Below are 72,089 nucleotides of genomic sequence, written 5' to 3'. Positions count from 1 at the left end.
TGTCACTGATGCACGGTTATGCATTGTCTAGATGTTACAGGGAAATCATCATGTCTTGGAATCAAACAATAATGCAATTGTAGCAACATTCAATTAACCTAATCTTAATAAGGGTGTGGAGGACAACATTAATAAAAGCTTTAACAATATTCTAAGTAAATCATTGCCGTCATCAGAGTAAGTCATACACCTACTAAATTAGTATATGCTCCTCCTCCAAAGAAGAATACTCCGTATTCTGTAAACTGAAGTATAAACAATTCCTATTAATAAATAGCGATGTAAATCATGCTATTTTCATATAGAAATTTATCAAAATATAATCAGTTCAAACTTCAAAAGTCTATTGCAGATTATACAAATTCCATCAGTTCAAAATGGTAGTAACAACTAGTCCTTGAGGTGCACTATGGTCGTACTGAAGGAAGACATTAAAAGACACATAATAATGATAATAGATACAATTAGTCAGGACAAGACGTCATAATACTGTCATAGAAAGTTGACAGTACTATAAGTTTAGTATGCTTTGCTTTGCTTTCTTTTCTAAAGCTACTTTACAATAATCTACTTAATATATTTTGTTCAGATTTTGAGTGACCTTATGTTAACTGGAAAATTGTGACGCAAAATGGTCAATTCTTTAAAAATAACACAACAGGTATAACAATATAATACAAGGTAAAATGCTCAATAGAGCGGACAGACTTATCCTTTAGTCATGTCAATAATACTCTACTTATCAATCCTGAAATTTAAGCTATTATAGCATTTATCCAAATGTTGACATATTTCTTACTCATAACATAATTGGGTGTATCCTCTAGATAACACCATAATTCACATTTTTCTTCATAATACATATACATTTCACTGTAAAAACAATGTCACATTATTTCTCTCAAATTTGCATCATAGCAAATAATTCTACATCATTGAAAAATACACTTTAATTGGTAACCGAAAGAGAAATCTATACGGAAAGGTACATGATGCAAATTAAGAACCTTATTTCCAAGGAATGTGTGTACATCACAATCCAAAACATACTAGATATATCAACTAGTTAAAGTCAGCATAAACAGTATGGGAAAAATTCTTTGAACTTGCATGCATCATGCAAGTAAATCCGAATAAAGCGAATCAATAACAACAAATATGCCTTTTTCAAGTCTTCATCTTTCTGCCTTTTCTGATATAGAAATCTCTTATTAATTCTTCAGGAACATTCTCTTTTGGTTCCCATGTACATTTCTTATAATTTTTCCACTTGATTTGGAAATGCAGCTTTTTATTAATTACAGCTGATTTCATGATCTTTTCCACAATGAACCAATCGCCTTTGCTGGGTTCAGTGGGTTGTTGTGTGGAATCATCTGTTTCAATTTTCTTTGTTTTATCTTTTTGTCCCAAATCTGATTCGTCCTGTTTGGATTCGTATGCAATACAAATCACAGAAAAGTAACAATCTGGCTGTTTGTTACTTTTTACTCATATTTATAGGATTCCTGGCTATAGAGTACTGTGATTATACATGATAGCCTGCGATGCATATCACAGAAAAGTAACAATCTGGCTGTTTGTTACTTTTTACTCATATTTATAGAATTCCTGGCTATGGCAGTCTCTCATTAACATGATTAATTAAACAGTAATATTTTTCTTGTAGCTCTCACATACACTCTTTTATAATTTTAGTATTCAATGTCTTGGTGTATATGCTAATTGATCTAGCATCTGTTTTTGTCATTCAATATGAAAATAATTTGTTTGCTTATACATGTACAAAATGCTTTTTTTTTTCTGAAGTCGTTGATATTTGCACTTTCTCTACTCTGGGGAGAAGTTTTCATCAAAACAAAAAGTATACTCATTTATACATTTAAATCAGCTTCAGTTTACATTTCCACAATATTTCTTCATTTCTTTTCACATATTATATCGTACTTCAATATTTTCAGACTTTCTTTTCTTACATTACAACAGGATTAGGTATGTTAGTTTGGCTTCAATAGCCGGGATACATCCGGATCCAAAGATTACCTGAAAAAAAAAAAAAAAAGTGGCCTTCAACTATTTAGACCTATAATTCATCACATTTTGTCTTCTTTCTTTCATTGTACAAGCTTTTTTTTAAAACGATTCATATTGAATGCAAAAATACATAACACAGGACCATCAATTATAAATTATCTCATGAACACTATTGAATTTTGTCTGACATTATAGAGGACAAAAATTTTAGCATAATCGTTAAATAAAATCTTATTGCTTACAGGTTAACAACTAAAACTTATACACAAACATATAATTTTCACAATGAAACCAGTCTTATTTATGTGATTATGTCTGCTTCATCTACATGTTCCTATAGCAATTGTGAGGCTGATCATCTTCACCATCATCTGCTTTCAAATTTCTGACTTTTATATAAAAATAATGTTGTCGTTCCTTCACAACAAAAGTTTATACGTGCGGCGCGTCGAGACGGAGTTCGAGTTCTTTGCAGCCACTCATTTTACAAATCGTTCTTGTAATATCTTCTGGAGAGGATTTTTTTTTCGCTTAATCTTCTTGTGTTAATGAATCATGTTACAGTTCGGATGATACGTTGCGTTTTTAAACATCTGGTCGCTCTGTTCCAAGTTGCTTAATATCACAATGCATTGTCGTTAATACTGTTCATGTCCACAAAACAAAATGCCGTCATGACTTTAAAATTTATTGTCCAAAATGTAGAAAATTTCATGTGACTTTACCTGTAGCATTCGCTGCGGTTGCGGGTTCCGAAGAAAATTGGTGACTGCATATCGTCTTGGTCTAGCCATTGAGCAAATGTTTCCACATTATTATACTGCATCAAGTTCAACTTGCTAGTTTTCCGCATGAGCAATTGTTACGGTAAATTTGATGAGTTTGTCATTTTTGAAATCAAATCAATATAGATGAAGGCGAACTTACTTGCACATGTTGGTGTCAGTCTCTGGATCATAATCATAATCATAAGTTCGAAGTCAAAACTCAGATGTATAGCACAGTTTCACTGATGATATCGGGAGGCTTCTTCATGATGATTGTGTTTGCCTCTACCCGGATTCTCCATCAAAATATGACCGGGATATAAATGAATCAAACGGGGAATACGATGTAAAGTTGTAGAAGTAATATTTAATATCTATGTAACCATAATACGATGTTAATTCGTCAGATCTCCAATCATAACTAACTACTGGTTGATACAACATATTTAATATACAATAAGAAAGTGTGTGGGAGTAGGAGATGAACTAACTCTGATTGGCCCAAAGTTATGGTATGTGAGCAGGAACATAATAGGTTCCTGTCTATAAGACAAAGGACACCAAACATGGCCTAGGAATGTATGATGTCACTGATGCACGGTTATGCATTGTCTAGATGTTACAGGGAAATCATCATGTCTTGGAATCAAACAATAATGCAATTGTAGCAACATTCAATTAACCTAATCTTAATAAGGGTGTGGAGGACAACATTAATAAAAGCTTTAACAATATTCTAAGTAAATCATTGCCGTCATCAGAGTAAGTCATACACCTACTAAATTAGTATAATAACCCTTGTTATAATATGTAGGGGGGTCAAAAAAGTTTTGACATACCGAAATCAAAATTTTCCAGCCCCCAAGTATTTATGAACGTTCCCTTAGCTCTTTAAGTACTGTATCTCTACCAAATAATGGCCAATTAGGCCTATAAACATTTAGATTTTGCAGTGTTCCTTTTTTGGACCTCGCCTCATACAAACAGACGGCTGCCAAAAATTGAAAAACGATGAAAGCAGTGCACTTTTTTTAAATTTTGTCTTGTCTTGTCTTTTCTTGTTTGTAACTTTGAAATAAAATGAAAGACCAGGAAAGTATTACTATCAACGGAGCGGAGAGCCGTTGCCTCAGCTCCGTCCGTGAATGACGTAGTTTAAAGTGGTGAATCCCATGCCCCTCGGTTAAAACGAGAAGACCATGTTGTTTTTTAAAGATTTGATATTAAAATAGTTTTAATCAAAACCCTAAATTCAAATAGTAATCACATGCTCTTTCATGCCTTCGGGATTAAAGAAATATACTGTGATTTTTCCGTTCCTTTTTTTTCACATGCATTTGAAATATCAACACATTCAACAGTGTAGGCCTACTTGAGAGTTGTATCGCCTTTTTATTTTATTTTACTCACTCTGTTATTTCCAGTTAGGTGTTAAAGGCTTAATGTACGGTTTCTTCAAATTTTAAATGTGTCATTATATATTCAAAATGCTGAAATAATACCAGTAATAGGCCCTAATTATCGGGAATGGTTTCTGTCCATTTTGAACTGAAATAACGAGGTAAACACTGCTTGTTATTTCGGCCGTTTAACACGCAGTTCTATAGGACATACTGCAGTTACTGTCCGTTTTCCTATACATAATACACAGTGCTCTCACCATTGAGCTGTGACCTCTACAAATCGTGCCACGTTAAAAGGATAGGCATTTGCCTAGTTAACGTCAATGTGTGAAAAATAACCGGCCAATATTAAAAGTACTCTCAAAAACTTCTAGCAAATATATTTCTCTAACATGACCTAAAATTACAGCTAGGTTATATGTTCAGAAATATTCGTACTTTGGTAAAACAGTGAGTAAGGGCAAGGCATAGCTAGCCAAATCCCGTGTTAATTGAATGGAGATTTGACCGAAAATTTTGGTAAACGGACCGCTCACTTCTGAAGAATGCCACACGAAAACGGTACAAGCTACATTTAAAGTACTCTCTGTTCGATCATCATGATGAGTTTTTAAATAGTATGCCGAAATTTGGTACTGTAGGTAATTGACAAAGGGTCGTACTTCGCTGATGAGTAAGTGACAGTGAACATGAAAATCAGGGCCCATAACCCAAGTTAGTAGCTAGTTAGTGGAGGCCGTCACGGGACTGATTATTGATTATTGAAGTGCCTTATTAATAGATACGCACGATTTAGGGCAAGAAAAAAAAACCGGGACACTTTTGGAGACATCATCATCATCATCATCATCATCATCATCATCATCATGACATCATCATCATCATCACTTTCTACATTTTTCTAAACAACATAGGGCCTACCGTTTTAATAAGATTTTTTTCTTGAAATGCATGTAACTATAATTATTGTTTAGAGCGTGATGAAATAAAACATCACGATTTTCATCACAAAACAAATATAATGCATAAGAAATCGGGTGTTTTAGACTGTGAAGATGAAATAAAACATCACGGTTTTCATCACGAAACAAAGTAATACATAAGAAATCGTTTGTTTTAAAGCGTGATGAAATAAAACATCACGATTTTCATCACAAAACAAAGTAATAGGCCTACAAAAGAAATACGTTTTTCGAGAGTGATTAAATAAAACATCACGATTTTCATCACGGAACAAAGTAATACATAAGACATCGTTTGTTTGATTGCAATCAACCGCGACAGTTCGTCTCACACACATAACAATGCACTGCGATCAAATAGGTTGATGACAACATTTGATTGAATGGACTGCACTGCGCCATGATTACGTGCACCGGTTCAAATCCTTTGTTTGGAGCCAATCAATAATTTCACGTACAGCCTCTATGCAAATTAGAGTTTACACACGCTGCAGCTGGGGTAATCGACCGAAGCTGGTTGCCGTTAGTGATCGAATGCATGAGCTTATTTGGTTTATTGAATCGATTTACTGGATTAATTTCCTGTTAACTGGGTTTAATGCCACAAAGGTCGAATCGGGCTTGCCATGGACCATAAGTGCATCATGAGGACATAAAGTCATAATTCTTGAATTATGACTTTATGTCGAACTTTGCTCTGTTTACCTACAAACACAACAAATTTGGCTGATTCCATTTAGATGCAAGTTGTAACATGTATATAGGCCCTACATTACAAATATGCCATAAAACCAGGTTTGAAAAAAAATAACCAAATTCATATTTTAAGATCGTACATTATGACTTTAATTTAAATCAAAGTTCAGTTCCAAATAAACGGTGTGTAGAATTGATGTTCTTTTAGCTTTTTTAATGGTATCACGGTTAGGCCTATCGACAAATGTGACAATATTAAATAAAAAAAGAAAACAAAATCATACAAATGACTTTTTGTTAACACTGATTAGGCCTACATTATCTCTGCACTGATATAGCAACAAAAAACTTTCATTTAATTCATACCAGCCCGATTTACACTGGTCATGGAAATATAGATATCTACTATTTCCATGCACTGGTATAAGCGACCTCAAAAGTTTGTATTGCTTTGATTGCATTATCAAAATCAATCGATTGGGATACCAAGTACTTGAGATGACTTGAGAGTCCCAGTTATGTAATAGATGCGGTTGAATGATGGCCCGAATGATGGGCGGGGCTAATTTCCATATGTGGATTCATGACGTAACTTATCGACTGGTTTGGTTTTGGTCACTGTTTATTATAATGAGGGTGCACTGCTGGGGTAGCGAACGGATTTAGAGGACCAACGCCTGACGGCGTTGATTATGGTGCTAAATATTGCGTTGGTCCTGTATGGACTAAACTTGCCCAAATGCCTTCAATACAGTGGCTTAGCCAAGGGGGGAAGCTGCCCCCCTGTGTGAAGTCTTGCCCCCCCCCCCCCCGTGGGATGCTGGCCGCCCTGATATAGCCCATTTTGACCATTTTCTTCAACATTTTTCCCCTGAAATTTGCCTTGCCCCCCCCCCCAGCCCCCACCCTCCACTTCTGAAAAATCCCTGGCTACGCTACTGCTTCAATAAGGCATTTACAGGCTAGATTTTGCCACCGGACATGTGCAAAATTTGAGCCCTACTAGGAGCTAATTCAATTTGACTTTGCTACTAACTGCATTCAGTCAAATTGCATACAATTTGTGTTGTTTGTGAGTGTGTGCATGATATGATATGATATATGATATGATTTTTATTGGCACAAAATCAAGGCCCAGAGGCAGAATTACATTGTACACAAAGTATACATGTAAGCAAAAAACAACATTGAGAAAAGCAATATATAACTTAAAGAACATAATAAATAAATATAAACAACAAATAAGGTCAGAACTCAAGGCAGCCAAAAAGAAACAGGGTTCACAGCAATGCAAGGGATGAACCAGGATTAGGATGGGTTGCTGTTTAGCAGCCTAACAAAGTAAGGAACTGGACTATTGGCGTTGTTTCTTAATTGTCTACCATGAGCCTGACCTCTGCTGGGAGGAAAAGCTAGGAAACAACTTGGTGGTCCGATCACACTTGGACAATGTAGAGCAAAATTAAGGCAATGTTGCTCCCTCCTATCAGATAGCTTATCAAGATTACACACAACAAGAGCATGTCATAAGACACATAATTGGACCCAAGGATAATTTTTAGAGCTCTTTTCTGGATGTTCTCAAGCTTGATGGCCTGCTTGGATGTGAGCGTGTGTTTAGTTAATAAATTATTATAGTCTGTTTCACATTTCCCTGAACACGATATCAATACTGATGACACTCACTGCGCTATTCCACTTGAAATCCATACACCCTCCATGGAAGACATGATCTTAATCTCCTACACAGCTAGGGGTGTAGATTTCAAATGGAGTCACCCATTCAGGTAACACCATTTGAAATTTACACTCCATGCACATATTTTTTGATGGGGGGGCCTGGGGGGGCATGTGCAAAAGTGGAGCCTGGACCATAACTATATATACAGGGTGCGGCATAACGAAAGGGCGGCGGAAAATAAAGGGGTGGTGAGAAGAATTATTAAAGAAAAAAGGGCGGCACAGAAGGGGCGCCAAGGAGAGTTATTAATGAAAAAGGGCGGCTAACAGGGCTACAGCACGAGGCAGTGTGTAATTGGGGGGGTGTAACACCTATAATTCTTGATTGAAAAATAATTGTTGACAAAAAATTAGTTTGCTCCTACCTCCCCCCCCCATTTTTTAGAATTTTTTGTTGCCCCAGGATAGGAGCGGCCACGATACGCCACTGCACTCCCTGTGTGGGAGATTAAGGTCATGTCTTCCATAGGGGGTGTATGGAATTCAATAATATAGCTCACTGACTCATTCATTCATGGTAATTCTCTGTCACAATTGAATTCAAATTACAACTTTTTCCTACATGTAGTGCAAGCCAAAATATGTTGTTAAAAAAGAAACAAAAAACACACACAGAGTAACTTTGAAATTTCCCTCGAATCTTTCCAAGAAAGGCAGCATATCGACTGCTCAGTGCCAGAAGTGGGTAAGTGCAATAGCTGCCATGTGTAGATGAGTACAATAATACTGTGTGTAAATTGGCGAAATGTTCACAGGGCAACTATTGTACTTACCCACTACTGGCACTGAGCAGTCGATATCTGTGTTGTGTTTCAAGCTTTATTTTTCAATTTTTAAATCCTATTTGATGTTACATTGATCAGGGTACCGGGAATTTGGGCAAAAGCAATTACTTTGCTACAGCTATTTATCATGGATACTGAGCACAAAAAGTATCCGAACACTTAAATCAAAATCCAATTCTTAAAGACACTACAACTAAATTACAATATAAAGTAGTCGTTTGATGGAGAATTTTGTTCTGCATATTTTGATACCTCATTCAGCACAATACAACTTATTTCACCAACTTATAGCAATTTGAATTAAAAAGAGAGCTTTTCAAAAGTGACCAAAATTTGCATTGACTTTTCCCTCAAAGCATGCAGATATTGAACACAGCCAGTCTAAACACAGCTAGTCAGTGTTAATCTGTCAAGCTGGATTAAACCCATAACAATAAGCACCGGGGATCGCCTTGAAGGCAGGGGTAGCATTATAGCCCGAAAGACAGGGGTTGTTTTCCCGTGTTTTTCACTCCCGAGCTTGCAGAAAATCCAAATACATGGGGTGAAAATCAAATCTCAGGGGTGAGAAATATTTTGCAGTGTAGTCAGGGGTAGGAGGAGTAAGGTCCAAAAGTAGAGGGTCAGAGTTCACCCACGAGCTTGCACATTCCCAATATATGGAGGGTGAAAAATTAATATTTTTTTTGATTTGGGGGTCATTCACCCCCGATTGCTACCCTTGCTTGAAGGAGGAAATAACCACATTTGTCACTTTTGAAATTTTTTCCTTTTGTCATTCAAATACTTCTAGCTTAGTGAAATTTGTGCCAAATGAGGTATCAAAGTATGCATAACAAAATTCTCCATCTATCTATCACTTTATTTTATAATTTAGATTTAGTGTCTTTAAAATATTGCTTTTGTTTTCGGTGTTCAGATACTTTTTGTGTGTAGTATAGTATCTGTACAGGTATTTACTACATTTCAATGAAGAGGGCGTCACAAAGAAATCTGTGAATTGAACCATAAAAATAACGACAAGCTGCAACTAAAGGAACTTTTCTATTCCAATTGATATCTGTCATGCCCCTGTAAAAGATTTAAGAAAAGTCTTCCACAGTGGGAGTATGTTTTTCAAATGGAATTGTCAAGGGCAAATTACTTTGAAACCCATACTCCCCCTGTGTATGATGTTAGCTATATCTTCCACAACAGTAGTAAATATTTCAAATGGAAGTTACCCAAATGTCTATTCTATTTGGAACCCATACTCCCTCTGTGGAAGACATAAGCTTAATCTTCCTCAGAGGGTGTGTGGATTTCAAATAGGATAGCCTTATAGAATTTGTGAGGGTGGTTGGCTAAAATTTTGTCCATATTTTGACCTCATGATACATGGTAAGCCTTGATTCAAGACTTCTGTCTTTTTATGCATCATCTACAGAAAGCCTGAGGACTTGGAGTAAGTCTAGATACATGTATGGTAAATTGATAAAATAATTTTGAAAGACCAAAATGAAAATTGCAACAATATTTTAATTTTTACAAAAGTTTGTAAAAATGATCAGATCTGGTATTTTTTCTTCAGTAGTTCATATAGGCCTACATTCATTCTTGAAAACATTTTGGGTTAATTTGTGTGAATATCGTGTTGCAAGCTCATTCTGGTGTTATATTTATAGGTTAATGAACGCATATTACATATTGGGAGAGAAATTAGACAAAATAATGCACACGTGCTGATGTTGGTGCGTCTGATGCACAAGCCCCGAAGGCGCGCGAAACACTGCGCATAGTACGCGGAGTGCACAATATACACAATCAATGCATGTTTCGTACTTTTCTAACAGCTTTTCTGATTGGCTGCTTTGTTATAGGAGTGTATGAAAAAATAAGTTTTAATTTAAATTCATGATTATACCTTTGGAGTTGTAGCTGTATAATTTTATATACTATTAGCACCAGAATTAGTTTGCAAGTGTTTGGAACAACACAATATTCGCACCAATTGCTCTAAATGATATTAAATATGACCCATGCGACATGCCAAAATGATTTTTTAAGCAAATTTAACTTGAAAATGTGTTCGCCTGTGTTGGTTCAATTATAAAACTATTTTGTGTAAACATTTTAAATTCAAAATCTGTGAATGTCCCTTTAAAAGTTATGTTTATGTGACTAACGTGATTCCTGTAGTGTCAACTTCATGCATATAGCACAAATTGAATAAAGTTTGGTGTTATGCTTCAACTGAAAGAGTAAAGAAATGAAAGGGTTGACACTACTATTTCTTTTATTAAAATTTAACGACAGTATTCCAAGTACGTGTTTTGAAAATTTGATATCTGCATTATTTTTAGATTTTGATAACTTGCCAAAAAGGACACGCACCAGATTCTTAACTATGAGGCCTACGAGGGCGTACCAGCAATGGTACCGTTACTATCCTCACAAATTGTTTTTAAACCTGCAATGGATTGGTGATGGGGTAAAAATGCATTTGATCCTATGTCCACAGCAGTTTGACCATGTGTCCACTGTCAGATAGTGAAAATTATGTCCTTGATGTAAGGGTTTTTCCCAACTTTCATGTTTAATAGCAGGAACATGTAGGTGTCTGTGTGTGTGTGCTCTCTTTGTGGCTTAAGTACATGTACTCATAAAGGAAGAAATTTACATTTAAGACACTTTATTCAGTCATTTTGCCAGGAAAATATATTCAATTTTGACATCTGTAAATGAGAACCAAACCTTCATGTACCCTCAGGCCAAAAAAAAAAATTGTTTGTTTGTCCACGTCCGACCGACCGTGTACCCTGGTCCCGACCGTGTCTTTTTTTTTTTTTCTTTTTTACATACATACATACATACTTACATACATACATACAAATGAGATTTATAAGGCGCCTATTCAATAAGATCTAGGCGCATAACAAAAAGAGCGAACCTGAAACAAGCAAGATGAAACAAAAATGAGCAATGCAAAAAAACAACTAATAAGGATACAAATATGATTTTAACAATGTTTTGAAAGTGTTGGTGGTTGGTGCTTCCCGGATGGATATGGGCAGTGCGTACCAGGTGCGTGGACCAGCGACATAGAAGGCCTGATCACCAATTGTTTTGGATGTCTTTGGGATGTGCAGTCGAGTTGTGTCCATTGCAGATCTTAGTATGCGAGTATTGGTAACAGTGGATGAGTGGAGACATATATCATTGTACAAATAAACAGGAGCCTCATGATGGATACTTTGGTAAACGAGAACCAAGAGTTTGAAATTGATCCTCTGTCTGACCGGAAGCCAATGCAGGGAGTGGAGGTAAGGTGTTATGTGTTCACGACGTCTAAGTCCATAAATTATATGAGCGGCTTTATTCTGAATGCGTTGGAGTTTGTGCAGATGAGTTTCTTTAATACCAGTTAACAATGAGTTACCGTAGTCCATGCGAGATGTGACAAGAGATCTAATGATATGGTGGCAGGTTTCAGAGTCCAGGTATCTGCGGATGCGAGCAATATTGTGAATCTGATAATTGAGTCTGCGACAGAGTTCAGCAACTTGTTTGTCCATAGACATAGTCTGATCAAAATATATATCCCAAGATTGCGAACATTAGCAACTGGTTTAACTGTTGTGTTGTCGACCTGCAGCTGGAGAGGAGGCAGATTTTTGAGATGGTGTGATGAGCCAATTATCAGAAATTCTGTTTTGTCCATATTTAGCTTGAGTTTATTGACCGTCATCCATGAGTTGATGTCCTTAATACAGTCTTGCAGCAGCTTGAGTGCGCGTTCATGGTCATTGGGAATCTTAGGATCAAAGGAGATATACAGTTGGGTATCGTCAGCGTAGTAGTGGTATTTAAGCTGGTAATTGGAGATAATGTTGCTGAGCGGATGAGTGTATTTGGTAAAAACAAGGGGTCCCAGTATGGAACCCTGAGGCACACCACAGTCAAGAAGCATCTCATCCGAATAAATCCTTCGATGCTAACACGACTGTGTCTAGATGACAAGTAGGTAGAACACCAGTCGAGAGGAGGACCTGTTATACCAAATAAGTTCTGAAGGCGACGTACTAGCGTGACATGATCAATTGTATCGAATGCTGCTGTTAAATCCAACATAACCAGAAAAATAACACGCTTACTGTCCAACTCACGGTTGGCGAAAAGAGAGACTGTATCCAAAGCGCAAATATGCTGTGAGGGAATAACTTTATATAAATTTATTAATTATATAAAATTTGCGTTGAATGTGCTAGTAAAACAGTGGTTAGTATAAATTTAAAGAAAGAAAATGTTAAGAAAATGAACAGTATAACATGCAGAACCATCTCAAGAGTTAAACCAGTAAAGTGCTGTGTGTTTTGACTTATTTACCAGTCTTCAAATTGTCAGTTTCAAGTGCAATATCTGTAAAAAAAAAAATTAAAAAATCCGACCTACCGACCCAACTGTTTCATAAGCCTTTATGGACAAACAAACCCTTTTTTTTTTGGCCTCATAGACTGAGTACTATATGAAAGGTTCATGTTTTGCTGCAGTTTGATCATGTGGCCACTATCAACTTCCATGTTTGATAGCTAGTACATGTAGATGTGTGGGTCTGTATGTTCTCTTTGTGGCTTAATTACATGTACTCACCACAAGGGAAAAATTTACATAAGATACTTCTAAAGGGATATGGGGTATACATATATCATTCAGTCATTTTACCAGCAAAATAGATATAAATTTTGACATCTGTAAATTAAAACCAAACTTCACAGCTTTTCACATCAACAACACAAGCTCAGATCAAGGAGAAAAGGCAAAAGAAAAAACAACAAAAAACAAACAAACCCAAAACAAACTTGCATTGCCCATGTAAGATGGCACTGAGCCCTATTGGCCTATGCCCTATTACATTTGAGGGTGCAAGCTATGTCATATTATACATTCATTTTGCCAACAAAATAGATTCAATTTTGACATCTGTAAATGAGAACCAAACCTTAGAGCTTTGAAATTCACATTGACAGTTTCACAAGCTCAGATCAGGGAGTAAAGCAAAAAAAAATTGTTAGTTGAAGTGGGTATCAGGGTCAGGTTTAAAACAAAATCACATTCTATCAAAATACTGATAATCTTTTGCTTTGAGTTTTAATGTCTTCATCCCTCTATTGCTGCTCCAGCAGGCAAATTACTTTCACAAAATCTGCTACATTTGAGAAATATTAGAAAAAAGAAAAGTTTAATTAAACTTTTTTTACCACAATAAGTTTTTGTCTACTTTAAACCAAGGACACACACCTACAGAATTCCTCACGTGCTGTTTGTCACAGTTTGTGCCTATGCCAAAGAACTTTTGTTCCAACAATGCAATTTTGTTAGGTCTACAATAATGAAAATACCAGGATTTGTTATTGACAATGCAATGAATAAGCAGAATATTGCAAATTGAATTTAACTTGTACAAAGTTCATATTCTGAGATATTACAGGTAGACTATTTCAATGCTAAATATATTTTTGTGCACGCTTCACACACATTTGGAATTTCAATAAGTATAATGCTGTATGCTTAATTTCAGAACACAAATAAATTTTTTGCCCATTATCATGAAAGACAATATAACAAGGTGAATCTGGGGACATACTGCCAATTGCACCTAAACCAGGGTTCGGTTTTTCCTGGCGAAAACCTGTTTTTGCCTGGTTTAAACCGGCAAAAATGGCAAAAAAAAAATAAACTGGCAAAAACTCATATCAAATATTAAAAAGTACGGTAACACAGAAAGCTCATTTAACAATAACACACAACTTTTGATCAATCAAACCAGGGTTCGGTTTTTGCTGGTGAAAACCTGTTTTTGCCAGTTGTAAAAATGGCAAAAACTGGCAAAAACTCATATGTAGTTAGTTAAATATTAAAAAGTAACACAGAAACACATAAACAATAACACACAACTTTTGATCAATCATTCAACATTTTTGTCTCGTCAAGTCCTTTTTAAGAATTTAATGTGCCACATTGCAGTTAATGCACTAATGAGCAATGAAAACCCATTACTTTACTTTCTTCTTAATATGTTACTTATAATTACCAAATCTGGCCTTGTTACACTCAGGAAATCATTTTTTGTAACTTAGTAATTTGTTTTGAGATGAAAAAAGTGAACTATTCATCACTTTTTTAGTTTTTGCCACTTTTGCTGTTTTTTTTTCCACATGCGGCAAGAACTGCTCAAAGGTCTGAAAATGGGGACACGCTACTGTGTCTTACAGTGGCATACAAGATATGCTCTGTATACATGGAAAGTCAGTCTTTAGGTCCCAAATTAAAACAAACCTTATGGAAATGTACACTACTGTCTGTTCAATTAGCTTAGATTCTTGTATTTTTAAGATATTTGAAAAAATAAACAAATGTGGTCAAAGACATCAAAGAAAAGTGTTAGCACACCCTTAGACCCAATGTGATTTATACTTTTCAAATTCTGAAGTTCAATTTGAAACCCCATTTCTTTTCAATTTTGCCTCATTTTAGGCAGTTACCTGGGTCCACCAAAAGGGTTTGTGACCTTTTCACAAATCGAGTGGGACGGTCCATTCTGAACTTAGGGAGGGCAAAGACCCTATCGAATTAAAAAGAAAATTCTGTCCACCAAGTGGCCTCCACGGGGAATTTGCATGATAATACAATAAAAGTTTAAAAAAAAAAGGTGATAGGAATGAATGGTTGTGGAATCGACCTGTCCCTCTGACAATTAGATCTGTCTTTTCAATTGTTATACCGTTCCGGTTATTGGATAGTGTGTATAGGTGATAGACAGTGCACGACCGGAGGTTACTGTTCCGAACCCAGGCTACTTTGTGTACACTACATAACAGTACGCGTACTGTACCAAATAAAGCATAGTATCAACACGTCCGGCAATAGTTTTATAATAGGCCTAGGCCCCCACACCCTCTCAGACATATGCACACAATCAATCAATCAATCAATCAATCAATCAATCAATCAATCAATCAATCAATCAATTAATTAATTAATTAATTAATTAATTAATTAATAAATAAATAAATTAATAAATTAATAAATCAATCAATCAATCAATCAATCAATCAATCAATCAATCAATCAATCTACACAAAGCAAGAGGGATATCATTTTTAAGTCGGCGTCAATAAAATTGCGATTCCCCCTATTTCGGCAACAACAATTTTAAGACCCCACCACCACCGATACACCTTACCCCCTAAACAGGCTAAAATTGTATTGAAATCAGTCTTTTTGAATAAAATAAACCCACTCTCTGTGGTCATCTTGTGACTGCCTACATTTTGGTCATCAAAAATATTATGACCCCCCTATTTTTCTTTCCAAAAGTTTATGACCCACCACCCCCTCCCCCGTATATTTGGGACCCCCCCCTTCTGAAGAAAATGATAGCCCCCTAATGTTTCAAATATTGCTATTTTGCCGGACAGTACTTCTTGATACGGATGGACGAATAAATACTATCTCAGCGCATCTAATTTTTATAACTGGAACATTCGTCCCCCCATTGCACTAAATGGATTGATTCAAAAAAGTTTATGGTACCCGACGTCCTACAGCTTTTTATAAAAATATCGCGGGAAAAGACCAAAATTGAAAAGAAATGGGGTTTCAAATTGTACTTTGGAATTTGAAAAGTATAAATCACGTTGGGTCTAGGGGTGTGCTAACACTTTTCTTTGATGGCTTTAACCACAATTTTGTATTTTTTCTAATATCTTAAAAATACTAGAATCTAAGCTAATTGAACAGACAGTAGTACTTCTTAGGTTATTTTTTCTTCCATTTGCAATTAACAAATCACTTAAACTGATTTCCTAGCATTTATACTACAGTAAGCCAAATAATTAAGGTACCAGTTATGTTCACCCCTTGTATCCTAAACAAAGACAGATGTGTCATAATTCGAACCAGCAGCCAATAGTTACATCTTTTGGCTCGAATTTAAGACCTTGTTTGTTGAAATTGTTCAAGAAATGAACACACGACGATCCAAAAACTCAAGGAAGATGCCAGTTTAAAAGTTGCAGTTTGCTCCATATGATGCCGTATTGAATTGTTCACAACGCGTTCGAGAACAAGCGAACTAGCGCCGTGCTTCCGTTGATTAGCACGTTAAAACTAGTGTCGTGCTTTCTTTGATTAGAACACAAAAGTGCAACTTTTGATTTTGTTTCTTCATTAGGTTTTAGATCACTGTTTCTTTAATTCTCAACCAATAAGGTTTTACATATCTGTGTTTATTTAAGGATATACAGGGTTGAACTTTGTGCGATAATACTTTTAAGTGATTATGTTATGAAATCTTAATTTGTCTTACACTTTTGGTCATGTTCTTTACTCATTTATTTTTTTTTGCTTAGTTTTTTATGTATGTATGGGGTATGGGGTGGGGGTGTGTATGTACTAGTATTATGTTTTATTAGGTAAATTATGCAACTTAGGCTGATATATGTTAAGGGGGTGTTTGTTTCAGGCCTTTTGAGCATCTCCTCATTCAAATGAGTATTTATTATGTTATTGTTGTTGGTGTTGTTGTTGTTGTTGTTGTTGTTGTTGTTGCTGTTGCTGTTGTATTTTGAATAAAATAATGATTTTGATTGTTGATAAAAAAGATAGAATGCAGAATGCAAAATTGAAAAGTCATCCCGCTGACGACTCCTGATAATAGGCTACATCACTTTCCATCACACCACAAGCGCCCTACAACGCCCATACACAATAATCTATAGACCTTTTCCTGAGACATCACCTAGTAATCAATATTAGGTCTGGTATTTGAGTCATCCATGCCCGAAATGCAAATACCACGCTGGTGCGCATGATCAACTTTGCTCACTCTGTGCCTTGTGCATAATGGGCAGCTCATGATATGCATTAAGAGAAAGTGTAATTCATTGGTAGATCACCAATGCAGTCACCTTCGGAGCCTTATTTCACCCTTATTTAGATGAGCACTCCATAGTGCCAAAATGGTCCTCCAAATCGCTTCAATTAGGTCTTCATTTTTAAAAAGTTTCTTACTTCTGAGGGAGGCACATCACCCCTCAGACACCCCCCTGCGTCGGCCATTTCTTTCATTTTATTTTATTTTTTTCTAAAATTGTCCCCCCCCCCACGTTGACGGCTCTAGATTCGCCACTGAGGCACTGTCCTTGTTTGGCACAGAAAAAGATGAAAAAGAGACAGAACGGACGGAGGAGAACTACACAGTTCATGGTGTTTTTGCACACTGGATGTTTGGTGGATTTGGGCCCCCGCCCCATACAGGCTTGCCCCCCTGGAAAAAATCCCAATCATGTCTTGTTGGTTCTCTTGGCCTGCTCTCTCTGTTTGACCTCTGCACATCTCATTCAGTATTCGATGTCGCTCTCTTTGTTCGAGTTCTGTGACTCCATTCCACCTTGATTGCTTTGCTTTTCTTTGGAGGCAGTCTTTGTAGAGAGTCTGTGTTCTATAGATAGGAGAACAAATGAAAAGACAAAACAGAAATTCTTTTCAAATAGCATCTTGTTTTTTCATTTCTTTTGTATTTTGTAACTGGATCAAACCAAGGTGAAACAAAAGAGTACACATGCAATTATTATTTTGTGGAAACTTAGATGAAAAAGAGACAGAACGGACGGAGGAGAACTACACAGTTCATGGTGTTTTTGCACACTGGATGTTTGGTGGATTTGGGCCCCGCCCCATACAGGCTTGCCCCCCCCCCTGGAAAAAATCCCAGCTACGCCACTGCTGAGGGGGTCACATCACCCCTCCGACACCCCCCTGCGCCGCGCACGCGCGACGCGATGGTCACTCCGAGGCCATTTCTTGCATTTTATTTAATTTTTTTCTAAAATTGTCCCCCCCCACCTGATGGCTCTAGATCCGCCACTGAGCCACTGTCCTTGTTTGGCACAGCTATAGAGGTGCACAAGCATGTCATCTTCATCTGTGTCTTACCAGACTAGTGAGGCATTTCCTGTGTTCTTGGGGTTTCATGTCTTGTTGGTTCTCTTGGCCTGCTCTGTCTGTTTGACCTCTGCACATCTCATTCAGTATTCGATGTCGCTCTCTTTGTTCGAGTTCTGTGACTCCATTCCACCTTGATTGCTTTGCTTTTCTTTGGAGGCAGTCTTTGTAGAGAATCTATGTTTTATAGATGGGAGAACAAATTAAAAGACAAAACAGATTCTTTTCAAATAGTAACTGGATCAAACCAAGGTGAAACAAAAACGTGCAATTATTTTTTTGTGGAAACTTGGGTGAAAAAGAGACAGAATGGAGGAGAATTACACAGTTTGTGCACATTGTGTGCACCCCATGAACTCACATGTTGTTTGTTTACATTCTTGACCCAGTAGCGATTAAATAACATCACAGGAAAATTGATAGCACCAGTAACCCAATCACTATGAGGAGTATGATCACTTCCCAGATGCAGATCACAGTGCCTGTGGGTTATATACTATTGCATGGATCCACCATCAGTGACGCGGTGACGTACCGTGGCCACCCCAACCCTGGGGGGCTGAAGAAAATTCAATTTTGCCGCCCCTTCCTCAACAGCCCGAAAAGGTTGACCCAAATTTTTTCTCGGTCGTTTGAAAAGTGAAGAGCAAAAAAAAAGAAAAAAAAAAAAAGGGTTTTAGGCACTAGCACCCTAAAAGCAGCACATTTTGATGTATAGTACCATTTTTTCACTATTTTTTACGCTTTATCAAATTTTTCCGCCCTTTTTTATTACTAATTCTTTTTGCCGCCCCCTTCGTTTTTGCCGCCCCTGTTTTTGCCGCCCCTTCTTCTTCCGCCGCCCCTTCATTTTGGCCGCCCCCTGCTTTTACCCTGGGGGGGCTGGTGCCCCCAAAGCCCCCCAAAATATGCGCATGACCATCTTGGTCCAAAAGATTTCCCTGCAAAGGCATGTACAACAAGTGCATTTTATGGCGCTGCATGCATATGAAAGGCGGCCATAGGTGCAAACTCAACATGCTTTGGAGCGAATCTCATTTTGAGATAACCGTGCATTACTTGATGCAGATGGAAGTACATTTAATTGCTGTGCATAATTGGGTGTTGTGGTGGGTCATGGGATGTCAGGATGGGCCAATGGGTATCATGGTGGGAGAATGGGTGTCATGGTGGGATAAGGGGCATCGGGGTAGGTCAAGGGGTGTCATGGTGGGTACAGGGTGCCATCTTTGGGCAAGGGGAGTGCGTCAAGGGAAAGGCGGATGGGTGAAGGGGTGTCAGGGTGGGTCATGGGATGTCAGGTTGGGCCAATGGGTATCATAGTGTGAGAATGGGTGTCATGGTGGGATAAGGGGCATCGGGGTAGGTCAAGGGGTGTCATGGTGGCTCATGGTGAGTCAAAGGGTATCATGGGGGTCAAGGGGTATCATGGATTATCAAGGATTGTCATGGTGGGTCATTAGGTGTCATGATGAGCTAAAGGTCAAGGGGTGTCGTGGTGGGTCAAAGGGTTTTATGATGGGCAGGGCCTCAGATTCAACTAGAATCACTGAATTGATTCTCGTAATGATACTTGAAAATATAATATATTGAGCAAATGGCTGGCACAGAGTCTCATGAGATCAACATTCTTTATGCTACATAAGCATCAAAGAAATCTATTTGTTGGGAATATTTGGCTGTAACTTAATTAAGGGACGATCACTGATTTGCTAAAGAAGAACACATGCAGTGGCGGCGCCTCGGGGGGGGGGAGGGCATGGGGAAAAATCAGAACTCCAGTCAGAACTCTTGCCCCCTGTGAAAAAATCCAAAATTACGAAAATTAGTTGATTTTCCCCCCCCCCCCTGAAATTCACTTTGCCCCCCCCCATGCCCAAAACGCCCCCCCCCCCCCCCAAAAAAACCATTCCTAGCACCGCCACTGAACACATGCACTACGATTTTGGCTGATTTTGGAACAAATATGATTGCGATAATAAAACAGTCTAGTAAAGGTAAAATCTCACATTTAGCATGAAGGAGCTAGGGAATGGATGCATGAATGTGTTCAGTTATTTCCTGAGCATGTGAGACGGTTGGTTCTCACATTTAGCATGAAGGAGCTAGGGAATGGATGCATGAATGTGTTCATTTATTTCCTGAGCATGTGAGACGGTTGGTTCTCACATTTAGCATGAAGGAGCTAGGGAATGGATGCATGAATGTGTTCAGTTATTTCCTGAGCATGTGAGACGGTTGGTTGTCACATTTAGCATGAAGGAGCTAGGGAATGGATGCATGAATGTGTTCATTTATTTCCAGGGCATGTGAGACGGTTGGTTAAGAAATATGAATGCAAGCAATCGATTCGGATGCACTTTCATGGGATGTGCATGCATTTGGTTGATTTTTGAGGCATCTGTCGTTAATACGGGAAGCTAAAGTTATTTTAAAGCAAGTATAGGGAAAAAGGAAAAGAGGAAAGTATAAAAACTAATATTAAAGAACATGGTTCTCTAGCTGCTGCCAAGTTCCTTCTATTCTGAAAAAGTTTTGAATTCAACACAATTGAAAATAATTTACTTAAAAATATTTTTGGTTGTACGTGAGTGCGGCTAGCCTTGAACCAGGCTGAAATGTATTAAAGAGCAACATAATTGAAAAATAAGAAAGAAAAATAATTTGAGTAATGTCGTGATCCACTGGGCAATAAATCACTTTGTTAAACAAAAGGACACCTGCAAATTCACAGCAAATAAAATTGACATTGATATATCATTTGGCAGTACTAATAGTCCCACAAATAAAGCACCTACACTTTTTATTATGCTATAGATTAAGCAACATACCTATCCATTGTAAATTAAATCTATAATATTTTTCCAGCGCTATCGCCTATTTGCATTTTATCAAATTATGAGAGACATGAAAGCACTGAACAGGAGAGAAAACGTAGAACCGAATATTTGAGCTTTAAGTTTAACCTACAACCTACAATTTGAAAAAAAAAGTACTTGGTACACTTTGTCGTAATTCCATGCAGAATTTTCAATGATCATGGAAATGATGTGTATTTTGTTTATGAACAAACATGACATCTACAACAATGATTTACCCTTCCCCTCTCCCCATGAATCAATGTTGGAACACTTTGGAAAACTGTTGTCGAAGCAAAATTATGTTATGCTAAAACAGATGGGTGCAGCAAAGTACCCCACTGTAAGTATGCTATTTTTCAATTTGTAACTACTAACCAACATTTTGAATAGGATGTCAGCCTTGTAGTTTTGTAAGCCTCGTACGTCACTAAGTGTCACGTGTCCTAAACCGCCTGGTTTTCTAGAATGAACCATTACGCCTTCACAGATGTGTAAGTCTGTGATTGGTTAAGATGATATGGTGAGACAAGACCGACCTTGTCAAGATTTCCTTTAAAAAAAGTTTATCTTTGTCTACTTAAAGTTCAAAACATCTTATGTTGTCACGGTTCGCACACACAATAAATGGACGAATACCAGAGCACTAGACTAGAAACTTGTTTTGAAAATTAATTTCAATTCCTGTGACAACCGTAAAACACATGACAATACATGTTTGCAAACTATGTCTTCCCCCGCTTTTCCCAGGTTAGTTCAGTATTCTTTTCCTTAGATTACACACCAGTTCAAGGTAAATACACCCATACCAGCGGCAGGTTCGTTTTGCATACCTGCATACTGCATATTTTTAGAGTTTCTTAGTGGCGAGTATATTAAAGCTACATTATTTGGAGAGCATGTTTTGGTGATGTTGGTGCGAACTTTGAGGTGGTGGCGTGTATGGAGAGAGGTGGATGGGTGTGTATGCACTTCAGTTTAATTTCATGATATTTTTCATTTTGATTAATTGGTTAATGAGTGTTATGTTTTAATTTCAATAATATAAATTGGGGAAAAAAGGACCCAAGATATGTAGTAGATGCACTGTCACCTTAACAGTTTCACTGGACCTCCCCAAGGGATGATCATTAATCTTTATCCAAACTTTCCTCTAACCACATGTATGGTTTATCTACCATTTCGTTTTTGTATTAAATTGTATCATTGCAAACAAGCAATGTATTGTATCATTTATAAAACAGGAAGTAATTTTACTGATGAGCCCCATTAGAATTGAATAACAAAAAGAGGCAGCCTCACCTTTATCAAATGTTTACTTTTATGAATTGCATGGCACCATTTTGGGCCGAAAAAAATCAATGTTTTGGTTCTCGTACCCTCCCTCCTCAATTTCTGAGATTTGTCAGATTAGATTTTTCAAATATTTTGGAATGCTTTTATAGGAAAACTTCATACATAGACCTAAATAAGTTTATTAATATTAAAGTAACAAGAATCACTTCCAAGTCTTTTCTAAGGGGTTTAACCCTCATAATGTTTTAGAAGAGAAAAGAAAAGGACATTCCTACTGAAGGACTTTCCTAAAGATTAGGAAAAGATTGAAACTACTAACAATGCAAATTTTACATTGAAGGAAAAAAAACCTACCTCATCAGTTCATGAACACTCATCCATGTATAAAATTACCATACCTCGTCCCCGTGTCCCCCTAGGCCTGTGATACTAAGTTTAAATTATACCCCTCCCCCCAATGCCGCTTCACCAAATGTTAGGGTTCAGGTTATATATTTTGAACTCAAACTATTTCCAATATTGGCATGTTTTTTTAGATGTCTTTATGGTGTCAGGTCATAGCTCAAAAATCTGGATTTCATATTATGTCCCATCATTCAGTGGGACATTCCACCTTACTGTAGTACCGGGGTATAAGCATAGACCATCCAAAGATAGGCATTATGGGATATGATGTCACAAATCTACACTCATAATTGACATAAACAATGTGTATTTTGTTTTGGAGAATATTTGTCAAGAAGGCAAGAACAGAACAGCCATGTGCTAAATGAAATAGTTTATGTTAAGGTGATGCTGACTGAATCATTTAAGACTGAATGTTTTTCCAAATTGAGATGCAGACACCTAGAAAATTAATTCATACTCATAACACAGAGCTCGAGCATTGCACAGTCATCCAATCTTATCTATAGCATCTCTTGCAAATTCTAAGACTAAGATGTCTGCGGTCAAACAAAAGTGTTTTATATCATATGTGTTTATATTTTGTTTACGATATAGCCTATGCCCAATCTTGCAACAATTGATGCTTACAACTCGCCACTAAGAAACTCTAGAAATATGCAGTATGCAGGTATGCAAAACGAACCTGCCGCCCATACCAGAGCATTCCAACCATTTCCATGGTAAATTGATAATTGTAATATTTAGACCTATTATGAAAATAAGTGTTATTGAATATTCCACAGACAACAAACTTACGGTATTTGAAAAAAAGTATAGTTACGAAAAAGCTACGAAAAAGGTGATAAATCCAGGCCCAATTACTGATAATTACCCCCTTTGGTCAATTATACTTCCAGCTGGACAAGCCCACCCCAAAGATAAACCACAGCAGACAATCCAAAAGATAGGAAATTGTTATGTAATAATGTTATTATGATACCTGTTGGCACACTTTTTGATAGTTCTATAATGAGAAATCAGCAGGAGCTAATTGGAGGGATTAGTGGTTTTGATTTTTATTCCTTTTTCGTAGAGCAATTCAATGGCTGAACAGGTGTTCAACATACTAATTAGGTAAATGATAAATGCCCTAATTGTAGTATTGCATTGAAATGGCTGAACCGGCGTTACAGAAAGTCTTTTGTTTTCAACAAACTAATTATTAAGTAAATGATAAATGCACTAATTGTGGTATTGCATTGAAATGGCTGAACCAGCATTACAGAAAGTCTTTTGTTTTCAACATACTAATTAAGTTAAAGTAAATGATAAATGCCCTAATTGTAGTATTGCATTGAAATGGCTGAACTGGCGTTACAGAAAGTCTTTTGTTTTCAACAAACTAATTATTAAGTAAATGATAAATGCACTAATTGTAGTATTGCATTGAAATGGCTGAACCAGCGTTACAGAACGTCTTTTGTTTTCAACATACTAATTAAGTAAATGATAAATGCACTAATTGTAGTATTGCAATGAAATGGCTGAACCGGCGTTACAGAAAGTCTTTTGTTTTCAACATACTAATTAAGTAAATGATAAATGCACTAATTGTAGTATTGCATTGAAATGGCTGAACCGGTGTTACAGAGAGTCTTTTGTTTTCAACATACTAATTAAGTAAATGATAAATGCACTAATTGTAGTATTGCAATGAAATGGCTGAACCGGCGTTACAGAAAGTCTTTTGTTTTCAACATACTAATTAAGTAAATGATAAATGCACTAATTGTAGTATTGCAATGAAATGGCTGAACCGGCGTTACAGAAAGTCTTTTGTTTTCAACATACTAATTAAGTAAATGATAAATGCACTAATTGTAGTATTGCATTGAAATGGCTGAACCGGTGTTACAGAGAGTCTTTTGTTTTCAACATACTAATTAAGTAAATGATAAATGCACTAATTGTAGTATTGCAATGAAATGGCTGAACCGGCGTTACAGAAAGTCTTTTGTTTTCAACATACTAATTAAGTAAATGATAAATGCACTAATTGTAGTATTGCAATGAAATGGCTGAACCGGCGTTACAGAAAGTCTTTTGTTTTCAACATACTAATTAAGTAAATGATAAATGCACTAATTGTAGTATTGCATTGAAATGGCTGAACCGGTGTTACAGAAAGTCTTGTTTTCAACATACTAATTAAGTAAATGATAAATGCAAATTGGAACATAATGTATCCAAAAATATGTCCTGTTTAATTTTGAGCGCTTTCCTATGCAGCAACTTTACGGTAGGTACCTTATATGGTCTTCATACCATTCTATACAAGATCAAGCACCATGCAAACTATACTGGTGTTGCTCCCTCTAGTGTACAATAAACAAAACAACTCATGAATATGAAGTGAGCAAGTATACTCTATCAAGACCAGTCCTTTGATCTGGGATGGATTAGTGTACTGGTCTTCTCACTCATTTCTCACCACTGCAGCCTGTGTTCAATTCCTCGCATTGCCACATGTGAGTTTGGTTGCCAATCCATGCTCATCCTTGCAGGTTTTTCTCCGGGTGCTCCAGTTTTCCTCCTGCTTCTAAAATCGGACCTCTTCCCATATCCCTGTCCCATCACATTCGGTTGGTATCCCCTTAATTTAGTAGGATATGTGTGGATGCACTCTAAACTAAAGAATTACCCTTACAAGAATGAACAAGTGACCTTTAATAAGGATTTTGTTCAGTAAATCACACCCTTACCCCCACCATTAACATGGTTCATTTAAGAATTGAATGAATCAATTGGGCAATTTTAGTGTTTTTTTTTGCTATATATTTTATTTTTAATTTTGAAAAGTTCTTGTTCAAACTGACATTTTTTCTTGTATTGTTTTGTATATATTCATCATTAATGCATTATTGCTCTTCTTCTTTTATTAATATTTATTTTGTTGTGATCAGCTGAAAATGCCCTTAACACAGATTCAATTAGAAAAATATACCCTTACTCTTGCTAATTAATAGTCCAAAGAGCAGCCCAAAAATACCCCAAAAAAGATTTTGTATTTTTAATTACAAGAACCTCAATAGGGTTGCACCATTGGTGCTTTGATTTAGTGGTGGGCTATCGTCGAAGGAGACCTGATGTTCAATATTGTTCATAAAATCTTAATTTGGTAATATTTTTCTTGAAATATAAACTGTTTTGAGTAAAATACTAAAAGGTTTGAGTGGTTTGTGACATTTACATCAAGAGAAATGTTCTATTAGGGCCTAAAGTTATATGGTGAATTTTAAAAAATATGCACATTTTCAACATTCTGGCCATTTATGCTTACTCCCCTAGATTTGTACTATTAATTTCCAATTTCTGTTGATCTAGTTTTTGACCGTTATCTGCTCAAAACCGCGTACAATGTATGTAAAGTATATTACGTTTCATAGTTAACACTTAACTAACCTGACAGTTTCAATCAGGTAAAGTTAAGTTTAACTACTTAGTTTGAGTGGTCTGTGACATTCACATCAAGAGAAATGCCTTATTAGAATATGTGGTGAATTAAAAAAAATATGCACATTTTCAACATTCTGGCCATTTATGCTTACTCCCCTAGATTTCTTTTAAATTCCAATTATCTAGATCTAGTATTTGACCATTATCTGCTAAAAATCTCTTTAAAAGTAAAGTAAATTACATTTCATAGTTAACATTTGACTAACCTGACAGTTTCAAACGGTCAGATTAGTTTTTAAAAGTTTAACTACTTTGGTTTTGAAAAATGAACATATAATCTGATTTTATGCAAACCTGAAGAATCTATTTATAAACCGTAATTATTGTTATTCATGGTAGACTGGCTACAATTAGAGTCTGTGGTGGAACTCATATGCAATATAACAAAATATTATGACACCTTTAACAATAGGCCATATAATAGAAGGTCATGACTGCACCATTGTACACACCTAATCAGGGTTGCCAAACATGCAATTTTGTAGCACAATTGGGCAACTTTTGAAAAACTTACCAAATTCACCCACAACGTTTCCCATAGATACCAATTGTTAAGGAAAACATGGGGCGATGTTTAACATTGACTTTTGTAACTTCAATTCCTGTAGTTTCCTGTCCGATAATAGAAACCAATGGTCAAGAGGAAAATTGGGTGACTTTTCGATTATTTGATATGTGATTTGGGCTGAACAGTTTTGGCAATCTCACACACAATATCACAGCAAAGGCACAGAAATATCTTTGCCATCCTCTCAAAGTTTGTTGTTAAATTGATTTTAATTTGTGTGATGATTTGCAATATTGGTGGATTTAAGGGTTATACTCTTATTTTAAAAGCACACAGTCACATGCACATTTCATGGGGGTCAATGTCTGTAATTTTAAGAATGTCCATATTTTGATTCTCTGATTTCATGATGTGGTCAATTCATAATTTAACATGGGGGGCACTCACAAAAAATGGGTGAGGGGATGTGCGGCCACATTGACCCCCATTTTTTAACTCCCTCTGACCCAATGACCCCCTCTTTTGTTTTACTGAGCTCCCTCTCACCCAATAACCCCCTGTTTTCCTGTCACCAAAAGAGCCCCTTTTTCAAAAAAATTGGGAATCTCTCACTGAATGACCCTGTGTTTTCATTATTTTTCAAATTTTTGAAAACTTTGTATCATATTTTTACCCAAAATTTTCCCAGTCTCACTGAATGACCCCCTTTTTTGGTAAGATTTTCCCCAGTCTCACAAAAGACCACCTTTTTTGGGCCTTCTCACTGAACGACCCCCGTTTTTTTGGTGTCTAGGCTCTCACCGAAAGACCCCTAGTTTCGAACTGCTGTCCTCACATCCCTGTCACTTCCAAAGTCGAGTGCCCCCCTCGGGAATATTACCAAATGAAATTTGCAACAACATTTTTAATTTGTCAAAAAAGGGTTTATGCTACTACTAGTATTTTGTATGAATATTGTGTTGTTGGAAGCTCATACTAATGCTAGATAAAATAGCAGTCAAAATTATGTAAGCTGCAGCCTCAATAAATTTGAAATATTGCTGAGAGTGATGTTCTGGCAACCTCTCCTCTCCAAATCTTCATCTTTATTTCACCGGTCACAGTTTATTTGTTTTCACACGGCGGTGTGCTAGATATGATATTTTGGGATGTAGTGCAAATCTGTATTTTAAACTCTGTGTTTATTTAATTATAATTGTTTATAAACTAAATATTATTTTCTCTATGTGTTGTTTATGAATATGTACTAAACTAATTCTCCTCGTCGCTTATGTGCCTTGCTTCCTCGTTTTCTTTCTTGACGCATTGTGAGCAGCATGGATTATAAGTTTTATTTTGTTTATACTGTACTTGTATAAAATTATATGCTTAATATTTTTAAAAACATTGTGTTGGTAAGGCCCTATAATTTTTATTATGTTGTGTATTTTAAAGCTATTTTAGCCCATTTCTGGTTGTGTAAAGCGCCTAGAGGCATTTGCATTTAGGCGCTATATTAAAATGTATAACTATGATTGTAATCCCATCGCAAGACTTTTTTGTGTGTGTTTAAACAACAGGTTTGGAGATAGAAAACATGCGGGGAAAAACAATCACAGAAAACACATCTTGGATCCCCAGGACCCCCTTGGCCACTTATGTGTTTTAAATATGTGGACAACAACAGAAAAAGATGATGACTTCTATAGCACAACATGTGTGATATCCAGGTAAGATTGCTGAAATTTGGGAGAATAATGTACTAAATTTGAACCAGGAAAAGACCTAGAATGGCAATTTAATGCACAAAGAAGCATTGATACCATGACAATAGAAACCAGAATTTTGCCAAGTCAGTATAATTCTATTGAAACTTATTTATAGATACTGTAAAATTGTTTACAACTGAGCTGATGCAATCACTGTGTTACTGCAGTGCAACTACAGACCTGCTATAGAGGATTTGCTTGGACCCTGCAGGGTAATAACAGCCTTGTAATATGAGCTATCTTCAGTAGAAAGCAGCATTCACACAATGTAATAAGCTACTATCTTCAGTAGATAGCAGCATTCATACAATGTAAGAAGCTATCTTCAGTAGATAGCAGCATTCACACAATGTAATAAGCTATCTTCAGTAGATAGCAGCATTCACACAATGTAATAAGCTATCTTCAGTAGATAGCAGTATTCACACAGTGTAATATGAGCTATCTTCAGTAAATAACAACATTCCCATAATGTAATGTACACTATCTTCTGTAGATAATATAATGTTTACAATATAAGCAGAAGATAGCAGTATTCACACAATGTAATAAGCTATCTTCAGTATAGAGCAACATTCTTATAATGTAATAGACGCTATCTTCAGCAGATAGCAGCATTCACATAATGTAATATCCACTAGCAATAGGGGTACAAAATGCTTGCATCACATGATAAGACAATTTAAGTTGATAAATTTAAATCTTGCATGTGTAAAGAATGAGCGAAGGGTGTTGGCCCATCGGAATAGGGGTGTTGGGGCGTAGGTGTTCTCCTCCAAACGAGGACATGCACGACATTTCACATTTAAACCATGGACCACTCTGCAAAGGGGGACCGTCCTCGATTTCAGAGGTCTACAAATGACCACAATTGCATGTATAATGCATTTGCGAGATACGCCCTCTATTGTGCATATTATACTGTCCGTGGTTGCTAGATAAAATTGCATCTCGTACACATTACACATACACACAAAAATGGCAAAAAACGCCCTCAGTTTGTCAATTGAATGCCGTTTCAGACGTCCACGTTTGCATAGTCCAAAACTGTGTCCATGTTTGGAGGCAAACACAGGGGGGGGTGCGGGTCTGTGTTTGGAAAAGTTTGTGAACATATTATCTTGAGAACCATGCTATGATGATGAAACTTGGAAGGGGGCAACATCATCAGAGGGTCTCGACGTGATTAGATTTTCGGCGTAAAATATGGTAATTAAGTACTTAATTTATGCGTATCATATATACTATGTATATACATTAATTTTACCAGCAAAATAGATTTCAATTTTGACATTTTGTAAATGAGAATCAAATCACATCAGCAGATTCACAAGCTCAGATCAACGAGAAATTAAAGAAAACCCCCCCCAAAAAAACCCATCGCCCATGTATAGTGGCAGCCCATGTAGGCCTACTAAAATGAACAGAGGAATAAGCGGCTTATATGGTATTCATTTGAGGGTGCTCTATATTACTTCAAGAATATGAATGATTTCAACAGCAGGATCAGGTTTTTTGTTGCAAGATTAAATGCCTGCATTCCTTTTAATATTTTTTGCTGGTCTTCACATGGTCCATCAGGCAAATTACCGACTCATAAACTGCTATATTTGATATGGAAATATTTGAAAATAAAAAAGTAAATAGTTTGATTGAACTTTGTGTTTTTGGCACATGATATGTTTTTGTCTTCTTTATACCAAGGCCACCACCCACAGAATTCCTGATTGTGTTGTTTGTGCCAAAGAACTTTTATCAGACAATGTTTGAAAACGTTCATATTTTCTCTGTTGCTTGGTTGCAGGGATTGTTTGCTATGGTTGTGGTTTAAATTTATATAGCCACTTTTAGTTTGTGTTTGTATTGTTTTAAAACTTGTGTACAAATATTAGCGTTACAAAATAAATTCCAGAGGATTGTTTTAACTGAACAGTTAAAAAAGTTCTCATAAGATATGATGTTTGACTACTTTTACCCCCCCCCCCCCCAACCTGTAGGACTGCATAGTAAAACATTCCTCTGTAGGACTACATTCAGTAAAAAAAAGACCCCCCCCCCTTACTGTAGGACAACACGGTAAAAACAGTTCTCATGTAGGACTACTTTTTACATCTCCTTATAGGTTAAAGACCACTAATAGGCCTGGGCGATACATTGAAATACGATGAGGAACTATTTGTTGAAATTGATCAAGTTATACAGCCAAAAAAGTACTTTTTAGAGTTTGATGCTTCAAAATGGTACATTTTCTCTCATTATATGACATTTTTGATGTAATAGTACCAAAATTCATACGCACGGCTTCGGTTTTTAGTAAATAGTCGCCCTATCATATTGTAACTTTCAGCTTCGAGGGCGCACTGTCATTTTAAGGTGTTTACGGCCTGCTGCTTGCGTTCTTTTTGCCTCTCCCCCGTTCAACACTGCGAAAGCACGTCTGGTGGTGGTTATGATTTCGTTGTTCTCTGAATTAGCATTTATGCTGTGTTGTAATAATCTTGCTTGATTTTATCTTGTTTTGCTCTATTGGGCTTTTTAAATTTGTAGTATATCTTGTAGTTAAGGTTTTTTCTGTAAAGCGCATTGAGAAACTGTTTTGTTTGTAACGCGCTCTATAAGTGTTTATTATTATTATTATTATTATTACGGTTCAGTGCGTTAAAACAAGAAAAGTCTCAGGTCAACCTATGTTGAATTTTTGATCATTTGGCATCTAAATCATATAGTTTCACCTGATATTGGTGGCATTGAACTGTGAGAGTTCTGAATATGAGAAAATTCCACCCGAAATTAGGCATTTTCCCATTGAAACATGTGTAATACATAATTAGTGGTATTTAACCTATAGAAACACTGAATTCTATGGATCTGATATTCGTCATGGAGACTTTTCAAGCTATTTTTTGCTTACATTTCTCAATATTTAACTGTATTTGCCCTGGCAAGAAAACGTGCATCTTCTTCGACTACTAAGGTATGTTTTTAGAACCCGTTGAGGTAGTAACGGGTTGAGGGGGGGGACTTGTGGCATTAGTATTGGGTTTACGGCTGGTTTCTGTGATTTCAGGGTTTCTAAATTCAACAACCTTTGCTTGCCTGCGTATACATATAGAAAGCTTAATGATGATGAAAAATCAATATGTTGATGATCATATAGACATGCCACTTTGTTAATTAGACCCACATGCACATTTTGTTGGTGATTTCCTTGCCCTAAATAACGTACATAGGCCTATACGTGTAAATACAGTATAGGCCTAGGCTAGGCATTTTGCTTAAGCTTTAAGGCGCATGTAAGGCCTATAGTCACGTGTAAAATAAAACCTAGTCTTTGTGTACACGTTGTCTATGGGCCTCTACAGCATCCTGTGTGACCTCACTCTATCCTAACTCAATAACTTGATCTAAAACTCTATTTTAAACCCATATCTAATCCTCGGACCTAGCCGTATCTCTATCCCTATCCATGAGCCCAGCCCTTTAAAAACCCTATTCATAATGCGAACCTGACCCTAATCAACAATTCTAACACTAAACAGCAAGCCTAAATCGGAACACTAACCCTAAATCAATCTTAATCTGATCTGATCGTGCTAGGACAGGCTACAGATACGAATCTCCAGATATAGTCCTAGGTTGAAGCAAAAACAGCGAAACAGTCATCATACAGGGTGTCCGAAAATCATTGATATTTTACTCGTCATGCTGTTTTCCAGAAATTTTCTTGTTAAAACATGTATTGCAAATGTCAATGTTTACATTCATGGCATTTTACCCGAGATTGGAGCACCTTTGTGCTTATACAGGTTAAAGGCCACTAATAGGCCTGGGCGATACATTGAAATACAATGAGGAACTATTTGTTTTCATGGCATTCGAAAAGACTGCATTAAAATCGCTGAAATTGATAAAGTTATACAGCCAAAAAAGTACTTTTTAGAGTTTGATGCTTCAAAATGGTACATTTTCTCTCATTATATGACATTTTTGATGTAATAGTACCAAAATTCATACGCACGGCTTCGGTTTTTAGTAAATAGTCGCCCTATCATATTGTAACTTTCAGCTTCGAGGGCGCACTGTCATTTTAAGGTGTTTATGGTTCAGTGCGTTAAAACAAGAAAAGTCTCATGTCAACCTATGTTGAATTTTTGATCATTTGGCATCTAAATCATATAGTTTCACCTGATATTAGTGGCATTGAACTGTGAGAGTTCTGAATATGAGAAAATTCCACCCGAAATTAGGCATTTTCCCATTGAAACACGTGTAATACATAATTAGTGGTATTTAACCTATAGGTTAAAGACCACTAATAGGCCTGGGCGATACATTGAAATACGATGAGGAACTATTTGTTTTCATGGCATTCGAAAAGACTGCATTAAAATCGCTGAAATTGATCAAGTTATACAGCCAAAAAAGTACTTTTTAGAGTTTGATGCTTCAAAATGGTACATTTTCTCTCATTATATGACATTTTTGATGTAATAGTACCAAAATTCATACGCACGGCTTCGGTTTTTAGTAAATAGTCGCCCTATCATATTGTAACTTTCAGCTTCGAGGGCGCAATAACAGTCATTTTAAGGTGTTTACGGTTCAGTGCGTTAAAACAAGATAGTCTCAGGTCAACCTATGTTGAATTTGTGATCATTTGGCATCTAAATCATATAGTTTCACCTGATATTGGTGGCATTGAACTGTGAGAGTTCTGAATATGAGAAAATTCCACCCGAAATTAGGCATTTTCCCATTGAAACACATGTAATACATAATTAGTGGTATTTAACCTGTAGGACTACACAATGAAAAAAAGTTACCCTGTATCCAGGGGTCGCAGGACTTCACTTGCCCACCAGCATGAGACAACCAAATTTGACACTGTGTACACAGACTTGCATATATGCCCGGCAGATACTGGATATGATTCAAATTGCGCTTTTTTTTTCAATGATTTTCAATAATTATTATTATAGATCAAGAACTTCAGAGAAGAAGATGAAACTTACCAGTGGCGTTACTAGACATTTTCATTTGGGGGTGGGGGGGGGGGGGGGGGGGTAAGCTGGGGCAAACATAATAAATGAGGAGGCAAGCATTGTTCATGCTGTTTGAGTTAGTAAGCGCGTCAACCAGGCTGCAAAATAACCGAAGGCACCGAAGGCAATTGCGGCGAATTGCCCCTACCATTTGCCTTGATGACCTATTAATTGCTGCTATTCTTTAACATGTAATTGCCTTGTAAAATAGATATCATATGCCCTTTCAAAATTGCCTTGAAATGGGTGCCCTTCAGAATCCTTCTTTTGCAGCCTGGCATCAACACCCTCGTCGTACTGGGCAACACGAGGAGTCTTGGGATATGCTTGGAATGTGTCTCTGGAACAGTGGAGTAGATTTCTTTTTTTGACATGGGGGGGGGGTTGGAAAAATTGTCTTGAAGTAGAGTGAATCCAGCACCTTTTGGCGACAAAAGAAGTTAATGGTACAAATGCGTGCAAGGCGCAAACAATTTGGGTTCAAATCAAGGCCCCCCCGCAAGTTACTCCACTGAAAATTACTAACAATTATATGATTATCTTTGTAGTAGAAATATTCTTTCGGATTCTCAATCTGGTTTTAGATCCAATCATTCTACAACAACAACTTTACTAGATGTTCAAGATTATATTCTTAATAATATGGACAATGGTTTTGCAACAGGAGTTATATTTTTGGATTTAAAAAGGCTTTTGATACGGTAAATCATGAAATTCTAATTAATAAACTTGCTGACTATGGTATTAAGGGTAATGAACTTGGTTGGTTTAAATCATACCTAAGTAATAGGGCTCAAGCTGTGCATGTGAATTCTTTTCTGTCAGATTTCAAAACTTATAATACTGGAATTCCTCAAGGCTCAATCTTGGGTCCTCTGCTATTTATAATTTTTGTTAATTGTTTACCTGATGTTGTAACTTGTAAGACAGTAATGTATGCAGATGATACTTCTCTTATGTGTAAAGCAAAAATGCTGATGACCTAAAAATGCAACTTGAATCTAACCTAAAACTGTTGCTAACTGGTTTAAAGCTAATAAGCTCACATTAAATACTGATAAAACTAAGTTTATGGTTTTTGGAACTAATCATACGCTTAATCATTACAAGGACATAACTCTCACATTTGATGACAAAATTATTGAAAGAGTTGATGTTTTCAAATATCTTGGTATTAAGTTTGATAGTAATATGTCTTGGTCATCACACATTGATTATGTATCTGGAAATATCTCCAAGAGAATTGGTGTTGTAAAACGTGCTAAGTATTTCCTTCCTCATAAAACCTTAGTTATGCTCTCTAATGCTCTTGTAATTCCACATTTCGACTATGCCAGCAGTGTTTGGTCTAATTGTTCTGCAACCAATCAATATCAGCTTCAAGTGCTTCATAACAGATTAGCTAGAACAATTCTCTTTGCTGATATTAGAACACCAGTAGATGACATGTTAAATTCTTTAAATTGGATTAAACTTTGTGATAGATGGTCTAATCACATGATTATTCTTACCTTTAAATGTATCAAAAATATGTGTCCTGACTATTTATGTAATCAATTTGACTTTGTCCATAATGCTCATGATCACAAAACAAGGAGTCATTCTTCTAACACATTGATCATGCCTAAATATAATTCTAATAGTGGTAAACGTACATTTATTGTAAGAGCTGCAAATTTATGGAATAACTTACCACCATCATATCGTATAAACCTTGAAACTCTGTCTTTGCATCAATTCAAGACGAGCATCATTATTTCTGCTAAATCATAATCATTTATTATCATATTGTATGTATTTTTGATTTATATCGTTCATGTACTTGAGATGCATTATTTTCTTTCTTTCACATTATTATTCATGTTCTTGTATATATTTTAAACATCATGTTATTTTGTAAATATTCTGTAAAAATGTTGTAAATATTGTTGTATGAGGGCCTGCTTGGAAAGCAGTGCTTGCCACTGAAGTAGTTTAAATCCCTCAATAAAGATTTCACAAATCAAAAAAAATCAAAATTTGACAGATCGTGTACCAGTGAATTTATAATTTATTTTAATACAAAAACTTTTAAACAAACAGTTCTATCAAAAACTTAGATATTCCTAGATTGTGAACAAAGGTGCTCCTGAAAAACAAATACCTCACATAATCTTCATGCTATAGCTTGTCTGCCTACTACCAGGGAGAGGGGAGCTGCTCCTAGCGGAACTGGAAATAGTCTTTGGGAGCGGTGAACTGTCATAATCAAGGATCTTTTCTAGGTTTTGTGGTTTAAAATCGCCAAGGGAAAAAAGAAATGGGGGGATTGAGCAATTTGGTGTATTTTAGAGCTTAAATGATCAAAATCGGGGTATTTGAAGGGTATTTGAATGCTCAGTTTTGGTCAAATTTGAGGATCTTTCAGAGTTGCATGATGCAATGAAAGATGCATCTTTCTGGGGAGCATATCCGCATGGTCATAAAATATTTAAATGTGCACTTTCCTGATATTTTAAAAGAGCAATGCGCACTTTCCTGATTAGGGACGTTATCACAAAATATATAAAAAGAGCAATGTGCACTTTCCTTGTTAAGGATGCTCTCACAAAAATATTTAAAATGAGCAATGCGCACTTTCCTGATTAAGGATGCTCTCACAAAAATATTTAAAAAGAGCAATGCGCACTTTCCTGATTAAGGATGCTCTCACAAAAATATTTTAAAAGAGCAATGCACACTTTTCTCTTTAAGGATGCTCTTACAAAAATATTTAAAAAGAGCAATGCGCACTTTCCTGGTTAAGGATGCTCTCACAAAAATATTTAAAAAGAGCAATGCGCACTTTCCTGGTTAAGGATGCTGTCACAAAAATATTTAAAAAGAGCAATGCACACTTTCCTGATTAAGGATGCTCTCACAAAATATTTAAAAACAGCAATGCGCACTTTCCTGATTCAGGATGCTCTCACAAAAATATTTAAACAGAGCGATGCGCACTTTCCTGGTTAAGGATGCTGTCACAAAAATATTTAAAAAGAGCAATGCGCACATTCCTGATTAAGGATGCTCTCACAAAAATATTTAAAAAGAGCAATGCGCACTTTCCTGATTAAAGATGCTCTCACAAAAAATATTTAAAAAGAGCAATGCGCACTTTCCTGGTTAAGGATGCTCTCACAAAAATATTTAAAAAGAGCAATGCACACTTTCCTGGTTAAGGATGCTCTCACAAAAATATTTAAAAAGAGCAATGTGCACTTTCCTGGTTAAGGATGCCTGCCTACCTGCCTGCCTACCTGCCTGCCTATGTCGAGTGGTGTCCTCGAACTGTGATGGCCCTCCATATCTTTCTGTCTTGCATTGCTGTTGTCATGTCAGTTGTTTCAAGTCCGGTGTCTTGTTTCAAAATATCGACATATGTCAGGGCAGGCCTTCCTTGTTTCCTTTTCCCATGCTTCGGAATCCAGTGCACCAGTTGAGATACAGGTTCTGTCTTGCTTCTATAGCAGTGACCAGCAAACCGGGTCCTTCTCTCTCTGATCTTGTCCGATAACTTTGGAAGGTCGCCATACAGCTCTTTGTTTGTCATATGCTGTTTCCAGTGGACATTACGCATTGCCCTCAACAGTCTGGTATAGCAGCCATCCAGCTCCTTTGCCAGTTTGGAAGTGACTGTCCATGCCTCACACCCATAGAGCAGTACCGATTCCACTGTTGCTGTAAATAGGCGCTGTTTGAATCTTGCTGAGAGCGACGACTTCCAGATCTTGGCCATCCCATTACAAGCTCTCCAGGCTGCTGCTTTTCGTATTTTTACATCCTTTTCTGAGCTCTTCATCCACGCTCCTAGGTACTTGAAATCTGGGACCTCCTCAATCTGTGTTCCACTGTTTGTCTTAATTGTGATACCTTTGTTATGATTAAATGCCATAAACTTGGTTTTGCCAGCATTAATTCTCAGTCCGACTTTTCCTACTGATGTTTCCACCTGGCTGAGTAGCTTGTTTGCCTGATCTATTTCCTCAGACAGTAATGCTATATCATCGGCAAAATCAAAGTCAGTGACAACCTCTGGACCAATACGCCTACTTTTTCTTCTTTCCAGTTGGAATCCAAGTTCCTCTTCCTTACCCTCTATTGCTGTTCTCAGGGCGTAATCCAGTACCACCACAAATAAATATGGAGCAAGAGTGTCGCCCTGCAGTACACCGGCTAGTATTAAGGATGCTCTCACAAAAATATTTAAAAAGAGCAATGCACACTTTCCTGGTTAAGGATGCTCTCACAAAAATATTTAAAAAGAGCAATGCGCACTTTCCTGATTAAGGATGCTCTCACAAAAATATTTAAAAAGAGCAATGCGCACTTTCCTGATTAAGGATGCTCTCACAAAAATATTTTAAAAGAGCAATGCACACTTTCCTGATTAAGGATGCTCTAACAAAAATATTTAAAAAGAGCAATGCGCACTTTCCTGATTAAGGATGCTCTCACAAAAATATTTAAAAAGAGCACTGCACACTTTCCTGATTAAGGATGCTCTAACAAAAATATTTTAAAAGAGCAATGCACACTTTCCTCTTTAAGGATGCTCTTACAAAAATATTTAAAAAGAGCAATGCGCACTTTCCTGGTTAAGGATGCTCTCACAAAATTTTTTAAAAAGAGCAATGCACACTTTCCTGGTTAAGGATGCTGTCACAAAAATATTTAAAAAGAGCAATGCACACTTTCCTGATTAAGGATGTCATCACAAAAATATCTAAAAAGAGCAAAGTGCACTTTCCTGGTTGAGGATGTCATAAAAATATTTTAAAAGAGCCATGCACTGTCCAAATTAACAACGACCTGGCCATTCAGTATAGGGGTGAATGTGATCAACCTTTTGTGACAATAGGGCCACATTGAAGAGATAAGTGTTTTTGCTCACTTTTGTTTTAATATTCATGTAATTTTATTGTTGTTAAGAAAATGGTGTTGGTCACCCCTGGTTTAGAACATGTACAATAAATATGATACAAAAAGCCTATGGGTGAATTGCTGATAAGAATAGGTATATCATTAAAATAATGACAAATTACAGGGTCCAATGCTGGGAGCCAATGTTTCTCCATGGTGCAAAAATGATATGAATTATACCAAATTTAAGAATAGCTTGACTTTTTACAGCAAGAGTTTACTGTATTGTGTTTCCATATTATCCAGTCTGCTCGGTTCATGTGCCGGTCAAAATCTATGCACGATTGACTCTGTGGTATCTGTTGTCAGACATTTGTTCATGGATTTTGAAAGAAAATTTAGTACTTATTCACACAGGGAGTGTGTATTCCAAATGGGTATACCTGAAATTATGGGTGACTCCATTTGAAATCTACAACAGCCCCTTTATAGTAGGAGACAAAAGTCCCATCACAGTGAAAGTTAAATAATTATTGTGTATTTATTGCTTAAAGGGAAGGATATGGTAAGTAATTAAAATTGTCATTAAGTATTTTTTTGAATGAATTTTTATATGCAAAAAATGGAGAAAACAACAGTATCAAGTTGAAGACCCATTTAAATACATGCATAGGCTTGAAGGCTTATGCTCTGGGCAGGGGCACTTAACACAAATGACCATTAGGGTATGTTCCCCCAGAAAGACCCCTCTTTTTGGATTTAGCAGACCCGAAAGACTCCCTAAATTTGACCAAAATAGACCTCTGACAGACCCTTGATTTGACCATTTCAGCTCTAAAAGACCACTAAATTGATAATTCCTCACATTTCTGTTTTTTTCAGGCAATTTTTAATCAGAAAGGCAAGAATGACCCTTGATTTTTTTCTGTTCGCCACGGTATCTCGATTGCAGAAAAAAGTTTGCCGGCGCTCGTCGCTATCTGGGAGTTTTCACCGTTGGTGGCGCTATACACACAGTGTTAATAATGTAAACAAGACGTGAAAAATCCTCTCGCGTAAATATTGACAAGGTCCATTTAGTGAACTGTAAAATCAAATCTGGGGGTTGTATAATGTTTGTGATGGTTTAAAATAAAATTATATTGTTATTTGAGCTTATTTGGAAGGTTTTTGCAGCATTTCGTTTCGTTTTTTCGTTTTTTTAAGCTTCTAGAATGTGTGGCCGGTTCGATGTATGTGACTTATATTCCGCGGTGTCGTATATGCTTGGAGGCTTTAAAACATGCTGATATCAGTTCTTATATTTTAAAAATTACAGAAAATCATTCATTTATTAATATTTTACTTGATAAATGTACTTTTCTCTTTCGAAAAACGTGAAAAACAGTCTATTGCCATGAAGTTCAAATAAAATATGCCTCACGTGAGGTACCGTCCTCTTTAACTACGTCATCTTGTTGCCACACTCAACTTTGTACTGATTAGCGCCCAAAGGTGACGTGTTGCTATACTTTTGGGGTGTTTTTCATAGATCGGTTTGATTCATTAACGAGAATTGGGCGTAGGAACGTAATGTGTGTACCAATAAACCACCTAATCACGTTAATTGTGTGACAATACAACCAGCAATACAATCAATGAAGGACGCAAGTTATTTATAGAATCCACGATTCGACGTTAAATCTAGATGTTTAGCAGTAAAAAATAACAAAACACTTTAAGGCGATGTATTAATATTTCGCCAGGTACGGTCCTTTTCAATAAAATTAATGCTTATTGTAATCGTAGAATAAACCCGACTTATTGTCTAGGAAGTCTTTTTTTTTTATTACTTCACCTGGTAGTAATAATGTAAAAAGGGATTCCCCCGCGTGTTGTTGTTTATACCCTGGGTGTACAAGTCTGGCATGTCTGGCCTTGAAAACGACAGGTGCGCGTATACATGACGCTGAACGCAAACCACCTGTGTGACATGAATGCATGGTGTACGAATAGGTGTACTGTATACTGTACACATGTGATTAAGCATGCTTGTCGTCTGACCAGTTTGAACATCAAACGAACGAATTACGAATGCATTTGATGTCCCATTTTGCTGTAAATATGCTAGAATATATCAGTCATCGTGGTCATGCATAGCAGTGCAGGATTGATACCGGCAAATTGAACCGTCGACGAGTGGAAATAATTCAATGATCGACATGCACAAATTCTCTGATCACCAGATTCTGCACACGTGTATCCACTCAGGTCAGGTCAGATTGAGATTATGAGAATACCAAGAAATGAAGGAGACGTATGACGCAGTGCACAGTAAGTAACACTTCCATGTTTATTCTAATCTTGCAATGTAGTTTTACTTTTAATAAAACTTTAGTTTCAGCTCTCTCAACATGCTCAACTGAGTTTTAACATGTCAAAATAACGTTTACAATGTAAGCTTACATTGCTCATGAGAGGTGGCACGTGGCAGGAGTGCAATAATTATTTGTACCCCATGGGTGGTGAATTCTCAAAATGGTGTGCCAAAATTGCTCCCCCCTTGGCTTTGCCAAAAATCTTTGCCCCCGGCCCTTTTTGACGTGCCAAAAACCTTTGCCTCCCCTTTTGATGTGACAAAACTTTTGATGTGACAAAAAAAATCATTAGGGGCTGTGCAATAATTATGAGCCCCCCCGAGTAAAATTTCCAAAAATTCTCAAAATGGTGTGCCAAAATTGCTTCCCCCCCTTGGCTTTGCCAAAAAATCTTTGCCCCCGGCCCTTTTGACGTGCCAAATTATGCAATTTAGTGCAATAATTATGAGCCCCCAGTAAAATTTCCAAGCGGCTTGCCAAAATCGCCTTCCCCCCTCTCAGCCTGCCAGAAATCGCTTGCCCCCCCCTCCAAAAATTCTTTGCCCCCCCCCCCTTGAACATGCCAAATTTTTGGGATCCCAAATTGCAAACCTTAAATGGTCTAGATATGTAGCCTACATGTGTGTTATGAGTGCAGCGACTGTTTTCCTAAGCCTTTTTAGAGCATTTTATTAAAAAGGCGTCCCATGAATGCGTGCCAAAATTGCTTGCCCCCTCTCGGCTGGCCAAAATTGCTTCCCCCCCTTTAGGCTCGGCAAAATTTCTTGCCCCCCCCCAATTTTATCCTCCCCAGGGCTCATAATTATTGCACAGCCTGACCTCCCCTTTACACATGCACGATTTTTTGGAATCTGAATTTAAAACCTTAAAAATTGTCTTAGGCCCTTCGCACTTGATTCTTAGTTTCCTGTTTACCGCCCGCGTCCAAAATTGAAAATCTCAAAATAATTAATTATTTTATTTTTATTTATAATTTTCTCCTTTAAAATAACTTTCAACTACTTCTACTTGCCATTTTCTGCCCCACCTTCACTTATTTATAAAATCAAATATTGTTCTGAAATAATTAAATGCCCGCTCTAGTCAAAACGAGTCAATAGTTGCTTGTAATAGTTCAAACTAAATAAAGAAAATAAAAGATAATTAATAATTAATAATTAAAAGTCACCTCATCCCTTTTTCAAAATTTTTAACAGGAAACTAATAATCAAGTGCGAAGGGCCTTATCATATATGCGAGCTTAGCGAGCAGGAAATTTTGCATATAGGAACAGTGTCCAAAATATTTGTGCCAAAAATCACTTGCCCACCCCCACCCCTTTCGACCTGCAAAAATCGCTTGACCCCCCCTTTCAACCTGCCAAATAATGCTTGCCCCTGCCCCTTTTGGCCTGCCAAAAATCTTTGCCCCCCCCCTCTAATTCACCCCCCCGGGTGTACACATTATTATTGCACCACCCCTAAATAGCTACAAAATCTACCATACGGGTGCACCATTTGATATGCTGGGGCATTGAAAGTGTTTTTAAAAAAAATTCGCTTGTTGATTTTTGGTGCCGGTCATTTTTTACATATTATAGGGCTACCCTATGCTGAAAAGAACATAATATTTGAGTTCCTTGGCTCAAAGGCTTTAAAGAAATACTTTTATTGTGATACCTGCTACAGGTTTCGCTGTGTGCGAACATATTTGAAACACACATATGAGGCATTCTGAATAGGATTTACACACAAACAATGCAATTTAAGGCATCTGGTGCACCAGAACGAAATTCAAATTTCATGATATTTTTGCTAAACGAATTAATCTGCAAGAAATATTTTGTACATAAACATTATGTAGCCAGAGGTTTCCAGTGATATAAAATCTCAACTTTTTTTGAGAAAAGTGGGGGATGAGGCTGTGGATCACGAAATGCCCCTTTAAGAATGGTTTATGCTATACTGAGACGAACGATCGTCTCAGATGCTGTATAAATAATGTTATGGTATCAATACAAAGGTCTCATCAAAAGCTTTAGATTGATAGGTAATTTGTCTAGGTAGGTGACACCCTTGACTTAAAAATACTAAGAATTAGCACAATAAATCTCGCACAAAAGTAGGGCCTACTGCTCCACCCTATTGGTGTACCCATTTTAAAACGCATGGCCACCCGCAAATTTGGCATATTTACATTGAATTGTAACATGAATTCCTGGATTACCCTTGTAGCAAAATTAGATTCCCATGAAAATGGTGATCATTACAAATTAGCGAAATTAAGTACTAGCGAAATTAAAAAGCTTTACAGTACCGGTAGTCCAATACCCAATTACCCATAAACCCATTAAAGGGGCACTCTATGATTTACAGCATGCACGCAGTGATTTCAACAAGATTTTTGAATGCAATGGTCTCTAGCCTTTAAGTTAGCAAATTCGTGGCTAAACTAAACTTTTTGAGCAATCATGCCCTGTATTGACAGAGACGGAAACTGTAGTTGCCAGGGTACCAGAGAGCCAGTCATACAATTGAAAGCCGCATTGATGTTGATGAGGTACCGTACGCGTAACAACAACAAAGAGTGTACATTTTTTGCACTTTTATTTACCGTATGCTCCATTTGCCTTATTGTTATTTTCAGGTGTCATCCAATAATGGAAAGTTATAGTCGCCAGAATAGGCCTACTGCAAATTGATGGAGTATGATTTTTACGTTTCTGATACCGGTATGTAAATGCAAGTTAAAATTAACAATGTGTTGAATCTTTTTGACAATAATTAAAAAAAAAACCTGTTCTACTGGCCCAACGGTCCCATCAGATATTTTAGGGTGAGAAATTATATAAAATCCTGACAGACCAACCCTTAGACCACGACCAAGGCCTAATTACGCAGTAGAGCAGGTTTTTTTTTAATCGCCTTACATTTTTCGGGTGGGTAATCGGGTACCTAAAATGGAATAAGTGTGTCCCTAGAGCTAAATGCCAGGATCATTCATGACTGATGACTTACCCCCCAGAAAAAAATGTACCCCCAAAAAAAAAAAAATTATTATTATTTTTAAAATGGATACAAATTCAATGCATTTTGCATGTTAAAAGAGTACGATGAACACAAAGTATCACTTTGCATATATTATAAAACACTCACATTTTTTTGGTAAGTCAACCACAAATGAGTGTAGCATTTAGCTATAATAAATAACATTAGAATAAAAAAAATACCCGGGTAGTACGGGTACCGTAAACCGGGGTGGCTTTGGACAAATATTTTTATAATGATCAGTAGAATTCTGAGTTTCATGTTGGGATTGGCAAGTACTAATTGAGGACAGTTCATGCCTGTAGAGTCAAGTCAAATTTATTTTATTTTCCGATAATTTTGGGGGGTCAAACCAAGGGGTGACTTAGGGTATTCAAGTGGGTGTCCAATATCACCCCAAACTGAAGAGTAGAGTAATTAACAGGACATAAGTAGGTGTGACATGGGTAGAAGCACAGAGGTAGGTGTTGGGGGAGGGCGGACTCACTGTGGTGTAATTTTTAAAAAGTGTCTATTTTTTTTTTGGTATTCGTTTATTATGTCCAAAGTCACCCTGGAAAGGAAGCCAAACCCTGGGGTGACATTGGACACATCCTGCTTTTTATCATGAGTAACAAGGTAGGTTCATGATCCATCTGTATTCACTATCCACACCAACAGGATTGAGTGTTTCCATTGTTGTGTTCCGGTGGAGTACCAAAAGTTTGACTGCCACAAAATTCCTGTATTTTATGAGTCCAGCAAAAAATGTGAAAAATGTGTAAGATAACACATTATGGAGAACTATAGTCATTGTAATAGTCATACATTACCACATAAGAACATACAAAAATATTCTAAGAAATATTAAAAGGTAAAAGAGCCTACATGAAATATTTTTTTTTCCTACGTGTGTCCAAAGTCACCCCAGTGTCCAAAGTCACCCAGGTTTACGGTAGTGAAATCTTGGTCGGGTACCGGTACCCGAAAACCTGACCGAAAATGCTTGTCTTAGCGGTGACTCAATGGCAAGATGGGTCAGGATCATGAGCCTGAATCTTGTCATGGACATCAACATGGGGTCAGGACTTTGTAGGATTCACCATTAAAAGAACTCATAGAAGGCGATGGACAGCAACTACATGCAAGTCACTTGGGAAACTCACTGTGGGTCGGGATTTAGTCTTGGACTTGTCATTCGATGATGTCCTGCCCTGCGTAGAAGTTGACCGGGCCTATTTTTAGTGGTGGATTTGTAAATTTTCAAAATTGACCCAGTCCAGGTCCCTGTAGCCCAGGGAACAATGCAGTGTTACAATAAATTGAGAAGGTGCATTATACAATGTACATGGGACAATTTTCAGTCGGTACCCTATAGCTAGGGGAATATACAATGTAGATTCATTAATGAACCTTACATTGCATTGGTTAGATATGTTTGGGTTCTTACAGTATTGGTTTACAAGAAATTGACTAATTTCCATTTTTATCCTTTTCATTTACACATGATGCAGGTGTCCAGAAGTTGATTGATTCAGCATGAGTGTGGCTCGACATCTCTGTATTCCTGACACCATCGGCGCTGGTCTGGTCTGTTACCAATATGAGACTTGTTTGGTCTTAACTCCAATACACATGATACAAGCACAGTCAATTACAGTCATGGATGTACCATCGATAGCTGCAAATCTGAACTACTGATACATGTACCATATTCGCTCCATTAACAGCCCATGCCCCTATAAGTGCCCACCCAGTGACTTTGATACTACACTGTACACACAATCCTTTATCATTATGTGCATGATGCATGCAACTACTTGTGTATCAAACACATGCAGAGCTTTCTACACACAAGGTCCATATTCTGGGCTATTTTTTACATATTCATGTAATTGTGTAAACAATATAAAAAATAAGGGTCCGCCCAAAATGACTTTGTCAAGTACCCTGTGTGGTTAATGGAATGAATACGGTAGGAGAAAATTGTGCACAGTGGACAGATATGTTGATTGTTGAAAATTTTCAAATATTCCTATTTTCAAAGGAAAAATATTATCAACTTTTAAAATTCAGTAACAAGTTAGACATTCTTCCTTCAGTTCAAGTTTATGTCGCTCACCCACACAGTTGTGACCAAGTATACATTGTATACTGCCCTATGCATGTGTGTATTGACACCGTCAGCTATGGGGGACTATTTTGCGAAATTCAACAACCATAAATTTAGCGGCTACAGGAACATAAGAATAGATGAGAAGACAACAAACCCATTTTATTTGAGAACATTTCAGGAGAGATAATATATACAATATACCCCAGTATACTTGAAAAATGAATGTGAAGCAATGTACAATGCATTTTTAAAACTCATTTTATATAAAATTGGAAGACAAGCATAACTATACCATTTTCACACTGATGTGGCAGTGACGTCAGTGCGCATTTCTTTGTGTGCAGCCTCAAACCGCTAGTGGTTGTTCAAAGGGCTGGCGCACACAAGCACGCACTTAAAAGATGCCGCATATGCGTGAGCGAAACAGCTGCTTTAACACATTCAACGTCACTGTCACATCAGGGTGAAAAAAAAGGTATATACATGTATATCCTAGAAAGCTTTACGAGGCCTAAAATCGTTAGAAAACTCTTGATGTCAATGTTCCGTAGCTTTTACGGAACATTAAATGGATGTTTTTATCGAGATTTTAGGCCTCGTACATTTTTGCTATATACTAGGCCTAAAATCTCGATAAAATGGAAATTGAGACTTTTATTGCGATTTTAGGCCTTATAAAGCTTTTTACAAGGTTTTAAATCTTGATGAAATTGAAACTGAGAATTTTATTGAGATTTTAGGCCCCGTAAAGCTTCACGAGGTCTACAATCTTGATTAAATTCTTGGTTTTAATGTACCGTAGCTTTTACGCAAAGCTTTACAAGGCCTAAAATCTTGATAAAACTCTTGATGTCAATGTCCGCAGCTTTTACGGGACATTGAAATCATAAATTTTATTAAGATTTTAGGCCTCAAAGTTTGACCTCGTAAAACTTTGAGGCCTAAAAACTTGATTAAATTCTCGATTACAATGTTCCGTAGCTTTTACGCAAAGCCTTACTAGACCCAAAATCTTGATAAAACTCTTGATGTCAATGTTCCGTAGCTTGTACATGTAGGGAGCATTGGAAAACTTTTATCATAATTTTGGAGGCCTCGTAAAGCTTTAAAAGGTAAAGGAGCGATCCTGTATAAACAGTGATCGGAGTGCCCATCTCTCTTTCATTGGCGATTGGGCCAGACTCCTCCATGTAATGTTGCTATAGGAGGATCGCTACACCTCCTCTACAGCGAGTCTGTTACCTTCCCAGCATTTAAGAATGCCGGTACCCATTTAAACACCTGGGTGGAGAGGAGTAATCGAGATAAAGTGCCTTACTCAAGGGCACAACACGATGGCGCCGGGCTCGAACCTCCAAACTTTCGATTATGAGTCAGTCCCGTTCCGCTAGGCCACCGTGCTCCCGTAAAAAGCTTTACTAGGCCTAAAATCTTGATAAAATTGAAATTGAGAATTTTAACTGATTTCAATGTTCCATAGCTGTTACGCAACGCTTTACAAGGCCTAAAATTGTGATAAAATCCTTGATTTCAATGTGTCGTAGCTTATATGGCACATTGAAATAGAGAATTTTATCAAGATTTTAGGCCTCATAAAATTGAAATTGAGAATTTTAACTGATTTCCGTGTTCTGTAACTTTTACGCAGCTTTTACGCAAAAGTTTACGAGGCCTAAAATCTCGATAAAATCCTTGATTTCAATGTGCCGTAGCTTTTACGGAACATTGAAATAGAGAATTTTATCAAGATTTTAGGCCTCAAAAGCTTTCTGAGACCTAAAATCTCAATAAAATTGAAATTGAGAATTTTAATTGATTTCAATGTTCTTTAGCTTTTACGCAAAGCTTTACGATGCCTAAAATCTCGATAAAATCCTTGATTTCAATGTGCCGTAGCTTTTACGGAACATTGAAATAGAGAATTTTATCAAGATTTTGGGCCTCATAAAGTTTTACAATGCCTAAAATCTCGATAAAATTGACATTGAGAATTTTAATTGATTTCAATGTTCTTTATTTTTTACGCAAAAGTTTACGAGGCCTAAAATCTCAATAAAATCCCTGATTTCAGTGTGTCAGTAGCTTTTACGGAACATTGAAATAGAGAATTTTATCAAGATTTTAGGCCTCGTAAAGTTTTTACGAGGTCTAAAATCTCGACAAAATCCTTGATTTCAATGCTACCGTAGCTTTTACGGAACATGTAGTATCATTCAATAATAATTTAGCTTTCTTTGTAGAAATATATGCACTACAAACTCTTTTACATAAAGCTTTACGAGGCCTACAATCTCGATAAAATCCTTGATTTCAATGTGCCGTAGCTTTTACGGCACATTGAAATAGAGAATTTTATCAAGATTTTAGGCCTAAATGCTTTTACAAGACTCAAAAGTCTCGATAAAATTGACATTGAGAATTTTAATTGATTTCAATGTTCTTTAGCTTTTACGCAAAGCTTTACGAGGCCTAAAATCTCGATAAAATCCTTGATTTCTATGTGCCGTAGCTTTTACGGAACATTGAAATAGAGAGTTTTATCAAGATTTTGGGCCTCGTAAAGTTTCTACGAGACCTAAAATCTCGATAAAAATTGACATATTGAGAATTTTAATTGATTTCAATGTTCCGTAGTTTGTACGCAAAAGTTTACGAGGCCTAAAATCTCAATAAAATCCCTGATTTCAGTGTGCCGTAGCTTTTACGGAACATTGAAATAGAGAATTTTATCAAGATTTTAGGCCTCGTAAAGTTTTACGAGGTCTAAAATCTCGACAAAATCCTTGATTTCAATGCGCCGTAGCTTTTACGGAACATGTAGTATCATTCAATAATAATTTAGCTTTCTTTGTAGAAATATATGCACTACAAACTCTTTTACATAAAGCTTTACGAGGCCTACAATCTCGATAAAATCCTTGATTTCAATGTGCCGTAGCTTTTACGGCACATTGAAATAGAGAATTTTATCAAGATTTTAGGCCTCGTAAAGCTTTACGAGACCAAAAGTCTCGATAAAATTGACATTGAGAATTTTAATTGATTTCAATGTTCTTTAGCTTTTACGCAAAGCTTTACGAGGCCTAAAATCTCGATAAAATCCTTGATTTCAATGTGCCGTAGCTTTTACGGAACATTGAAATAGAGAGTTTTATCAAGATTTTGAGCCTCGAAAGTTTTACGAGACCTAAAATCTCGATAAAAATTGACATATTGAGAATTTTAATTGATTTCAATGTTCTTTAGCTTTTACGCAAAAGTTTACGAGGCCTAAAATCTCAATAAAATCCCTGATTTCAGTGTGCCGTAGCTTTTACGGAACATTGAAATAGAGATTTTATCAAGATTTTAGGCCTCGTAAAGTTTTACGAGGTCTAAAATCTCGACAAAATCCTTGATTTCAATGCTACCGTAGCTTTTACGGAACATGTAGTATCATTCAATAATAATTTAGCTTTCTTTGTAGAAATATATGCACTACAAACTCTTTTACGCAAAGCTTTACGAGGCCTACAATCTCGATAAAATCCTTGATTTCAATGTGCCGTAGCTTTTACGGCACATTGAAATAGAGAATTTTATCAAGATTTTAGGCCTCGTAAAGCTTTACGAGACCAAAAGTCTCGATAAAATTGACATTGAGAATTTTAATTGATTTCAATGTTCTTTAGCTTTTACGCAAAGCTTTACGAGGCCTAAAATCTCGATAAAATCCTTGATTTCAATGTGCCGTAGCTTTTACGGAACATTGAAATAGAGAGTTTTATCAAGATTTTGGGCCTCGTAAAGTTTTACGAGACCTAAAATCTCGATAAAAATTGACATATTGAGAATTTTAATTGATTTCAATGTTCTTTAGCTTTTACGCAAAAGTTTACGAGGCCTAAAATCTCAATAAAATCCCTGATTTCAGTGTGTCGTAGCTTTTACGGAACATTGAAATAGAGAATTTTATCAAGATTTTATGCCTCGTAAAGTTTTACGAGGTCTAAAATCTCGACAAAATCCTTGATTTCAATGCGCCGTAGCTTTTACGGAACATGTAGTATCATTCAATAATAATTTAGCTTTCTTTGTAGAAATATATGCACTACAAACTCTTTTACGTAAAGCTGTACGAGGCCTACAATCTCGATAAAATCCTTGATTTCAATGTGCCGTAGCTTTTACGGCACATTGAAATAGAGAATTTTATCTTTTACGCAAAAGTTTACGAGGCCTAAAATCTCGATAAAATCCCTGATTTCAATGTGCCGTAGCTTTTACGGAACATTGAAATAGAGAATTTTATCAACATTTTAGGCCTCGTAAAGTTTTATGAGACCTAAAATCTCGATAAAATTGACATATCGAGAATTTTAATTGATTTCAATGTTCTTTATGTTTTACGCAAAAGTTTACGAGGCCTAAAATCTCGATAAAATCCTTGATATCAATGTGCCGTAGCTTTTACGGAACATTGAAATAGAAAATTTTATCAAGATTTTAGGCCTCGTAAAGTTTTACGAGGTCTAAAATCTCTTGATTTCAATGTGCCGTAGCTTTTACGGAAGATGTGGTATCATTCAATAATAATTTAGCTTTCTTTGTAGAAATATATGCACTACAAACTCTGCACATATGATCCAGTGCCTTTGTGTGAGTTTCCATTTATCATAATAACATCTAAAACGGTGTAATTATAAATAAAAATGTCAAAAATAATGCGTGAAACACGAATATATCACCCTCTGTAAAGTCGCCATTGTCCCCGCACGCGCCCGGTGCCTCAGCGCAACCGAGTGCACAGTGAGCGCCGCATACGGCTCCCGCATGCATTGCGCCGTAGCACCGAGTTACTATGCATTACACGGTAAACACCGCAAAAACAGTGCGAATAAAATCACGGAAAATAAGAAAAATACTGAGGGCAAATATATTATCTTTCATTACGTTAACTTCGATTTTACTTTTGTTCTGTTATTTTCGTGCAACATGGGGTCATTTTTTGGTGATTTTGGATTTCGAAATTTTATCGCGCTAATGGCGCAATAGCCGGTGAAAAATATTTACCGGACTGATCATTATGACTAAATTACAGCTTTTATTTTCGGGATTTTGCAAGTGTCATGGGTATTTACTAGTAATAAGAGACGAAGAATGCTTTCACTGTGTTTTTTAATTGAGTTTTATTGAGTTTTCTATCTCCATTTTTTACAATCGTCTGTGTACGAGTGCAGTGTTTACATGTCAGTCTCTGTGACGTCATGACAAGGGGAATCCCCCACTGGAGGAAATAATTACCAACCGATAAACAATAACACTTTATTCTCAGAAATACACGCGATCGAGATACCGTGTCGCAGCTCCAAAAGACCCCCTTTTACTTGTTTCACCAAAAGTTCCCCTTTTACCGGTATGCTGTCAGCTCCAAAAGACCAACCACCTCAAAATTCCAGGGGGAGCGTACCCATCAAAAAATACAATGTGCCCATATGATACATGTAGGTTGTAGCTAATTTCTCTACTAATACAGTTTCATGTGAAATGACCTGTTTTATCTTTAATACACAGCTTTTGGCTTAACCACTATCTATGCTCCTAACAAATGTACAACAACAAAAAATGATATGATTTTTATAATTTTCAAAATGAGCAAATCACTGACTAGGCCTTTTAGGTCACATCATGTCTTCCATATAGAGGGTGTATGGTTTTAACTGTATTTAGGCCCGTAACCAGGATTTGGGGGGCCTGATTTTGAAAAAGTGGACTTTTTTTTTTCAAAATTTGGACCTTTTTGGACTAGGGGGAGGGGTGGATTTTGAAAAAGTGGACTTTTTTTCCAAAATTTGGACCTCATTTTTACCAAAAAGGCATAAACCCCTATTTTTTTGCTCGCTACGCTTTTTGGGGCCAAAAAAGGGGACTTTTTGGGCATTTTGGGATGGGGGGTATCCACCTCAGCCCCCCCCCCCCCCTCTGGTAATGGGCCTGACTGTATTAAACTAGGGATGACCATCATAATTTCATGTTACCGCTATTGCTACAAAAGATTGTTTGCTGGAAAGAACTCATCAACAGAAGTATTTTGGTGGTTAAATGGTCAAAATCGGTCAAAAACTTTTCGAATTATGACTTCTCAAAGTTTCCCATTCTGACCGGTCATTGGAACGAAATAAATTGACAAAGTCTAAAAATACCAATGTGAGCAAAATTGGTATAAGCATATATTTACCTTTTTATATTTCTTTATTTTAATAAAATAATTAAATAAGTTTAATTAACACATCATGGCCACTACTCCGAGTTTCATGCTACAAGCATGTAGCAATCATCAGGTGGAATGATATGACAATGATCACACAGTCTTATTTTTTCTTAGCACGGTTGGCTGGTTTGTATCCATGACGACATTTAGATACTAGCTCAGATCTTTTATTGAGGGCACTTGAGCTATAGAGGGTATTCATTACTACGTCATTGATGTGATTGCTCATGCATAAAATTCCTCCACATAGGTTGTTTAGCTTAATCGGGAGAGTGACCTCTTGAAATGATGATCACAGTTATCTTTGAGTTATTACAGTGAGGCACAGGTACAATGTTCAACACAAAGTGAACAATACTATAACTTGGAGGACAAACAAACCAACACCGCCAAATTCGACTGACATGTGTACAACGTGGGAAGCTATGGGGAAATTGAACACTTGTTGTCTGATCATGCATGTGTTTATGGTTCGGGTAGCGGTTACTTAGCAACTCTCGTTCCGCTTGGGTTTATTGCATACACTCTATTGGTTTTTTTGGCAAGTAGGATTGCCAGCTTTTCATCAATGCATAAATTACAGTTACCAGATTGCCTCATACAAGTATTTGATTTGTGCACAATTTCCCAATTGATGCTGTAATCACTGTTTTGTTGCTTTAATTTCCAGATATATTTTGATAGCTCAGTTTCTTTTTCATACTTTACTGTGCCTGAATGACTTAGTATGATTGTTATAGCGATCCTTGAACTTTCCCCGATAAGCCCACATAAAACATAGATGTATTGCCCGATTGGACGGTAGCCCTATATATGATACTCTCTGTTAAGCATTTCCCTTTAAGCAGCTGCTTTTAGTCCTGCAATTGCACTCCTTCTTAGGAGTGTTCTTGGCTTTATTCCTGATACGAGTGTTATGCGATCTCGTTATAGAGCCCATATTGCGCATGCAGCTATAGCTGACTTTCATACTGTTCTTATTAAAGATCTTGTTTAGCTTGCTTCCCGCAAGCTTATTTTAACTTCCCGCTTGCTTCCCGCAACCTTTATTTTAATATATATGCAAACATGAAACAAGCATATTGTGAAAGTATCAAAGGGGTTTCTTATGAAATGGCACTTTACTAGTCAATAGCATTAAGTATTTCTTCAAACCGAGGCACTGAAATCATGCTTTTAGAAAACATTTGCCAAAAATCATCCATAATGGCCGAAGTGGCACAAAATCAAAAGTCCAGGTGAACTTTTTTTCCACAACAATATACACTACACATAAGAAAAATACTAATGTACTACAAAGGGATTTTCAACATAGGGATCCAAACAATCAAGTACCAACATGCACAGCTTTGTCCTGATATCACTTCTGGGGTTTTAACAAAATGTTTAACCTCTATTGTGATTGGCAGCAGCATAAGGTATCTCTTTGATAGCTGATAATGCCCAGCCATTCAGCAAGTGGCTAATAACTGACCTTGATAGGCTTGAATGAATACTGTCATGTGCTACAAAACCATCACATCCAGGGCCTGGTCACTCCATATGCTACAGGGAGCACAGTACTTTAACAATGGAGTGAAAGACTTATTATTGATTAGGCGCGTATTTTAAAAGTACAGCTCCTGTGCGTGTATAGCAACAAGTCAGTGCAGATGGTATAAATATAAGAAAATGTTTAGGGTTGAAATCAAGTGAAAAAGACATCGAATGGGCACGAAACTTCACATTTATGTTCAGAAAGGTGTCTTCTTAGCATGATTCGAAAGGAGTATGGAAATTCCAAAGGAAAGCTGGTGATTTAATTTGTAACTCGAGATCTACTTGTTCAATTTTTTAACCTTTTTACGTTTTTCACCTGAAATTATTGACATGAATATTTTGTGCCATTCTTGAGCAGTGCTGAACTCAGCCACTGGCAATTAAGCGCACTGTGGCGATGGACCAATTTTGACTCGCACTTACAGGAAAATGAAATAAGTTATGTTGCTGTAATTTGCAAGATAGTTACAAATTATAATTGGCATTAACATCTCTAATTTTTACAGAAAAATTATGAAAAATATAAGAATGAGCTCAATTTAGAAATGTCTGTGCAAGCAGTGCACAGTTGAGCTCCCTGCATGTCTATGGGAGTGTTCTAATCAAGTTGATGGTTCATTGGTCATCCCTATTTAAACCATTTTGGACATTGAATTTTGGAAGTCACACATTCATGCATATAGTGCCCTGTAGATTGACATCCACTTTCACAGTGTCTGTTTTTGGCAAACCATATATATGTTGTTGACATCAGAAATTATTATCAGGGAAGCCACCCTTTCATAGAATCAAAAACTCTAACTGTTGGGAGCATAGTTTATGTTTGTTTAAAATTAAAATTTTTACATAAATCATTAATTCTAAGTATATCTTTAAAATCAGAAATGGTTAAGTTGATCACTGTAAATAATAGCTAATAATGCAGCAATAGGTAGTATTGTCAAAATAGAAATTGACTATTTAGTAGTGTGAATATGAAAGAAGTAATAAGCCATGTACTTTTGACTGATTTGAAGAAAAAATAATTAAAAACAGTTCTAGGAATCAATTTCTTGTGCATAACTTACTAATCGCGATATCAATGACGCATGTTTTTTTCTGAAATCATGGCTGAATACTTTACAACTTAGATATGGCATCACACTTTTATCAACAATAATTAAAAACAATTCTGGGAATCAATAATCTGAATAGATTATTACTTTCAATTTTAAATTTATATATTTTATTCTCAAAATCAATGATGTATCTGTTTTTCTGAAATCATGGCTGATGAATAACTTAAAAATGTTAAGTATTTCCTGCAAGTGCAATTTATTGCACTTTCTATATCTTTTTACATACATGTATTTCATTCTCGAAATCAATGACATCTGTTTTTTATTTTTCTGAAATCGTGGTTGAATCACTTTTGTTGAGTTAAATAAATAAAAAAGTTAATTCTTGTCATTGCACTTTCTAAATATCTTTGTTTTATTTCAAGAATATTTTGCCATTATATATGACATATGTACTTTTGCTGGCCATGGTAAGGCTCCAGCACAGATTGAATTTAAGCAGAGTTGTTGTAACAATATTAGAATTCCATGATTCTATGGAAATCCACAAATTAAGTTTATGAGCTTGTCAATGTAAGTTGCAAAAATTATGAAATAGAAACATGAAATTTGTTTGTAGTTTGATTCATGCGGTGGTGCAGTGGTCTAAGACTTTGACTCATAATTGCAAAGTAGCTTGAGGTCTAGGGTTCGAGTCCCTGTGGAGTCAGTGTTTTGTGCTCTTCACCCCTATTGCCTCTTCCCATCCAGGTTTGCAACTGGGTACCTGTTTTATTCAATTGTAGGAAACGTAACAGGCTCGCTCTCAAGGAGGTATAGCTTCCCACCCACCTATGCAAGCTTGAGGTCTAGGGTTCGAGTCCCTGCAGCGTCAATATGTTGTGCTCTTCACCCTATTGCCTCTTCCCACCAAGGTTTACAAATGGGTACCAGCTCTATTCAATTGTAGGAAAGGTAACATACTTGCTGTGGAGGTGGTATTGCACCCCTTCTCCTGCAGAGGTCTAGGGTTCGAATCCCTGCTGCATCAATGTGTTATGCTCTTCACCCCTATTGCCTCCTCCCCCCAGGTTTACAAATGGGTACCGGCTTTATTCAATTGTAGGGAATGTAACAGACTCGCTGTGGAGGAGGTATAGCACCCCATCCAGGTTTACAAATGGGTACCGGCTTTATTCAATTGTAGGGAATGTAACAGACTCGCTGTGGAGGAGGTATAGCACCCCACCCCTGCAGAGGTATAGGGTTCAAGTCCTTATGGCATCAATGTGTTGTGTTCTTTCCTCCCATTGCCTCTTTCCACCCAGGTTTACAAATGTGTACCGGCTTTATTCAATTGTAAGAAAGGTAATAGACACGCTGTGGAGAAGGTTTTGCACCCCCACCCCTGCAGCGCACAGTGGGCCAGGTCGAAGTCAAAGTGTGCCAAAACCCTAATTTGGTGACTTCCAATGTTCGAATTTTTTTTATGCGATTTGGAAAGATAATGAACCTAAGAATATTTTCTGAAAATATTTCACCACTGGTTTGTTCTTAAAGGTGGTATTTTTTATAATAAACACGCGAAATTGCCACAATCTGCTTCTTATTAGAAAAATCATGATTTGGGGGTAAAATTCTATAATTTTGTTTTGACATTTCTGATTCATCTGTGCTTTCACAGCTATTTGAGGAACTATTTGTAGAATATAACAATAGGATATGAAGAATGTGAAAACCTTCACGGAATTAAATATTTTGGCTTAAACGTCCTCAAAACAAATTTGATCTCGAAAGATTAGATTCCCGTTGATTCCCGCCTTAAAACTTATACAGGCACAATCAGAAAAGGTTAATCTTTGTGATGGTACCAAATTCAGCTGCAGCTTTCTGCAGTCTTCTGCAGTGGAGTCAGTTTTATGAGGCCCTGTGCCAGTAAAAGTGGCCACAAAATCGTAAATTCAGGTGAAAAGAGATGTACCGCGCTGCAGCGTGTACAAACATCTGCACCGAGTTCTATTAATAGCTTGATGGGAGAATACCGTACAACCGCCGCCGTATAGAGGTGGATAAACTTTTAAATACACTAGTAGTAGACCTAGAATTTGATATTTAATTCTCGAATTTAACATTGAATTCGCAGATTTAATATTTAATTCACCGATTTAATATCTAATTCACCGATTTGATATTTTATTCACCGATTTAATAGGCCTATTAAATCTGCTAATTTTAAATTTATAAGTAATTAATTCACAGATTTAATATTAAATTGGCAGATTTAAAATTTATTTTACGAATGTTATATTTAATTCGAAATTTTCATATTTAATTCTTGAATTTAATATTAATTCGCAGATTTAATATTTAATTCGCAGATTTAATAATTAAATTTGCAGATTTATTAATATTCGTATATTTTAATATTATATTAGCATTTGAATTCGCAGATTTAATATTTAATTGAATATTTAATTACACAAATATTAAATGTGTAGATGTAATATATAATTCGCAGATTTAATATCAAATCTGCGAATTAAATATAAAATCCGTGAATTTAATATAAATTTCGCGAATTAAATTTCAAATCTGTGAATTCAATATTATATCTGTGAATTTAATATTGAATAAATTAAATATTAAATCTACGAATTTAATATTAAATCTGCGATTTGTTAAATAAATATTAAATTTGTGAATTAAATTAATAAGTTGTATCATCCGGGGTGTGGTCTCCCATTCACATGCATGGTATACGTATATGACTTGCCTTTTGGGGTGCTTTTTCGCCAATTTTTGTGAAGCGATGGGTGGGTTTTCACCACAGACGAAAGCGCCCAGTATGTCATTGTGTATTTTCATGTTGGTAAAAGTGCCCAATTTGGGCAAAATTGGTTGCTTTTTCAAGGAAATTGGTATACAGTGATGGGTTGAAAATTAAGGCCAAAATTACATTTCAGATAATGGCGACGTTTTGGAGTCGGGCAGGAAGAATCACGTACAAATTTTGTGAGAGAAACCACCCCCAACATCTAGTCTGGCTGGTTAAATTAGAAATATTAGTATTAAAAAATGCCGTCAGTTAATTTCGCAGTCCGTATAACCTTGAGTATGCTATTTGCTAATACTTTTCCAACCGGACATTTGAATTACTGTTGTAAGAGTAATTAGCCAATCACGGTTCGGTATTTTAATGACGTCATATGCTTTGGAAAATGGCTCTATTGGATTCCGCAGTCCTTATAACCCCCGATTTGAAAGTTTTTATAATAATTCTTACACAGGCATTTGAATAACTGTGGGAGGAATAATTGACCAATCACATATCAACATATTAATGACGTCATACGCTTTCCAAAATGTCATCACTGAATTTCGCACCCCTTGGAACCCCTATTTTGCTTTTTCAATTAAAATTTTAACATATGTCATTTGAAATACTGTTGTTAAAATAATCGACCAATCACCGTTCAGCATTTTGATGACGTCATACAATTTTGAAAATGCCTCCATTGAATTCTGCAGCCTCAAAAACCTCTAAAATAGTCATTTTACTGTGTTTTTATGCGTTTGATTGTCCGTTTATAATTTTGGCACACTTTGAGGCGATTCTGGCCCACTGTGCAGCGGTCTGAAAACCCACTCTGAATTTCAGAGTGAATTTAAGTTAGCTCTAATAGAGTGGGTTTTAGCTCTAAAAGAGTGAAAACAGTACACATATTTCACTCGTGATTTAGAGTGAGCCTCACTCGCTCACAGAGTGGCTCAAAATCTTACTCTTTCTTGGAGTGAACTATCAGCCAATCAGAAGCGCCGAAAATTGGCCGATATTTGTTGAACTTGTGTAACAAGATGGCGAACAGTGTGTGAATGAATGGCGAAAAGAAAGCGGATTTGATGAAGAAATAGACAGTATACTCAATAGTGATTACATTTATGTGTAGGTCATAACTCGTAGCAAGTATACACTTGGTCTGGAGACAACGGCGGCAGTAAGCTTAAGACATATATGTCTATATGTGTGCAGTTTGTTATCGGACCAGTTGCCGGTATACATGTACGCATATGTAGGTTACGCTGCTTCACGCTTCTCCAGATTGTCAAACATGGTAAATGCCAAGTGCATGTCCTACACATAAGTGTACTCACCATTGAACAGTTTGACTATTAGCTTCACTAAATTCATAGTTTTTCATTATTCATGCCACACTGATTTCGACACATTGTGTATGTGCTTTAAAAGCTTTAGTCCAGTTCAACATTCCTAGATCGGGCCCTACCCTAGCCTGGCTAGGGGCCTAGCCTTACAACAATTTGATGCACATATTAGCTGTTATGAACTGCTATCAGATATTCTTGAATATCAAATAGGCCTAAATGAATAAATAAATAAATGCTCTTTTCTGATTCACTCTTTTCCGGAGTGAAAATTTTCACTCTTTTTTGAGAGCGAACTTCAAGATGGGTCGATCTCCCTGGCGGCTCTTTTTTGGAGTGAGATTTCACTCTTTTAGAGTGGTTTTTCACTCTTTTACATTTAGAGAGTGCACTTGGGAGCTGTGGATGACATGGCCTTAATCCTCAATACAGGGAGTGTGAATTACAAATGGAATTACCTGAATGGGTGATTCTATTTGAAATCTACACCCCTGTGTGGAAGAATATAAAGATCTGTCATGACTTGCATATAGGGGGTGTATAGATTTCACCTGGAATAGCCTCATTTGGTGCCCTGTAGATTGCTGCTATGACATCCATGCACTGTGGAAGACATGACCTTAATCTTCCACACAGGGAGTGTAAATTGCACATGGGATTACCTGAATGGGCGACTCCATTTGAAATCTACAAACCACCTTTGTGGGAGATTATCCCAGCGAAAATGTAAAAAAAAAAAAAGTTGTGCATAAATTACTTCTGTGGGAATAAGTACGGTAATTAAAATTATCATTAGGTATATTTTTTAATGATTTTTTTTGTAGAACAGCTATCAGTATTGAAAACAATTTGAAGCCCCATTTAAATATATGCATAGGCTTGAAGGTCTGTGAATACATGTAGGCTGTAGCTAATTTCTCTACTAATACAGTTTCATGTGAAATGTCCTATTTTGTCTTTAACCCTTTAACTTTGCAAGGGCTTTTTGGCAACTGGAAGGGAAAGAAGGAAGGAATAAATTAGAGAGAAAACAAAGAAAGAAGTTATTTCCTGCCATCAGGATTCGAACCCAAGACCCTTATATGCCATTCACTAGGTAGGCGACCGGTATAGCCACGGGTCTTTCACTGGCCCGGCCAACGAAAGCATGCCTATCACCTAGTGTGATTGCATCATCACATCACATGGGATGCATGATATGATTTTTATGACCAGGCCTTTAAGGTTGTGTCTTCCACAGGGGGTGTGTGGTTTTAACTGTATTAAACCATTTTGGACATTGAAGTTTGGAAGTGGCACATTCATGCATATAGTACCCTGTAGATTGCTGCTATGACATCAATTTTCACACTGTCTGTTTTTAGCAAAACATATATATGTTTTTGACATCAGAAATTAATATCAGGGAAATTACCCTTTCATAGAATCAAAAATTCTAAATCAGGCCCTCTCAACTGGTGGCGCGCACCACTTGTGGCACTTGTAGTCAGTCGAAGTGGCATAAGATTTTTCGCATAAATCTTGAACAAAAAGGGGTGAAAAAACCCAATCTGGGCCTTTAAAAATGTTAAAATCCAGGAGCTTCCTGGACCCCCGATAAAGCTTCACCACTGCACCGTACCCGCTGTGCGCCCCCTCTAACTCACAAAGTCCTCGGGCTCCCTTAACATGTTGGTGCTTTATATTTTCCAGTTGGCACTTTAAATAAACAAGTTGAGAAGGCCTGGGAGTATATTTTATGTTTGTTTAAAAATTTAAATTCTAAGTATATCGATCTCTAAAATCAGAAATGGTTAAGTTGTTGATCACTGTAAATAATAGCTAATAATGCAGCAATAGGTAGTATTGTCAAAATAGAAATTGAATATATATTGTGAATTATGAAGGAAGTAATAAGTCTTTAATGTACGTAATAATGTACTTTTGACTGATTTGAAGAAAAAATTATTAAAAACAGTTCTAGGAATCAACTTCTTGTGCATAACTTACTAATCGCGATATCAATAATGCATGTTTTTTTTTCGGAAATCACGGCTGAATACTTTGCAACTTAGATATGTAGATATGTCATCACACTTTTATCAATAATAATTAAAAACAATTCCTGGAATCAATTTGCTGCATGAGATTATTACTTTCAATTTATTATTTTGTATATTTCATTCTTGAAATCTATGTCTGTTTTTTCTTCTGAAACCATGGTTGAATAACTTAAATATGTTGAGTAATTCCTGTAATTTCATTTTCTATATCTTTGTTTTATTTGAAGAATATTTTGCAATTATGCACAGCACTTTTGCTGGCCATGGTAGACTCTGTCACAGATTGAATTAAGCAAGGCTGATATAACAATAATAAAATTCTATAGTAGACTCCAGCACAAATTGAATAAAGCAGGGCTGCTGTAACAATAATAAAATTCCATGACTCTATATAAACATGGAAATCCACAAATTAACTTCATGAGCTTTTTAATGGGAGTTGTAAGAATTATGTCAACAGAAATATGAAATTTGATTGCAGTTTGATTCATATTGTTTTATTGTATCATGCGGTGGCGCAGTGCTCTAAGACTTAGACTCCTAATGGCAAGGTGCTCGAGGTCTAGGGTTCGAGTCCTTGTGGCGTCAACGTGCTGTGCTCTTCACCTCTATTGCCTCTTCCCACCCAGGTTTACAAATGCACCCAAGTTTACAAATGGGTACTGGCTTTATTCAATTGTAGGAAAGGTAACAGACTTGCTGTTGAGGAGGTATAGCACACCCACCCCTGCAGCGGTCTAGGGTTCGAGTCCTTGTGGCGTCAATGTGTTGTGCTCTTCACCTCTATTGCCTCTTCCCACCCAGGTTTACAAATGGGTAGTGGCTTTATTCAATTGTAGGAAAGGTAACAGACTTGCTGTAGATGAGGTCTAGCACCCCTTCTCCTGCAGAGGTCTAGGGTTTGAGTCCCTGCAGCATCAATGTGTTTTACTCTTCACCCCTATTGCCTCTTCCCACCCAGGGTTACAAATAGGTACCAGCTTTATTCAATTGTAGGAAAGGTAATAGACTCGCTGTGAAGGAGGTCTAGCACACCCACCCCTACAGAGGTCTAGGGTGTGAGTCCCTGTGGCGTCAATGTGTTGTACTCTTCACCCCTATTTCCACTTCCCACACAGGTTTACAAATAGGTACCGGCTTTATTCAATTGTAGGAAAGGTAACAGACTCGCTGTGGAGGCGGTTTAGCACCACCCACCCCTGCTGCAGTCTACGGTTCGAGTCCCTACGGCGTCAATGTTGCTGTCAGTGGCGGTGCCAGGAATTTTTCGGGGGGAGGGGGGAAATTGGGCAAAGTGAATTTCAGGGGGGGGGCAAAATTGACAAATTGTGCGCAAAATTGCAGCAAAAAGTGGAAATTTACTTTCTTGGGGGGGGGGGGCAAGAAAAATATTTGGGGGAAATGCACCCCTTGCCAGGAAAGGTAACAGACTTGCTGTGGAGGAGGTCTAGCACCCCCACCCCTGCAACGGTCCAATTGCTTGAGGTCTATAGGGTTTGAATCCCTGCGGCGTCAATGTGTTTTACTTTTCACTCCTATTGCCTCTTCCCACCCAGGCTTAACAATTGGTACTGAATTTATTTAACCCCACCCCACCCTTGATTTATTCAATGCCCCATCAAGGTTTATAAATGGATACCGGCTTTATTCAATTGTAGGAAAGGTATCAGATTTGCTGTGGAGGAGGTATAGCACCCCACCCCACCCCTGCTTTATTCAATACCCCATCCAGGTTTACAATGGGTACCGGCTTTATTCAATTGTTGGAAAGTTAACAAATTCACTGTGAAGCACCCCCACCCCTGCAGATGTCATGGGTTCAAGTCCCTGTAGCGTCAATGTGTTGTGCTCTTCACCCCTATTTCCTCCCCACCTAGGTTTACAAATGGGTACCGGCTTTATTCACCCCACCCCTGCAGCGATCCAATTGCTTCAAAAGAGAGATGGCAACTCTGAACTTTTGCCCCAATTTATTCCGTACAAACCTAAAAGGGACATGACAGGGAAACCTAACCTTTTATGGAAAAGAAATGCTAATCTATTTCATATGGAAATGGTACAGATATTGCTTTAATGGGCATCTCCAAGTTTATACTGAAATTCAATGAATATTGATGTTGAATATATAATGTTTTTTTGAGAAAAAGGAAATTAAGAGAAAAAAGCAGTTTCTAAAAAAATTAAATTGAAAGAAATTTGCTAGCCTGGGATTGAACAGCATTGTCTGCATTGATATAATAACAATAGAAATGAGCACACAGACATTTCTTTGAAAGTTTATTTTTAGATAGATTACACTGTAATAGAATTATTGGCTTGGAAGAATGTACGTGAATGGCGCAATTTTCTTGCAAATTTGTGGCTGTGTTTGTTTGTTGTGCTATGTTGTTTGTTTGTTTCTTGTAACGTGTTTGTTTGTTAGCCGTGGTTTGTTTGTTTGTTAGTTATGGTGTGTTTGTTTCTTGTAATGTGTTTGTTTGTTTCTTGTAATGTATGTGTTTGTTTGTTAGCTGTGGTGTGTTTGTTAGTCGTGGTGTTTGTTTCTTGTAATATGTGTTTGTTTCTTGTAATGTGTGTGTTTGTTTGTTAGCTGTTTGTTTGCTTGTTTGTTGGGGTGTAGGATAATATGTATTTGCACTTACAGTATTCTTTGTTTTTGTGCATGGGGTGTTTAACTTGAGAGTAATGTGCATATGTTCTGAACCTAATGTATTTGTTTGTTGGGGTGTTTGTTTGTTTGTTTGCTTGTTGGGGTGTATTTGTTTGTGGTTATATATCTGTGTACTGTTTGTGTATGTGTGGTTAACAGGACCAAACTTGATAGTAATGTGCATATATTATGAACCTGTAAAGCTTATGATATTTTCTAAATAAAGTTTTTTGCTACATGATGATACCAGACTAGTATAGGCTATCATGTAGGCTCCAAGGTGTAGGCTTTTTTTTGGCAGATCCAGGAATTTGCGAAGGGGGGAGGGCACCAGTTTTGCCTGCCCTTTGCAGCTATTGCACGATGCAGATGAGGGGAAATGTGCTCCCTGTGAAATTTTGCACTATTATTGTCATCATTGGTTAAAACAAAAAGTGTACGGGTGTCCAAAACAGACGCCAAAATGGACACTTCTTTATCCATACACTGCAAAAAAAAGTGTTCAACATTAGAACACCACCTGTGCAAAATTTGACACACTGTATTCAATTTCATAATGCTTGGTGTTCGTAACCATAATGCTTAGTGTTCATAACATAATGTCAGAGGAAACTTTTAAACACATAGTGTTTGAAGTGTTCAGCATTAGAACACCACCTGTTCAAATTTTGACATACTGTATTCAATTTCAGAATGCTTAGTGTTCGTAACATAATGTCAGAGGATACTTTTAACACATAGCGTTTGAAATGTTCAGCATTAGAACACCACCTGTTCAAATTCGACATATAGGCCTATTTGACATACTGCATTCAATTTTGTAACGCTTAGTGTTCGTAACATAATGCCAGAGGAAACTTTTAAACACATAGTGTTTGATCATTCACTAAATGTTCATAAAATGAACACTGTATGTTTAATCTACAATTTTCACAACACTATAGGCATATAATAGCATAAAATGCTCGCCTGATTGTAAAACCATTTTATGGAGATCATCAGTTGTTCTCATTTTATTTTACACAGGCCTGCAGCTTGCACGGAATGAAAGAACATTGAACATGTTGAACATTTTGCGGTTTATAGAAAAATACCTGACAATATTCCTATTATAGGGGTAGACTTTCGTCGAAGATTGAAATTTAGGCCTATACCGTAGGCCTACAATCCAAATAACTCTGGGTGCACGCCCATAAAATCGTGTTGTAGGCCTACAGGTGTTCACAACTTTTACACTGAATGAACATGTAATGTGTTCGTTTTGAACACTGTATGTATGAGGGCGCACCACCAAAGCACTCCACGATCTATGTACCAGTGAAATTCGGTTAAAATAGTCCACCGCTTATTTCAGCTTGTTGCGGCTTTATTTTCTATAGATATTGTCAAAATTCGCTCGTTTTCAGCTCATTTGCTTCCGACAAGTGTCTGCATGAAAGAATCGGAGAAAAAATCCCAATATTTTATTTCAGAGGTGAAGTTTTGGCGCGAATTTGAACAACGTCCGGTTTCAAAAATTGAGTGATTTTTAGGGTTAAATTTGCACCTTTTTTCTTTGCGGCCAAATAGCAAAAAAGTAGATGGTCACCAATATATTCTGTTAAAAGAATAATATTCTACACGTGATAAGCTTTAATTTGATACCAAACTTTTGATCTATATTACGTTTTTGCAGTGACAAAACGGCATCCAAACGTGCGTATTTTCCTGTGTTATCCAATGGCGCAATCATTGGTGGTGCGCTCTCGTATGTAGGCTATATTTACCACGTGCTGGGCCACGCATGCGTCGTTGCACCGTATAATAGAACAGACGATGTCATCGGAGTGAGAAACCGCGATTTGGACGGGGATTTGGAGGTGAGATTTTACCCACAAAATACCATTCTATTTAAAAACAAATATATCGAACGTGTTCTCCACATATCATAGAACAATGAGACTAAAAATGTAAATTCATCGTTTTTGTATTGCGTGGTTTTAGTGCATTTTAATGAATGCGTAGTAAGCTTATCAATCATGACCATGCAACAGTCACATGGTCAGACAGTCATGACAGTGTGCAAATCTGCAATTTGATATAATGTGAATTATACTGTAGGCCTAAACCTCTGACGAGTGTGTCTTACAACTGGTCAGTAGGCGGGTCGATTTCATGCCATGGCATGCCTGATGGATGTAGGCCTAATTGCGATGTTGCACTCGTCAAACATGCATAGGCCTAGGTTTGCTGTAATTTACTACTGAGTCTGTTGTTACAATTAAATTTCGGACAAAGGTGTACATTTATACATTGACCCATTGTACCTTGCTTTGCGTAACCGTATTGCATCCCTTTTGTAACACTTATTGAACATATGTAGGCCTAAGTGTCATATGTTCCAGACTAGAACACTAAGTGTATGACATTTGTGAACACATCTCGGTGTTCAAAGATTAGAACACAAGTGTTCTAAATGATTAGAACACAAGTGTTCTAAAGTTGAACACATTTGATTTTGAACATGTAAATGTGTTCTTAAAGTGTTACATGGCATTGAACATGTAAATGTGTTAGGATTTGGAACACTTTGTGTTCAAAGTTTTAACATTAGGTGTTCAAAACATGAACACACCATGTTCACAAAATGACGACAATATGTTAACATCAAGTGTTCAAAAGGTGAACACACGTGTTCACAAATTATACTGTTGTGTTAAAGTCTGGAACACTTGGTGTTCACAATCAGTACACTTTTATATGTTCAATAAGTGTTACAATTTTAGTGTTCTAATTCAGAACACTTTTTTTTGCAGTGTACACAGGGGGTGTCTGATAGGGAAGCTTTAAAACAGACTGCCCAGTGCAAGCCATTTTGTGGATCTTTTTAATTAGGCTATTATTGTTATCATTGCTTTAAACAAAAGTATACAGGTGTCCAAAACATATATAAAATGGGCACATTGGTGGGGGGGCATGGGCCGGTGCCCTGCCTGAAGTACTGAATATGCTACTGAGTGTAGCATATAGTCACCCTCATAACCAAAGTGCTTAAGTCATTATTACATGTTTCACATTTGCAATTTTGATTTTCTGAGTAATAAACCCATATTTAATCAAATTTCCAGCTGCATTCTTCATTAAATTGTTGAATTCATTTCTTTTCATTATACCATTCAGACCAATTTTATCAAAAATGAGAGTACCGTGATACAATTATTAACCAAGCAGTAATGGCAAAACAGATACAGTGTTTTGCTGTGGGTGGGCAGGTCTGTCTTCATGTATCCCACAATGCAGTTCACTAGTATAACATTCAGACCAATTTTGTCAAAAATGAGAGTACCGTGATACAATTTTAAAGCAAGCAGCACTGGCAAGTAAGATTGAATAACAAAATTATATAAATTTACAGATTGATAGGGTTATGCTGAGATATGTTTAAAGCAAAATCGTTGTTGATTTTAAACCTCAATGAAGATGCATCCATGGTGTATTTGAAGCCCGGTCCCTGCACTCCGTGCATCCGCGGGTACTATAGTATTCATGCTTGTCGGTGAACTTTAAAAACACCCCCTTTTGCATCTCATTTCGCGAAGTTCTTAAGGGGAAAAACACCCCTTTTTTTAGCGATTTCGCGAATTATTTGCCCTTCCACAATACCCCTATTTTCGTTTAAACGCGAATGATATTTCTAATATACACTTTTCTGGCAGAAACGCGTAGGCTGCCCGATAAAAATACCCTTTTTTTTCAATTTCGCGAACACATGGTTTGAAAAATCACCCCTTTTTTGTGTGTTTCGCGAATCGCGTTTCTTCATCTGAAAACACCCCTTATTTCGTGAAATTTTCGACGAGCATGAATACCCACGGATGCATGGAGTGCGGGGACCAGAATTTGAAGCTGGGTGTATATGTAAATAGTTTTAATATCATAGACTTATTAATTGTATACAAAATCCTGAATGGAAACATTTTGAAAGTCTTCAATAATTAAAGCTATAACAAATGGATTGCTTATTCTTGCTACTCGGACAAATAGTAAACTTGTGCTAAATCACTGAAAAAATAAACAGGAATCAGGGCCTAGGCAATTTCTTTTTGTGTATATGATTCAGTGCTGGTAGACAGCCTATTTTTGAAACATTTTCTAATAAAGTAGAGGGATGTACTTATATTTGCTGTAGGAATAATTTTGATTATATAGTATTCCTTGATTGTAGAAATAAATTTTGGGTAGAATCTTGTTTATGTGTGCATTTTGGAGAATGTGGCGTGATATAGTTCTTTATTATCAGATTGTATATATGAGAAATGATGCAACAGTTGTTAACCGTAACCTTGAATGTAGAAATTAATTTTTGGTAGAATCTTGTTGACATGTCTGCAGTTTTGGAAGCATCGCGTGATATGGTTCTTTTATTATCATATTGTATTCATGAGAAATATGTGAACCGTTAATGACATGATTTCTTTCATAAATCTTTTTTTCACAAATTGAACAGGTATAGAATTTGGTAGATATGAATGTCATTGTTGTTTTCAATGTAAATAATGGAAAGGCTAATTATTATTTGGTCCCTAGATGTGATCTTGTGACGGCTCCATTTATGGCACCGATAGCAATGATCTGTTGAATAAGTTCAGCGACACAACGTTTTACAAATCTCCTTTTTTGGTAAACATTGCATTTCAAATTTCAGTTAATATAATCATTGTGATTTGCAACACACTGATGCACATAATAGGTTATTGTTACCAGCATTGACGTCAACACATTCCAATGTGTAGATCTTTATTGTTAACAAATTCAATAGTAAAATCCAAATCAAGTTTAATGCACTGCATGCTATCCATAGGCTTCAGCACGAAAAGTCTCAACTTTTGAGATATTTTTCTCAAAATATCAAGAGCTATCTCAAGAACCACTAAAGCAATACAGGGCTTGTTTGTACTCATTTTAATGCATTTTTCATTCTGATTCCAAATACAGTCATGAAAATGACTGTATGTGACTGTGAAATGTTTGAATTAAGAAAAAACAATTGAAACTTGTCGTCTGCAGTCAACACCTGGAGAGAGTTAATAACACGCAAGCTTGTGCAAACACTGTGACTGGTGATAAGCATGCCTTATCCACGCAGAGTCTCCTTAAACCTTCAAAATTACAACATTGAACTAAACAAAGATGTTGTCATCTTTACCATTTTTAAAGGAGTATTTTATGATCCTAGCATCCTCTTTTTATTACATTTTTCAGTTGATTTTGTGTTTGCGAGTTATGCATGATTATGTGTATTACACTGCTCCATTATACAATGTACACTAGAACGTAATTCAAATTTCATAATATTTTTGTAATATAATATGTACCCAGAGGTTTCCAGTTGTATAAAAATCTCAACTTTTTTTGAGAAAAATGGGGGGGGTGATGCTGTGGATCACAAAATGCCCTTGAGCAGGATTCAATATAAACATGTTGGTGTGTTAACATGGTTAATAATTGCTATATACCTGTAAATGTGTTGTAGTGTTTATTGGAAGCAACACCTCCTATACTGTGATGTGTTAAGTATGGCCTTAAATGTGTTGAAGTGTTAAAAAACAGTAATCCATATCTTAACACTTGTGTTTAGAGTGTTGTTGCTTCCTCTTCAGCATGTGGGGTGCGGTGTTATTTTGTAAACAATATTAAAAATAAGCGCCCACCCAAAATGACTTTGTTAAACACCCTCGGGCAGTTAATGGAACACACACAGTAATATTTTCCCCCATTGGGTTCAAAACAGGCCCAAGTGAAAGAAATGCAATAAAAACCACTAACAAATTTGTATTTCTTTAATATTTGATCTATACAAACATTTATCAAGTGCTCTACTGAGAATCAGCGTTTATGATATATGGATTGAAACTCTAATGTAGGTATAATGGCTACATCAAGTTTTTAAACTTAAAAGTTTCAATCACAGCCTCATAAATATTGGGATATAGGAGTAAAATTGTGTGAGGTGTCCATTTTGACAAGTACTTTATATAATACATCCGTACCAAGATTGATATGCTATTGAATTATGCATGGAAAATGACATCAAAATAATATTTGTATTTTTCGTAGCTTATACACATCTAGGGAGGTTTGGCAATGCGACTTTAAAATGTATGAATTTGGACACAAAATGTTGATTTTTTTCAAATGGCATCGTCATTGTCGCCCACAACTTTTTAAAACTTTAAAACAGAATGTCAAAATATTGAAATAAGATGATTTATAGAGGATTTGTTTTTCATTGTTTGGTACACAGTCATTAAGTCTTGGAAATTGAATAACTCCTTGAATTCAATATGTATGCAAGCAAACCACCCACTCAAGGTATGCCGTATGACATAGGAATGTGTTTCTTTTCAAATCAAGTTCAAAACAATTTTTGTTTATCATTTTGAGACCCACCTGTTGACACAGATATGTTTAAATGAATAGATGAATAGAATATTCTGGCAATACTCCAATCCTAGACAATATATCTACTTTTTGTTCTCCGTGTTTTATTCCTTCGTTTCTTGTCCTTCTTATGCTTCCCTCCTGATTCTTTCCTTCTTTTCGTTGAAACAAAACTTGCAATTTTCCAGATTTTAAAATCAAAGCTAATACATCAGTTGTATTATTTCCTTGCTACCAAAATGTGAATTAAAATTGATGTATTTGATATTAAATAGTACTATTGGAAGGCTGATGGTCTCGGAAATTAGTAGCCCCATGATCATGATGATATTTTCCCCTCATGAGCAGTCAGTATTATATTAACTCAGATTAATAAATAAACAGATTGGAATTTTCAGCTGACGCCGGTACAGCGTACAGACCTGGCGACATCGCGCGAAGTTTCTTTTGTGTACGCTCGCGCTATTTGTGCTATTTTGAGTTTGCTCACGCGGTACCTGACTTAGCGTCGATCCCAATGGGTAACATGCCAAGTTTCCACGGTATGAGTATTAACTTCAGCACCAAAATTATTGAGGGGGATGAGCACCCCAAGGCCCAAGCCCCCTTTCCTAAGCCTGATCGATGCCCACTTTTTCATTTATATGCATTTATTTATTTATTTATTTATTATTTTGTTCCATTAGTTACAAGTTTGGCAATACTACTTTGCTAAAGTTACTTGCGTCATATATTTGTGTCGAGATAGTTCAGCATATTTTGAACTAAAAAATTCTCAACTTCTTACATGAATAGGTGATGACGCACACAAATTGTATGCAAAAACAATTATGACATTTTTCTGTTCCTTTTATTTCTATATACCTTCAAAAGACTGTCAGAAATCATGTGATTTCAACCAAAGCATAGAACTATGGGACCGGGTGACAAATTCAATTTATCGCTATAACTAATGCATTCCTGGACGCTGGTGACTTTAACGTTGAACTTGATAATGAAATCAATTTCAGTACCACTAGCAATCTTTAAAAGTAACCATGATAATATTAGCTAATAATTGAAAGTGAACAATAAAATTGTGGATTTATATTAATCTAAATGATTTAAGATGAAATGCAGAACTACCATAACAAAAAATATACCATGTTGTAACTGTGCTTATGCTCTTCCTTTAATTCCATAGGGTTTGATAATCCATATGCTATGATAATTGAATGGGGGGGAGGCAAACATGCAAAACTTTCCACATTTTTTCATTTTTAAAGACCAATCCCTAAATTAATATTTTCATGACCAGGTTTAATTCTACATTATGCCCAAAGAGAGCTAACAAACTACAGTAATAAACCATTGCCTATAAACTTTCATCTGATTCAGAAAGATTTAAATGTCAATCTTTATGTTTATTCCCTGTCTAATTTTAACAACTATTCGTTAAGAAGCTTAAAATCAAAACAAAACATTATTGTTAAATTTAAATTTTGTTCCCTTTCCTGAAATATTGGGCCTAGTAGTAAACCTTACAGTAATTTTCTTGCCATTTCAACCGTGTCCAGTTGTGGAGTCCTGTTGCAATCATCAGGATCATGTACAACAACTGAGCATTACGTTATTTTTGATTAACCTTAAAATGGTCCCAGGGGGGCCACTCATGTAAAAAGTTGTAAGCATGCATGTGAACAAAAACTCGGAATAAGAGTGATATTTCTACTGCAACACAGGCCCGTGTTAAGGGTCTCAAAATCATTGATTATAGGGGGCCTTTTTTAACACCATGTGTCCGTGCTAAGGATAGTTAAATTCAATCACATTCTTACCCCACAGTTGTCATAATAAGATAATACTGCCCTCATAATGCAGGCGATAATTATGAGAAAAACGTCGGAAAGTTGATGTCTGTTACTT

At 36.6% G+C, this 72,089-nt stretch overlaps 1 long non-coding RNA gene across 1 annotated transcript; it reads left to right on the top strand.

The window, feature by feature from the left end:
- Positions 1 to 40,425: 40,425 nt before the first annotated feature.
- LOC140138907 (uncharacterized) lies at positions 40,426 to 46,720 on the top strand. Its single transcript, XR_011857080.1, has 3 exons — positions 40,426 to 40,920; positions 43,590 to 43,674; positions 45,484 to 46,720. It is a non-coding gene; the product is annotated as an uncharacterized lncRNA (long non-coding RNA).
- The last annotated feature ends 25,369 nt before the right edge of the window (positions 46,721 to 72,089 follow it).

The sequence above is a fragment of the Amphiura filiformis genome, chromosome 18, assembly GCF_039555335.1.
Source record: "Amphiura filiformis chromosome 18, Afil_fr2py, whole genome shotgun sequence".
Classification (NCBI taxonomy): domain Eukaryota; kingdom Metazoa; phylum Echinodermata; class Ophiuroidea; order Amphilepidida; family Amphiuridae; genus Amphiura; species Amphiura filiformis.
The sequence above is the reverse complement of the archived record's forward strand: the minus strand, read 5'-3'. Positions and strand labels throughout refer to the sequence as shown.